We start from the raw sequence: 72,089 nt of genomic DNA, 5'->3' as shown, positions 1-72,089 counted from the left end.
ACAGTGGTCTCTAAACCGTGGCCCTCCAGATGTTGCAAAACTACAACTCCCAGCATGCCCAGACAGCTGTTTGCTGTGTGGGCATGCTGGGACTTGTAGTTTTGCAATATTTAGAGGGGTTCAGGTTGTAGATCACTAAGTGGTCTCAAACTGTAGCCCTCCAGATGTTGCAAAACTACAACTCTCAGCATGCACAGACAGCAGTTTGCTGTCTGGGCATGCTGAGAGTTGTTGTTTTGCAACATCTGGAGGGCCACAGTTTTGAGACCACTGGACAGTGATTTACAACTTGAACCCCTCTAAATCTTGCAAAACTACAACTCCCAGCATTCAGGAACAGCATAAGGCTGTCTTGGCATGCTGGGAGTTGTACTTGCGTGCCTCCAGCCATTGCATAACTACATCTCCCAGCATGCCCTTCCGCAATCAGTACATGCTGGGAGTTGCAGTTTTGCAACAGCTGGAGGCACACTGGTTGGAAAATACTGAGTTAGGTCATAGAACCTAACTCAAGGTTTTCCAGCCAGTGTGCCTCCAGCTGTTGCAAAACTACAACTCCCAGCATGCACGGTCTGTCAGTGCATGCTGGGAGTTGTAGTTTTGACCCCCCTCCCGTGTGAATGTACAGGCTACATTCACACTGGCGGCAGATTACAGTGAGTTCCCCGCTGCAAATTTAAGCTGCGGCAAATTTTCCGCCGCAGCTCAAACTCCTAGCGGGAGACTCAGTGTAATCTGCCGCCAGTGTGAATGTAACCTAAAAACACTACACTAACATAAAATAAAGAGTAAAACACTACATATACACACGTACACTGCCCCCCCACCCCCACCCCCCTTCTCCAATAAAAATGAAAAACGTATTGTATGGCAGTGTTTCTAAGATGGAGCCTCCAGCTGTTGCAAAACAAAAACTCCCAGCATTTCTGGACAGCAATTGACTGTCCAAGCATCCTGGGAGTTTAGCAACAGCTGGAGGCACCCTGTTTGGGAATCACTGGCATAGAATACCCCTATGTCCACCCCTATGCAAGTCCCTAATTCAGGCCTCAAATGCGCATGGCGCTCTCTCACTTTGGAGCCCTGTCGTATTTCAAGGCAACAGAATAGGGTCACATATGGGGTATCGCCGTACTCGGAAGAAATTGCCTAACAAATTTTGGGGGGCTTTTTATCCTTTTACCCCTTATGAAAAGGAACAGTTGGGGTCTACACCAGCATGTTAGTGTAAAAAAATAAAAAAATTTACACTAACATGCTGGTGTTGCCCTATACTTTTCATTTTCACAAGAGGTAAAAGGGAAAAACGCCCCCCAAAATTTGTAACACAATTTCTCCCGAGTACGGAGATACCCCATATGTGGGCGCAAAGTGCTCTGGGGGCGCACAACAAGGCCCAGAAGGGAGAGTGCGCCATGTACATTTGAGGTGATTTGCACAGAGGTGGCTGATTGTTACAGCGGTTCTGACAAACGCAAAAAGAAAAACACACCCACATGTGACCCCATTTTGAAAACTACACCCCTCACGGATTGTAATAAGGGGTGCAGTGAGAATTTACACCCCACAGGTGTCTGACGGATCTTTGGAACAGTGGTCCGTGAAAATGAAAAATTTTGCACAGCCCACTGTTCCAAAGATCTGTCATACACCAGTGGGGGGTAAATGCTCACTGTACCCCTCATTACATTCTGTGAGGGGTCTAGTTTCCAAAATGGTATGCCATGTGGGGGTTATTTTGCTGTTCTGGCACCATAGGGGCTTCCTAAATGCGACATGCCCCCCAAGCAAAATTTGCTCTCAAAAAGCCAAATATGACGCCTTCCCTTCTGAGCATTGTAGTTCGCCCGTAGTGCACTTCAGGTCCACTTATGGGGTACCTCTATACTCAGAAGAGATGGGGTTACAAATTTTGGGGGGTCTTTTCTGCTATTAACCCTTGCAAATATGTGAAATTTGGGGGGAAACCCACATTTTAGTGAAATGTTTTTTTTTTTTTTTACATATGCAAAAGTCGTGAAACACCTGTGGGGTATTAAGGCTCACTTTATCCCTTGTTACGTTCCTCAAGGGGTCTAGTTTCCAAAATGGTATGGCATGTGTTTTTTTTTGCTGTTCTGGCACCATAGGGGCTTCCTAAAGGTGACATGCCCCCCAAAAACCATTTCAGAAAAACGTACTCTCTAAAATCCCCTTGTCGCTCCTTCGCTTCTGAGCCCTCTACTGCGCCCGCCGAACACTTTACATAGACATATGAGGTATGTGCTTACTCGAGAGAAATTGGGCTACAAATATAAGTATACATTTTCTCCTTTTACCCCTTGTAAAAATTAAAAAATTGGGTCTACAAGAACATGCGAGTGTAAAAAATGAAGATTTTGAATTTTCTCCTTCACTTTGCTGCTTTTCCTGTGAAACACCTAAAGGGTTAAAACATTTACTGAAAGTCATTTTGAATACTTTGGGGGTGCAGTTTTTATAATGGGGTCATTTATGGGGTATTTATAATATGAAGACCCTTCAAATCCACTTCAAACCTGAACTGGTCCCTGAAAAATTGCGAGTTTGAAAATTTTGTGAAAAATTGGAAAATTGCTGCTGAACTTTGAAGCCCTCTGGTGTCTTCCAAAAGTAAAAACTCGTCAATTTTATGATGCAAACATAAAGTAGACATATTGTATATGTGAATCCAAAAAATTTTTTTTCCATTTTCCTTACAAGCAGAGAGCTTCAAAGTTAGAAAAATGCAATTTTTTTAATTTTTTCATAAAATTTTGGGATTTTTCACCAAGAAAGGATGCAAGATACCACAAAAATTTACCACTATGTTAAAGCAGAATATGTCACGAAAAAACAATCTCAGAATCAGAATGATAACTAAAAGCATTCCAGAGTTATTAATGTTTAAAGTGACAGTGGTCAGATTTGCAAAAAAGGGCTTCGTCCTAGAGGTGAAAATGGGCTCCGTCCTTAAGGGGTTAATATTCCCTATAGATGTGTGTTCACTTGTACGTAAGAAGAAACTAAGAGCACAGATGGAAGTTCAAAAATAGCCTATGGTACATCTCATGTATAAAAGGATTGAAGAATATTTTGAAGGATGTCTTTCATAGGATGGCACTATAGATTGGGAAGAGCTATAAAAAATGAAGCTTTAATGAGACACCAAATTGTATATGCCATCTGCTGTGATAGGAATCCATAATGATGTGCCCCGTCTGTTGTCATCGCACACTTCCGTCGTAACAGAAACTAGTTTTTTTTAAAGATGTTGATGGTAAATATGATCAGGATATGTACTTATTTGTAATTGTTTCTATTTCTATAAGTGTCAGAGTCTTATGTTTAATGCACAATGCCGTCCATAATATACAGGGTCATAACCCACATCACGGGTCTTCATCATTGTCCGCATTCTTCTGTAAACTGGTGTTAGAAATCGCCCTTGGGTCAGTAAGTATGGAGTTTGTCAGAACAGACAAGGCATATCAGCTTGCGGTGGATAGGACTGTGTAGATACAGACTGGTCAGGGTGCCCATGCTTACCAGTGGTCAAGTCCTGGGAATAAAGTGTAAGAACTCACCCAAGATTTCCACTCAAGGGCTGGTCCTGCAGGGCTCCTGCTAATGGGAACAGTGTTTCTGATGTTGAAAAAATTCAGGAACTCCATTCCCACGCATTCCTGCAGGACTTGAGCCCTGATGCTTACCCATTCCCACTGCAATGGGCTTTACTTGTTAACATCAGGACCGAACCATGGAACCATCGAAGATGGTGGCCTGGTGAGACGAACTAGGTTTTTCTTTACATTATATGGATGGCTGAAAGCTTTTTTGGGGCGATGTTGGCCATTCTGGCCGGTGAATATTTGTAAAATCAGAAAATTACACACAAAGGGCCAACCACGGCCAGGGTGGATATAGATTGAACTCTCGTCTTTTTTTAACTTCATAAACTATGCAACTACTGTATATAACATCTGGGGAGAGTCAGGAGGCATTAGATCAGACCAAAATTGTTGGGTTCAGCAGATAGATATCTAGGTGGAGATTTATTAAAACCTTTTCAGAGGAAGGAAAAGTTGCAGAGTTGCCCATAGCAACCAATCAGATCGCTTCTTTCATTTTTCTGTGGTGTCCCGGTACTGTATTGCATATGTGTGTGGTCCCCAAAGTCAAAGTTACTATGCTCAGGTAGGGTCCCCCAGGTGGGACGACCCCTAGTCGCCTCTCCTCTACTCTAATTCTACAATGTTCATGTATGTATATATTTAGTAATAATATATATTTAATATAATGTATGATACTTACCTTGTTTAGCGTCGCAGGACCTTCGGTCATGTGACCATGTTAAATCCTCAATGGTATGTTGGAGGACCTTTGGAGGTCCTTAGGTCACATGTTGCCCATAATCCTTTGTAATGGTGATTAACACAAGTATTGGACCAATTAGCTCTAGTCCAGCCCCTGCCCATATAAGGGAGCTGTAGCCAATTATCGCTCTCTTGGGTTGCTGCTCTCGTGGATGCCAGACTAGCAGGACGGATCTGTGCAACTTGCAAAGACACGCCTGAAAACCTACCGGCCTCAGCTGAACTAAACCGTGAGTTCTAAACTAATTCCCGCTAAAGCTAGCGTGACTACTGGACCGCAACTAAATCCCCTAAATCCAATGGAACCACGCATATCATTTTAAAGACTCTTAAGTGCTAAAGTCCCAACCTTTGAAGCTTGCATAAAATCTTTAGTAAAAGTTACAACTGTTTCAGCAAACTCTCCGGTTGTGGACATTCTATTGTTATCTACCTCCCTAACGCTCTTGGGAAGGGTGGTGGTAGGACAAGCATTACTGAGGAGCCCTCACCCTGTATTTGTCCTCATACTGCCCCATGCGCAGAAAAATAAAAAGTTATAGGGATCAGAAGATGACAATTTTAAACGTATAAATTTTCCTGCATGTAGTTATGATTTTTTCCAGAAGTACAATAAAATCAAACCTATATAAGTAGGGGATCATTTTAACCATATGGACTTACAGAATAAAGATAAGGTGTCATTTTTTACCGAAAAATGTACTGCATAGAAACGGAAGCCCCCAAAAGTGACAAAATTGTGTTTTTTCTTCAATTTTGCCGCACAATGATTTTTTTTCCCCGTTTCTCTGTAGATTTTTGGGTAAAATGACTGATGTCATTACAAAGTAGAATTGGTGGCGCAAAAAATAAGCCATCACATGGATTTTTAGGTGCAAAACTGAAAGAGTTATGGTTTTTTAAAGGTAAGGAGGAAAAAACAAAAGTGCAAAAATGGAAAAACCCTGGGTCATGAAGGGGTTAAAACAGCAGTACCTGCTTATTCCAGGTCTTTTTTGAAGCTCTCCACAAGTGTCCTTGGCTCTTGGCCCTCACTCCTCTGTCAGAAATCTTGTGAGGAGCACCTGGTCGAGGCAAATTTATGGTGAAATGATTGTCCTTCTGTAATATGGCCCAACAGTGCTCACTGGAACATTCAGAAGCTTTGAAATACCTGTAACACCTTTGTTATGTTTTGCAACAATTAGGTAATGAAGGTCTTGAGACAGCTCTTCGCTTTTACCCATCATGAGATGTGTCCTGTGTGACACCTTGGCAATAAGACCTTTTTGTAACCATCAGTTGTGACTGAACCGACTGATATTAATTTGCACTGACAAGGGGCTGGATTGCTTTGGAATTACTGATAGATTTCAGGTGTTGTCTTGGCTTTCCAGACCTTTTTGAACCTCCCTTTTTTATTCATGTGTTTAATACTTTTTCCATGTGTTATTTCACATTTTTACACATATAGATAGATAGATAGATTTGACAATGAAAGATTTAATAAATTCTGTTGTGAAAAATAGAAGAAAATATTATAAATCTCTCTAAAAATTTTGTGGGGAAGTGTTGCAACTGGGAGTCTTGATCAGACATTGGGGCTCAATCTTTCTCTCTCCTGCCTTCACATTTTGCAGTCTCCATTGTTTTTCCGCAGTGGTTGGGTTTTGGTCGGTAACTGCAGACATATAATTACTCGCATGAAAGCAAAAATCAAGCAGAAGTTTTTTGAGAACCCCTTTGAGTGAAAGGCCTTTATGTACAGGTGCTGAACCACACCAGGCACTGGCGGATTGCTCCTTATTCTCCACACATTAAATCATTATAGCTCCATTTTCCTGTACAAGCGGCAGAGTATTTACCTCTCTAGTTCTTTTTTCTTTTTCTTTTTGGCAGCAGGTTCATGTCCTTGCTGCCAAATGCTATAATTACACAGAGAAGTATCTGATTCAAACTTTTAGGGTAAAACGCATTTTTACATGGCACAGTACGATAGACGGCCTACTACTGGAACGCTGCGAAGATGGAAAATAACAATGTCTTTGTATAGCTAGAACAAGGGGAGGAGACCATCGACCACCAAGCCTTAGAATTAGGTAATTAAACTCTAGAAAATGTTAATAATTATAAACATGAAGCGATCGGGGTCATTACTAATCAGAGATGTTACTTTCACTCCGGTTATTAAATGCTAATTTTCAACCCCTTCAAGACCGGGGCCATTTTGGCCAATTTTCGTTTTTGCATTTTAGATTTTTCTTCCTAAGGCCATGTTCCCACTGCAGATTCTTTGTGGAATGTCCACCTGGACAAACAAATTATGGGCAGGCATTCCGCAGACAGCAGGCATCGGCAGAATATGCCGGTGTTAGGACCGCTCAGAAATCTGTCTATATAGACATTAATGGATCTCATGACTGGATTGTACTGAAAAAAATTGACATGTCAGTTCTTTCTGTGGAGGCCGAAATCAGGATTTCTGCACAGATGCTTTTGCTGCGGAAATTCCCAGAATCCCATTGACAACATGTGGGAATTTTTCCAATGGATTCTGCTCAGAAATTCCATTGTGTGTGTGGTGTCCCGGTACAGGACTTGGTCCTGTCCCTCTGTCTAAAGTCCCCTCAGCCAGAGTCCCTCCATGCTAGTAGGGCTCTCCTGGAGGGCTACCCCTAGTCGCCTCTTAATGCTGTGTATTAAATGTATATATTTATATATTTCATTATAGTAAATCTCTGTTTAATTTATGTTATGCTATGGTTAGAGGACATGTGGGTCATGTGACATACCCATAGTTCCTTAGGTCAGGACTGACATGTTTGCAGAACCAATGAGCTTTGTCCAGCCCTCTTAATATATAAGGGGCTGCCGCCACTAGATCTCTCTCTTACCCTCTGGATATGAAAGAAAGCACATCTGTATCATCTACTACAATTCAAGCTAGACCTGAAGCCTATTCTTCAGCAGCCACAAAATGTGAGTTACTCCAGCTCAAAACCTACAAATCCTGTGTGACTACTGAACCCAAATTACCCCTAAATCCAGTAGCACTGTGGCTTGCAAAATCCAAGCTCATTCAACTCAGAAGTCCCAGCAAACCTGTGAGGAGCCTGTACCACGGTCCTCTTACAAAAGACTCTCTGTTATCTGCAGTTGCATAAAATAAGCAGTAAAGTTATTCCTGGTTTACTTCAACTTCTGCTGTGGACATTCCTTTATTCCTCCCTATCGTTTGTGGGACGGGTGGTGGTAGGACTATTGCATTGAGGAACCTGCACCCTGGCATGATGACAACAAAGGGTTAATACTGCACCCTACATCACTACCACTCGCAACACCCCATTGCATCCTTCACCCCAGACTACCACAATTCTTTTGGCGTCTTACGAACAGGATACGGGTGTGTGCCTACAGCTGTTCAGCCACCATTATTGCAAGCAAGAGTACTCCCCCATTAAGAACTGTGCTAGAGACTGTGATTTATGTACTGTGTGGAATTTCCGCTTGCTGCGAATATCTGTGCGCACGAAAGTGTACGGGACTTTGCCATTGAGATTGTGCTTGACTGGTGTGCAGGAAAAAGTAAGGGGGGAGGCGAAGATTGTTTTGCTGCAAAGATGTGTAAAGTGTGCGGCGAAGCTATGCTGCGATCCTCTGGGCCATTCATCCCTGAAGGGGTTAACTACTTGCCTGAGAAGTGCGCAAAGAAATCCTGCGCTACTCCACAACCCGCCCCTGGGCGTGGACAACAGGTACACGTGTCGCAGCCGAAGTGGAACTCTGATTCTTTGCTTGTGTTTGCCGGGAAAGGAAGTCAGAGCTGCACCGATGACGTCCTTCTGGCTTGCAGTCATTTTGTTGAAGTCTCCCATAGAAGAAGCCACACAGCCAGACCTTTTGAGTCTCGAGATGGCAGCGAGGTGTGCAGACATAGCGGAGCCCACCGCAGCACGTGAGGAGAGCACCAAGATGGTGCCGGAGCAGATGAAAGTTGCCGCAGTGCAACTTTTCCGGAATTTTGCCGATCGCTTGCAGCAGTTGTCCATCGTGGCCGAGGAGGCCTGCAACCTACCACCGCTACCCGAGGACGACGAGTGGCCGGCTCCCCCGAAAGGGTTATCACCCGGGACATCCGGAACAGCATCTCCAACATATGTGCCCAGGCCTACTCCCCCTGAGGAGGTTTAGCCTAAACTGCGGGCACCAGCCACCGTGCCTAGGCCTACTCCATGCCCGGAGGTTTGGCCTGACCACCAGGCACCGACGAAAGTGCCGCGGCCTACTCCTGCTAAGGAGGTGAGGCCGGATCAACCGGCACCAACCACGGGTCCAGTGGCCTCAGCAGCGGCCATTCATTTTGTTGTCAGTGTAAATCAATCGGTGTCCCAATCCACCCTTACCAATGCTTTCTGGGACACTGCGATTCATCCTCTGAGAAAGTGCCCACCTCGCTCTCCTCGTTTCATGTCTGAGAGGAGAAAGATTCCTGACAGGCGAGGGTGGGGTTCCAGAAGATCCCACATGTAAAACTGCTGATATTTTGTTTTGCTTGTTATTAACTATTCAGTACCCAGTACCTTTGTTTCCCTGACAGACTATGCTGTTAAGTAACCTGTTCAAGAAAAGCACCTGGCAGGACTATGCCATGAAAGTTCCTGGTTCAGCAATGCAATCACTAAGCTTTTGCCGGCCCCTTGGCCGAGAGACTCCTGGTTCAGGGAGATTCGTAAGTGTGCGCGGCCTTGGTACAGCCGTGTTAGGATGTGGACTCAACACAGGTGGACTGTTGATCCTTGTGTGCCTGTTCAGTGTACATATACCAAAGATATCTTTATTTTGAGCTGTTGTGATCTGTAAAATAAAATGTCTGTTGACATCAAATGTCAACACTGTGTACAGTGTATATATATATAAACCTACAACTAGCACCCAATAAGAGTCCAGAAATATAAAGTCAAAAAATGAAAAAACTTTATTTAGAACAATTCAATATACACAATATGGGACCCACCCAATTAAAACAACCCACCCTTAAAAATGAACCCCACAAAAATAGACAGGGGATAGCTCATCTCTAGACCCTAGCATACATGAAAGAATCACAAAAATAACAAGGTCAAAGAAGAAAATAATATGGTCATGTGTTATTACCTAAGGTAGTCATGCTGGGTCCTGCAAGATCACTATGCCCCCGCCGCCGCCTCAACACGTGTTTTGTATTCTTCCTCAGGAACTCCTGAGGAAGAATACGAAACACGTGTTGAGGCGGCGGCGTGTTGTGGGGTTCATTTTTAAGGGTGGGTTGTTTTAATTGGGTGGGTCCCATATTGTGTATATTGAATTGTTCTAAATAAAGTTTTTTCATTTTTTGACTTATATATATATATTTCTGGACTCTTATTGGGTGCTAGTTGTAGGTTTATAGTTAGTTCATTCTAGCATTTATGGACTTTAGTCGGTGTATGGCCGGAATTGTAGGTTTGTAACTGTGTACAGTGTTATTGTACAGAAGTATCAACTTCTGTACCTCAAATGCATATTTTTCTTAAGGTGTTATAGTGGTTACTCTAAGGTACCCTCCTAGCTCCTATGGGAGTAGCATTACTACTACCTCTCACTAGCATCTATTCAACCCTTCCCTTAAGATACCAAGACTGATTTCATCCAATATCATGTACACATCTCATAAATGTTACGCCGAGCGCTCCGGGTTCCCGCTCCTCCCCGGAGCGCTCGCTTCACCTCCTCCGCTGCAGCGCCCCGGTCACGTCCTCTGACCCGGGGCGCTGCGATCCTGCTGCTAGCCGGGATGCGATTCGCGATGCGGGTAGCGCCCGCTCGCGATGCGCACCCCGGCTCCCCTACCTGACTCGCTCCCCGTCTGTTCTGTCCCGGCGCGCGCGGCCCCGCTCCCTAGGGCGCGCGCGCGCCGGGTCTCTGCGATTTAAAGGGCCACTGCGCCGCTGATTGGCGCAGTGGTTCCAATTAGGGTTATCACCTGTGCACTCCCTATATTACCTCACTTCCCTTGCACTCCCTTGCCGGATCTTGTTGCCTTAGTGCCAGTGAAAGCGTTCCTTGTGTGTCCCTTGCCAGTGTTTCCAGACCTTCTGCCGTTGCCCCTGACTACGATCCTTGCTGCCTGCCCCGACCTTCTGCTACGTCCGACCTTGCTTCTGCCTACTCCCTTGTACCGCGCCTATCTTCAGCAGCCAGAGAGGTGAGCCGTTGCTAGTGGATACGACCTGGTCACTACCGCCGCAGCAAGACCATCCCGCTTTGCGGCGGGCTCTGGTGAAAACCAGTAGTGGCTTAGAACCGGTCCACTAGCACGGTCCACGCCAATCCCTCTCTGGCACAGAGGGTCCACTACCTGCCAGCCGGCATCGTGACAGTAGATCCGGCCATGGATCCCGCTGAAGTTCCTCTGCCAGTTGTCGCTGACCTCACCACGGTGGTCGCCCAGCAGTCACAACAGATTGCGCAACAAGGCCAACAGCTGTCTCAACTGACCGTTATGCTACAACAGTTGCTACCACAGCTTCAGCAGTCATCTCCTCCGCCAGCTCCTGCACCTCCTCCGCAGCGAGTGGCCGCTCCTGGGATACGCTTATCCTTGCCGGATAAATTTGATGGGGACTCTAAGTTTTGCCGTGGCTTCCTTTCCCAATGTTCCCTGCATCTGGAGATGATGTCGGACCTGTTTCCCACTGAAAGGTCTAAGGTGGCTTTCGTAGTCAGTCTTCTGTCCGGAAAAGCCCTGTCATGGGCCACACCGCTCTGGGACCGCAATGACCCCGTCACTGCCTCTGTACACTCCTTCTTCTCGGAAATCCGAAGTGTCTTTGAGGAACCTGCCCGAGCCTCTTCTGCTGAGACTGCCCTGTTGAACCTGGTCCAGGGTAATTCTTCCGTTGGCGAGTATGCCGTACAATTCCGTACACTTGCTTCAGAATTGTCCTGGAATAATGAGGCCCTCTGCGCGACCTTCAAAAAAGGCCTATCCAGCAACATTAAAGATGTTCTGGCCGCACGAGAAATTCCTGCTAATCTACATGAACTTATTCACCTAGCCACTCGCATTGACATGCGTTTTTCTGAAAGGCGTCAGGAACTCCGCCAAGATATGGACTCTGTTCGCACGAGGCGTTTCGTCTCCTCGGCCCCTCTCTCCTCTGGTCCCCTGCAATCTGTTCCTGTGCCTCCCGCCGTGGAGGCTATGCAGGTCGACCGGTCTCGCCTGACACCTCAAGAGAGGACACGACGCCGTATGGAGAACCTCTGCCTGTACTGTGCTAGTACCGAACACTTCCTGAGGGATTGTCCTATCCGTCCTCCCCGCCTGGAAAGACGTACGCTGACTCCGCACAAAGGTGAGACAGTCCTTGATGTCTACTCTGCTTCTCCACGTCTTACTGTGCCTGTGCGGATGTCTGCTTCTGCCTTCTCCTTCTCTACAGTGGCCTTCTTGGACTCTGGTTCTGCAGGAAATTTTATTTTGGCCTCTCTCGTCAACAGGTTCAACATCCCAGTGACCAGTCTCGCCAGACCCCTCTACATCAATTGTGTAAATAATGAAAGATTGGACTGTACCATACGTTTCCGCACGGAGCCCCTTCTTATGAGCATCGGATCTCATCATGAGAGGATTGAACTTTTGGTCCTCCCCAATTGCACCTCGGAGATTCTCCTTGGACTTCCCTGGCTTCAACTTCATTCCCCAACCCTGGATTGGTCCACTGGGGAGATCAAGAGTTGGGGGTCCTCTTGTTCCAAGAACTGTCTAAAACCGGTTCCCAGTAACCCTTGCCGTAACTCTGTGGTTCCTCCAGTAACCGGTCTCCCTAAGGCCTATATGGACTTCGCGGATGTTTTCTGCAAAAAACAAGCTGAGACTCTACCTCCTCACAGGCCTTATGATTGCCCTATCGACCTCCTCCCGGGTACTACTCCACCCCGGGGCAGAATTTATCCTCTCTCTGCCCCAGAGACTCTTGCCATGTCCGAATACGTCCAGGAGAATCTAAAAAAGGGCTTTATCCGTAAATCCTCCTCTCCTGCCGGAGCCGGATTTTTCTTTGTCTCCAAAAAAGATGGCTCCCTACGTCCTTGCATTGACTACCGCGGTCTTAATAAAATCACGGTTAAGAACCGCTACCCCTTACCCCTCATCTCTGAACTCTTTGATCGCCTCCAAGGTGCCCACATCTTCACTAAATTGGACTTAAGAGGCGCCTATAACCTCATCCGCATCAGAGAGGGGGACGAGTGGAAAACGGCATTTAACACCAGAGATGGACACTTTGAGTATCTGGTCATGCCCTTTGGACTGTGCAATGCCCCTGCCGTCTTCCAAGACTTTGTCAATGAAATTTTTCGTGATCTATTATACTCCTGTGTTGTGGTATATCTGGACGATATCCTAATTTTTTCTGCCAATCTAGAAGAACACCGCCAGCATGTCCGTATGGTTCTTCAGAGACTTCGTGACAACCAACTCTATGCCAAAATTGAGAAATGTCTGTTTGAATGCCAATCTCTTCCTTTTCTAGGATATTTGGTCTCTGGCCAGGGACTCCAGATGGATCCAGACAAACTCTCTGCCGTCTTAAATTGGCCACGCCCCTCCGGACTCCGTGCTATCCAACGCTTTTTGGGGTTCGCCAATTATTACAGGCAATTTATTCCACATTTTTCTACCATTGTGGCTCCTATCGTGGCTTTAACCAAGAAAAATGCTGATCCCAAGTCCTGGCCTCCTCAAGCAGAAGACTCCTTTAAACAACTCAAGTCTGCCTTTTCTTCGGCTCCCGTGCTCTCCAGACCTGACCCTTCCAAACCCTTCCTATTGGAGGTTGATGCCTCCTCAGTAGGAGCTGGAGCTGTTCTTCTACAAAAAAATCCTTCCGGGCATGCTGTCACTTGTGGTTTTTTCTCTAGGACCTTCTCTCCAGCGGAGAGGAACTACTCCATCGGGGATCGAGAGCTTCTAGCCATTAAATTAGCACTTGAGGAATGGAGGCATCTGCTGGAGGGATCAAGATTTCCTGTTATTATCTACACCGACCACAAGAACCTCTCCTACCTCCAGTCGGCCCAACGGCTGAATCCTCGCCAGGCCCGGTGGTCTCTGTTCTTTGCCCGATTTAATTTTGAGATTCACTTTCGTCCTGCCGATAAGAACATTAGAGCCGATGCTCTCTCTCGCTCCTCGGATGCCTCAGAAGTTGATCTCCCTCCGCAACACATCATTCCACCTGACTGCCTGATCTCCACTTCTCCTGCCTCCATCAGGCAGACTCCTCCAGGAAAGACCTTTGTTTCTCCACGCCAACGCCTCGGAATCCTCAAATGGGGTCACTCCTCCCATCTCGCAGGTCATGCGGGCATCAAGAAATCTGTGCAACTCATCTCCCGCTTCTATTGGTGGCCGACTCTGGAGACGGATGTTGGGGACTTTGTGCGAGCCTGCACTATCTGTGCCCGGGATAAGACTCCTCGCCAGAAGCCCGCTGGTTTTCTTCATCCTCTGCCTGTCCCCGAACAGCCTTGGTCTCTGATTGGTATGGATTTTATTACTGATTTACCCCCTTCCCGTGGCAACACCGTTATTTGGGTGGTCGTTGATCGATTCTCCAAAATGGCACATTTCATTCCTCTTCCTGGTCTTCCTTCTGCGCCTCAGTTGGCTAAACAATTTTTTGTACACATTTTTCGTCTTCACGGGTTGCCTACGCAGATTGTCTCGGATAGAGGGGTCCAATTCGTGTCTAAATTCTGGAGAGCTCTCTGTAAACAACTCAAGATTAAATTAAATTTTTCCTCTGCATATCATCCCCAGTCCAATGGACAAGTAGAAAGAATTAACCAGATCCTGGGTGATTATTTGCGACATTTTGTTTCCTCCCGCCAGGATGACTGGGCAGATCTCCTTCCATGGGCCGAATTCTCGTATAACTTCAGGGTCTCTGAATCTTCCTCCAAATCCCCATTTTTCGTGGTGTACGGCCGTCACCCTCTTCCCCCCCTCCCTACCCCCTTGCCCTCTGGTCTGCCCGCTGTGGATGAAATTTCTCGTGACCTTTCCATTATATGGAGAGAGACCCAAAATTCTCTCTTACAGGCTTCTTCACGCATGAAGAGGTTCGCGGATAAGAAAAGAAGAGCTCCCCCCGTTTTTTCCCCTGGAGACAAGGTATGGCTCTCCGCTAAATATGTCCGCTTCCGTGTCCCTAGCTACAAGTTGGGACCACGCTATCTTGGTCCTTTCAAAATTTTATGTCAAATTAATCCTGTCTCTTATAAACTTCTTCTTCCTCCTTCTCTTCGTATCCCTAATGCCTTTCACGTCTCTCTTCTCAAACCACTCATCCTCAACCGTTTTTCTCCCAAATCTGTTCCTCCCACTCCTGTTTCCGGCTCCTCGGACGTCTTCTCGGTCAAGGAGATTTTGGCTGCCAAAAAGGTCAGAGGGAAAAATTTTTTTTTAGTAGATTGGCAGGGTTGTGGTCCTGAAGAGAGATCCTGGGAACCTGAGGACAACATCCTTGACAAAAGTCTGCTCCTCAGGTTCTCAGGCTCCAAGAAGAGGGGGAGACCCAAGGGGGGGGGTACTGTTACGCCGAGCGCTCCGGGTTCCCGCTCCTCCCCGGAGCGCTCGCTTCACCTCCTCCGCTGCAGCGCCCCGGTCACGTCCTCTGACCCGGGGCGCTGCGATCCTGCTGCTAGCCGGGATGCGATTCGCGATGCGGGTAGCGCCCGCTCGCGATGCGCACCCCGGCTCCCCTACCTGACTCGCTCCCCGTCTGTTCTGTCCCGGCGCGCGCGGCCCCGCTCCCTAGGGCGCGCGCGCGCCGGGTCTCTGCGATTTAAAGGGCCACTGCGCCGCTGATTGGCGCAGTGGTTCCAATTAGGGTTATCACCTGTGCACTCCCTATATTACCTCACTTCCCTTGCACTCCCTTGCCGGATCTTGTTGCCTTAGTGCCAGTGAAAGCGTTCCTTGTGTGTCCCTTGCCAGTGTTTCCAGACCTTCTGCCGTTGCCCCTGACTACGATCCTTGCTGCCTGCCCCGACCTTCTGCTACGTCCGACCTTGCTTCTGCCTACTCCCTTGTACCGCGCCTATCTTCAGCAGCCAGAGAGGTGAGCCGTTGCTAGTGGATACGACCTGGTCACTACCGCCGCAGCAAGACCATCCCGCTTTGCGGCGGGCTCTGGTGAAAACCAGTAGTGGCTTAGAACCGGTCCACTAGCACGGTCCACGCCAATCCCTCTCTGGCACAGAGGGTCCACTACCTGCCAGCCGGCATCGTGACAATAAATCTCATTAGTGTACTCCCAAATAAAATTTAGTACACATAAGTCCAAGACATATCTCACATAATACAAAACTCAGTTTTAGGGACTGTAACATGCTATCTTTCCAGTCCCATACCACTGTTTATGCACTAACATGTGTTTCTTTTGTCCTTCACATGTTCAGGATGCTCTTCCTGGCCAGAAGATGCTCCTGTAGCTTACTTAAAAGCATGTATTCAGAAAGGTAACAGTATGTAAGTGTTATCTAGTAAAAGTTCTAGGGGTAAGAGTGTATAACCAATAGACCCTAGTAGCTAAGGTATTGGTCAGAAAGCCTCAGGCAAGCCAATCCGGAACAAGTGTATAATTTTGGTAATGAGAATGTGGTATAATAAATAGTTGGTATATGTCAACCAACAAACAAATGGTGAGATCTGTTGAAGTATGTAGTAGCATTACTGTCATTCATTATACATACTTCTAGTCATATATTAGTTTATTTGTCAGTCAAAACAAAAAGGGAAAATAGTAAAACATCAGTCAAATGTTATTTGGTATTAAATCTCATGCATAGGTAATAAGTGCATAATAAAGTAAAGTAAAATGTGGATATTTACAGGATCTCTAGAAAAGGTTATACTTTACTATCCTGTTCGTGATTCAATCTTCCACAATTCCGTTATAATAATTTTAGAGCTTGTATGGACATTCTACAATGCACAAGGACTCTTTGTTATTCATCTACAGTCTGATTAAGAACATTTGTAATTTATGCCCAGGACTGTTTTGGACTCTGTCATTTCGTCCCTCTGCCTTTGGGGACCTTCGTCAAGGACGACTCGTTTTAAGTAAGGGGGTTTGTGGTGTCTCGGTACAGGACTTGGTCCTGTCCCTCTGTCGAGAGTCCCCTCTGCCAGAGTCCCTCCATGCTAGTAGGACTCTCCTGGAGGGCTACCCCTAGTCGCCTCTTAATGCTGTGTATTAAATGTATATATTTATATATTTCTTTATAGAAATTCTCTGTATAGGACCTTAGAGGACATGTGCCTTTAAATAATTTATGTTATGCTATGGTCCAAGGACCTGTGGGTCATGTGACATACCCATAGTTCCTTAGGTCAGGACTGACAGGTTAGCAGAACCAATGAGCTTTGTCCAGCCCTATTAATATATAAGGGGCTGCTGCCACTAGATCTCTCTCTTACCCTCTGGATATGAATGAAAGCACATCTGTATCATCTACTACAATTCAAGCTAGACCTGAAGCCTATTCTTCAGCAGCCACAAAACGTGAGTTACTCCAGCTCAAAACCTACAAATCCTGTGTGACTACTGAACCCAAATTACCCCTAAATCCAGTAGCACAGTGGCTAGCAAAATCCAAGCTCATTCAACTCAGAAGTCCCAGCAAACCTGTGAGGAGCCTGTACCACGGTCCTCCTACAAAAGACTGTCTTTTATCTGCAGTTGCATAAAATATGCAGTAAAGTTATTCCTGGTTTACTTCTGCTGTGGACATTCCTTTATTCCTCCCTATCATTTGTGGGACGGGTGGCGGTAGGACTATTGCATTGAGGAACCCGCACCCTGGCATCACGACAACAAAGGGTTAATACCCGCACCCAACATCACTACCACTCGCAACACCCCATTGCATCCTTCACCCCAGACTACCACATGTGCATGAGGCTTTAGGAGAAAAATGACAAAGCCAGCGCAGATAACATAAAAATAGCAATTTTTTTTTGTTGTTATTTGTTATTTTGTTATTTGTTATTTATTATGCCACTAATCTGCCACTATATATATATATATATATATATATATATATATATATATATATATATATATATATATATAAATTAGTTCATATCTTATTTATTTACCTTTTATTATCATATTGTATGATTACATGACCTTCTTTTTGTATGCAGTCAATGGGGACATTTATCAATGTTTGCTTTGGTAAGCAAGATGTGTATGCATTTTTTTTCTTTAGTTTTGCTTATGTATTACATATTAATCAAACTATCCCAGGGACTTGAGACGCTCAACACTACTCATGTCCATGCTTCTATGTTTTGCAAGTAAAACTCACAGCATGCTCTTCCAGTGCGGACATGCAGGGAGTAGTAGTTGCACAACATAGCTGGCAGATGTTCTAGGCGGCCAGGTGGTCATATTTCTTTTGTTTACTTACCTGTCTCATTGCTTTCTTACTTGCTTCTGGATTTTTCCTTTCATTTTTTTCTCATTTGCCTCTGTGCAACATTTCGATCAAAAAGTCGCACAAAAGTAATAATTATGTCACACAGGTTACAAGGTCAAAAACTTGATAAACACCTATTAAAAAATAAAATACCTCACATGCTCGGGAAGAAGCAAGATTGATCCAATGAGCTCTGGAGTCTGGTGAAGTCTGTTGTTACAGCGCCTACCGTTTGTAAAATTGACTCTTACATTGGAGCAACTTTTCAGTACTTGTGAAGATGGTCAAGACATGAGTCTCTTTTTAAAATGTCAGTATTGGGAAGAAAGAGTCTTCAAAACCACCCTGATCCGCCAAGTGCTGCACAACAGATCCTACAGCAAATGACTTCTGACTGTGAAAACCCCAATTTAGAGTCGACCACAATGTCCCTTTCACCCCCAAGTCACCTTGATTCTGACCCCACTGGATATGTGTATAAGCATTGTTCCAGAAATGGAAAAAATAAAAAGAATTACACAGAGCCCTCCTACTGCCCCGTATATGGAAAAATAAAAAAGTTATAGGGGTCAGAAGAGGAAATTTTAAACCTACTACTTTTCGTGCATAAAGTTATTTTTTTTTAACAGAAGTAAAACAAAATCAAACCTATATAAATTGGGTATTATTTTAATTGTATGGACCTACAGAATAAAGATAAAGTGTAATTTTTACCGAAAAGTGCACTGCGTAGAAAGGTAAGCTGCCAAAGATACAAAATGCTGGTTTTTCTTTTCAATTTAGCCCTACAAACATTTTTTTTCTGGTTTCACCGCAGATTTTGTGATAAAATTACTGATGTCATTACAAAGTAAAAAACAAGCCCTCATATGAGTCTGTAGGTGGAAAATTAAAAGCACTTTCCAACAAAAGAGAAATAGCTGGTCACTCCTTGAGTATATAGCAAAAGGAGAAAAACTGGCTGCGTGGCAAACGGAGGTGAAATATAATAAAGAACAGGCAATCCGGTGGCTCTACACGGAAAGGTAAGAGTACATGCACAATGGACTGGAGAATGGACTGTGTCGATTTACTCAAGATTCAAATCCCGAACATCAGCCTCCCTTCACCCAGTGATCTGAGCAGAGCTGGAGTGGCAGGAGCTTGCTCACTGATTGACAATCAATTTCACATGCTGTTGTGCAAATGGAACAGACAACAGGTGGAAATGATAGGCAATTAGCAACACACCCCCAATAAAAGAGTGGTTCTCCAGGTGGTGACCACAGACCACTTTTCAGTTTCTATGCTTCCTGGCTGATGTTTTGGTCACTTTTGAATGCTGGTGGTGCTTTCACTCTAGTGGTAGCATGAGACAGATTCTACAACCCACACAAGTGGCTCAGGTAGTGCAGCTCATCCAGCATGGCCTATCAATGCGAGCTGTGGCAGGAAGGTTTGCTGTGTCTACCAGGTACTACCAGGAGATGGGCCAGTACATCAGGAGACGTGGAGGAGGCCGTAGGAGGGCAACAACCCAGCAGCAGGACTGCTACCCCACCTTTGTGCAAGGAGAAGTAGGAGGAGCAATGCCAGAGCCCTGCAAAATGACCTCCAGCAGGCCACAAATGGCATGTGTCCACTCAAACGGTCAGAAACAGACTCCATGAGGGTGGTATGAGGGCCCGACATCCACAGGTGGGGGTTGTGCTTACAGCCCAACACTGTGCAGGACATTTGGCATTTGCCAGAGAACACCAAGATTGGCAAATTCGCCACTGGCACACTGTGCTCTTCCCAGATGAATGCAGGTTCACACTGAGCACATGTGACAGATGTGACAGAGTCTGGAGATGCCATGGAGAATGTTCTGCGGCCTGCAATGTCCTCCAGCATGATCGGTTTGGCGGTAGGTCAGTAATGGTGTGGGGTGGCATTTCTTTGGAGGGGCCGCACAGCCCTCCGTGTGCTTGCCAGATATAGCCTGCCATTAGATACCGAGATGAGATCCTCAGACCCCTTGTGAGACCATATGCTGGTGCGGTTTGCCCTGTGTTCCTCCTAATGCAAGACAATGCTAGACCTCATGTGGCTGGAGTGTGTCAGCAGTTCTTGCAAGAGGAAGGCATTGATGCTATGGACTGGCACTCCCGTTCCCCAGACCTGAATTCCATTGAGCACATCTGGGACATCATGTCTCGTTCCATCCACCAATGCCACATTGCACCACAGACTGTCCAGGAGTTGGCGGATGCTTTAGTCCAGGTCTGGGAGGACATGCCTCAGGAGACCATCCGACACCTCATCAGGAGCATGCCCAGGCGTTGTAGGGAGTTCATACGGGCACGTGGAGGCCACACACACTACTGAGCCTGATTTTGACTTGTTTTAAGGACATTACATCAAAGTTGGATCAGCTCCATATCCAAACCTCCATGGGTTGATAAATTTGATTTACATTGATAATTTTTTTGTGATTTTGTTATCGGCACATTCAATTATGTAAAGACGAAAGTATTTCATACGATTAGTTCATTCATTCAGATCTAGGATGTGTTATCTTAGTGTTCCCTTTATTTTTTGGAGCAGTGTAATATGTATGACTGCCAACTATTACCCCAGCTCAAGTCATTGTGCAGAGGAACGTTACCTATATGTGACCTGCTGCTTCACTACAATTAAAATGTAATACATAGTTTTACCCTGTAATTGCTGAGTGAACCACACTGGCAAGGAAATAATGTTATTACTCTACTGCTGTGTAACAAAAGCCAGAGAAAAATAGATAGATCCATTCTAATTGACTTCTCTATGGGGTATTAACATAATATTATGGAGAGATTTTACAATTTTAGATGAGATTATAAGTATTGAGAGTGGACCTTACACTGCAAAAAAACTTAAAATAAGAATAAGAGATAGGCTGGCTAACTCTGAGCTCTTGACTAGTGCTGAGCGGCATTGCCCATATTCGAATTTGCGATATTTCGTGAATTTACAGACGAATATTCGTCCAATATTCGCGAATTTCGCTTATTCGTTATATTCGCATATGCGAATATTAGCATACTCGCAAATACGAATATGCGAATATTCGCATATGTGAATATTTGCATACTCTCATATTCGAGGAAGAAAACAGTGAGGGGGGTGGGCAACTTTACTATTGGTTGCTAGGGATGTTGTTGACAGCCTCTGACAAGTGTATTTGCATCATTGTAATTGGCCCACAAGTGAAAAGAAGGAATGTGCGAATATTCACATATGGGAATATTCGCACATGCAAATATTTACATATGCGAATATGCGCATATGCGAATATTTACATGTGCGAACATGTGCCTATGCAGGAAAAAAGTGAATATCCGCAATTTCGAATATGTAGCGAATATATTCGCGAATTTGCGATGTTCGCGATAAAAATTTGAAATGCGAATATTGGCGCCCAACACTACTCTTGACACATTAGGGAATGCCCACTGGGCACTCGAGTCTGATGACTAGCCATGTACATATTTACACCCCTGTTTTCTGCTGACAGGTCCTCATAAATTGAACAATAAAGGCCTGACTGAACCCACTGATTTCAGGGAGAATAGCTGACAGTCCTCAATGTATGGAGACCTCCTGACTTTCCGCTAACAGATAATGTTGGGGAAAGCAGGATTTGGCATTCCCAATTTCATCTGCTCAATCATTTTGCTTTAAGGACCCCTAGAGGACCTCTGACTTAAAGAGGTACTCCACTGCTAGGCATCTTATCCCCTATCCAAAGGATAGGGGATAAGATGTCTGATCGCGGGGGGCCCGCTGCTCTACCGCAGGGCCCAGCTTTCTAAACAAATGCTGGGTTCCTGCAGCCGTAATCGTGACGTCATGGCCACACCGCCTTGTGATGTAACACCATGCCCCCTCCATTTATTTCTATGGGAGGGGGTGTGTTGGAAGACACGCCCCCTCTCATAGACATGAATGGAGGGGACGCTGCGTGACGTTACGAGGGGGCTTGCCCATGACATCACAATCACGGCCGCAGGCTCTAAGCGTTCTAAACAAAATGTTCAGAATGCTGGAACAGCAGAGAACCCCTTTAAAGGTACTGTTGCTGCTGCTAGTCCTTAGCACACAGTGCGTACATTTATGCTGCGGTGTGTTAAGTGTCTATAAAGAGGGTGCAATAGCTATAAGCAGCCGGTTAATAATGGACATTAGCGATCAGGTAGATGCTTGACATTAACCCTTTATATTCTATGATCAAAGCTGATCACAGCATCTAAAATAGAAAACGGGGGTGTCGGTGGGTTCAGGTTGCTCGTCAGACCCCTGCTGCGTGATCGCAAGGGTCCAATGGGTTGAAATGGCAGCTAGACGTCTCTTATCCTCCTCCACCATAATGGACCTTCCATTTAGGCCAGTGTTTCATGGACATGGGTGACATGGATGACAGGAGGGTGGACATGGATGACAGGAGGGTGGACATGGGTGACAGGGATGACAGGAGGGTTGACAGGGAGGTGGACAAGGCGGACATGGATGACAGGAGGGTGGAAATGGGTGACAGGGGGTGTACATGGATGACAGGAGGGTGGAAATGGGTGACAGGGGGGACATGGATGACAGGAGGGTGGAAATGGGTGACAGGGGGTGGATATGGATGACAGGAGGGTGGAAATAGGTGACGGGTGGATATGGATGACAGGAGGGTGGACAAGGCGGACGTGGATGACAGGTGGGTGATCATGAGTGAAGGGGGGGAGGGTGGACATGGGTGATGGGGGGGTTTGGACCGGGTTGAGAAGGGGTAACAGAGGAGTGGAAAAGGTACGGTGCCTTAAGCAAGCCGGCACGGGAATCCGGCGCAGCTTGCAGTTCCACGGCACAGCACGGGAATCCGGCGCAGCTCGTTCCGGAACATTTAGGGCACCATTTTCGTCTCACTGCGCCGCAAGGGGGAGGGGGAAGCTGGGGTACGCTGTTTGTGCAGTGTGCATGCAAGCTTCCCTTCCCTCCTGCGCTGTGAGTCAAAGGAGCGTAGGACAGGGCAGGACATTTAAAAATAATAAAATAATTCACGTCAAAATCCCGCGGCACACCGGGCAGTGCTGAATGGCACACCAGTGTGTCGGGGCACCCGGTTGGGAATCACTAATCTAGGCAGATTGTGCAAGAAGAATGCCAATTGTACTGATCAATACTATGTTATTACATATTACAGAACAGATATAGCAAGTATATATCAAGTGTCTGCTTATAACAGTTGCCCATGAGGACTTAAAAAGTGTAAAATAAATAATAAATAAACATTTAAAAATGTAGAAAAGCTCCACCCTTATTAAAATGTAAATCTCCAACCTTTTCCTATTTTACAAACTATAAAAAAATGTAAAGAAAAAAAATATATAGAGAAATGTACGAACTATAAAAGTATTATGTTTATGATCTTGTACACTGGAAATGCCAAACATCAGAATGGCATATTTTAGTCACATCATATATCAGAAAAAAAAAAAGAATAAAAATAAAATAACAATCTCATTTAAACAAAGGTGATACGGTTAAAAGACTACAAATCAAGGCACAAAAAATGTGCATCCCCTTATACAGAAAAATAAAAATGTTATAGGAGTAAAAAATAGGGCATTTTTTAACATACTAATTTGGTTGAAACAGTTAGATTTTCAAAAGTAGTACAACAATAGAAAGCCTGTAAAACAATTTTTATCAGAAAATGCAATGCAATGAGGCAAAAACTAAAATGCAAAAAATGAAAATTGGCCTAAACAGACAGTGCCCTGAACCCTTTTCCGACCCTTGATGTACCGGTATGTCATAAGTCGGTTGAGGGAACATAGCGTGAGCATGGCAATTTGATCAGCGTCACAACCGAGAGATGCTGGCTGCTATCTGCAGCTGACATCTGCCAATAATGACCATCCATCATTTAAATGGTTAAAGAATAGCTCCCACCATCTTAAAAAAATTTTATTCTGGCCCTACCTATTGCTTATTTATCCCTAACCCCCTCCCTGCCTTTTAAATTTTTTTTCCTACCTATAAATGTATTTTATTCTGCTGCCGGCTGTAGCTCTGCCGGAAGCCGACTTCCCCAGCAGGTGCGACGTCACTGACGCCTGCTGGACGCCGACTTCTGCCCTCACCTCATCTATGCTGCGCTCCTGTCGGGAGCACACATACATGAGCAGCCAATAGCATGGCAGGCTGCTCTGGGGTCTCCTCCTCCCTGTTTAGCAGATCGTGTGCTACCCAGGGGGTAGGAGTATAGGAGCATCGCAATCCTGCTGTGCAAGATATCCCTGCAGGGGGAGGGGATGGGCTGCGCGTGAGGCCAGTGAGCCAATGCGCCCAGCCCCAGTGTTTGCAGCGCTCGCTCCTGCCTGTCTGATTGACAGGCAGGGAGCGAGCACAGGCTGACTGAATTAGGACCGATTTCCCGGCCGGCATCGGTCCTAATTCAGCCGTCACATCAGGCTGCAGCCGACCACGAGGAGGGAGACCCCTAGTGGCCGGTTTTCAAATGTAAAATTGAATATTTTAAACAAAAAATAAATAATGGATATATATTAGAGATATGTTGTAGTACATAAGTACTACAACATATCCAAAAAAAAAGTTTCATAGCAGTGTCCATTTAAATGTAGCAATCACCACTTTTAAACAATAAATGCTGGTAATCCCTGGGAATTAGTGCACTTATTGCTTCCCATGCAGTTCTTCCAATGGGTTGCTGGGGAAGCCCAGAGCCTTATTGGTCCTTGCCATATTTCTATCGGCGAGTGTTAAAGCCTAGCTTAGGAAGGTTAGAGCAATCAAGCCACGATAACATAGATCTATGTAAGCCACTGATGAAATTTTATATATGCTTATAAATTTGGAATCACCATGTGTGTAATTGTCCAGCCTATTAAAGGAATATAATTTTTTTTCCCCTATCCTAAGTTTCAGATTGCGGGGGGTCCGACCGCTGGGACCCCCACAATCTCCATTACGGGGCACCGGCTTTCTGGCCAAATAGCGCATGTTAACCAAAGCACATATCGACGGCCGACACGTTCCCCTCAATGCAGCGCTATGGCAGACCCGGAAATTGCCGAATGCACGCTCCCTTCCTGCGGACTGCCGTGTCTCCATACGGGAAATCGTGGGATCTGACACTTATGCCCTATCCTAAGAATAGGGGATAAGTTTTTACATATCAAAATACTCCTTTAAATTATTACTTTCCAAATTCCAGCCACCAACATTATTATTTTTTGGCCATATCACATCCCAGAAAAAAACGTAATAAAAAGTGATCTACAACTTTGTCCGTGGAGAAATTAAAAAGTAAGACAGTGAGGAGGAAGAAAAACCTAAGCCACAAAAATTCGGAAGGTCATGGAGGGGTTAAGGGGGTTCAAATTTTATATTAGTTTTCTGTTGATTGGCCTTAAAAAAGTCCATGGGGCTTACAATCTAATAGGGTAAATACTTTCCATAGACCGACTCTCTATTCTGGGTACAATACAAGACATTTCTGCAATACATTTAAGATGAAGAATACAAATCCCTTACTCAAGACCTTTTTGATCCCTACTCCCGCCGCTTCATAGTTACACGATTTATAAATGTGTCTTTTTTTAAGCTTCTGGAAATATCTTCAGCATTTCTATTTTCGGTGATTAGACGTCTTATCTGAGCGCGTGCTATGCAGCATATGAATACTGGGTAAGCACAGCTGGACAGGCAGGCATTCCATTTTAGATCCAAGATGATATTTTTTGCCTGCCAGGTTGCAGGTGGGCGTCAGGTGCATTGTGAAATAGATAGATAACTATGTGCCGGATAATTACAACGTTGGCAAAGAATTTAGATTTTTTTTTTTTATTCAGGCTTAGAAAAACAGGTTACTTTCAGGAGCCGGGACCTCTGTCAAAAAATAAATAAAAAATAAAAATAAAAACTGCTGTTGAGGTGGATTGAAGAGTCCATGACGGATGTAATTGTATCTATCCAGATGCCCAATTAATTACTCTAAAAATCTGCAATAACAATTCTCACAATTGGCTCTAATCACATTTAATTACGCAGTTTCCAAGGCCATGAATACAAATAAGTCATTGTATTTTATTTACTTTATAGTTGGGGCCTAATAGGTTTATTTTCCAGGGAAAAAAAATTGTCGAATAGTTGTTTTCTGGCCTTTGTATGGTTTTTTTTAGGCTTATCGTTGGCATTGGGTTATTCAAGTGGTTAACACTGTTGCCTTTGAGCGCTGGGGTCCTGGATTCAAATTCTACAAAGGAGAACATCCGCTAAGAGTTTGTATGTTCTCTCCGTGTTTCTGTGGGCTTCCTCCCACACTTCAAAACATACTGATAGGTTTAGATTGTGAGCCCCAATGGGTACAGGGACCAATTTGAGTGTACAGCGCTATGGAATATCTGTGCACTATAGAAATAAAGAGTTATCATTATTATTTACAAGCATCTGGATAGAACACCAAAAAATTGGCACGCTATAAGAAAAAAAAAAGTTAAGGAAAACTGTCATCAGTGTCAATACCTATTGGTACAGGCAGGTAGTGCGGGTGACACTGATGATAACCATACTTACCTGTCCCCGAATTGTGCTCGCGTGGTCTCATCCTTCCATTTGGATGGCAGTCCTGGGGCACAGGCGGAGATTCCTGACGTCACCGCTGCCGCGGTGATGTCAGGAATCTCCGCCTGTGCCCCAAGACTGCTGCCCAAACAGAAAGAAGATAGCGAGAGAACGGGACTACAGATCAGGGGCAGGTAAGTATGGTTATTATAAGTGTCAACTGCACTACCTGCCTGTACCTACAGGTTAGTGCAGTGACACCGATGACCGTTTTCTTTTAAGGCTATGTGAAAAAAAATTTCTGTGTTCTAATGGATTTATCTAAAAAAAAATTAAGCAAATTCTTAAATCCTGTTTTGTGTATACAGCTCCTAAGCGAACTCCTATGTGCACCTGGTTGATATAGTTAGTGCTCCTCGGTTACAGGCTACAAACTCTCTGTCATCTGATCCTGAAATCACGTACCATATATACCTCTTAACTGAGCTATATCTAAAAGTGCTGCCTGAAAGAAGTACAACTCTGATATTGTCCAAAAATATACAATCTTTATTATACAATTATCAAAGAAGACATTGACAGTGTCCCTAACCCATAAAAAAAACATACTCCCCAAAACAATAGCACAATAGACCTTCCGACTTAGTAGTTCAAACTATGAAGCGGCGTTGAGGAGACATGGTGGTCCCTATATGAAACATGGTACCATGTCTGCTCTAGGTATTGGTCTTTTACCATAATAGTGCATTCTTATGTTTTTGATAATTATACCACTGTGAGGTCAGCTTTTTAATCAACTGGTGCCAGAAAGTTAAACAGATTTGTAAATTACTTCTATTTAAAAATCTTAATCCTTCTAATAATTATCAGCTGCTGTATACTACAGAGGAAGTTGTGTAGTTCTTTTCTGTCTGACCACAGTGCACAGTGCAGTGTTTAGACTGCACATCCAGGGTAGGGATAAGTGCAGATTGCTCCAAACCACTGTCCTTAGCTTCTTGGACGATCCACCCTAAATAGTAGCCCTTAGGTCAGGTCAGTAACAAACAGGCAGATAGGTAAAAAGGGTTAACCAGAAGCCAGCCAAAATTCAAAACCAAGAGGGCAGCACAGTACAAAAACAAGATCAAAAACAATGTTGCGGCAAGAATGGGTCAAACCAGAAGAGTAGTCTATTTAAAAATTAGCAGGCACGAAGAATCGTCAGGTCAAGAAACAGGAAGTCAAAATGCCAAATGCCGCACAAAATGCTCGTGAAGGGAAAAGGCACAATCATGGACAACTCCGCTAGTGAGCTGCCCGTTTCAATCTCCTGCTGCGGGGAAGTGGGAGTTTTGAAGTTACAGCTACTTCGCCCAGCGCTCCTTCCATCTTATAGGCCTGGTTGGCCATGTCGCAATTCTAATGCAGCCCTACACTCCCTGTGTCAGGCGCGAAGCATCAGACCAAGCATTTAAGGAGTTAAGTGAAGATGAATAGCTTACTACTTACCTTCATAGTTCATATAGCAAGCAGCGATGCATAGCGCATCCCTGCTTACTGTAAAGGAGTCTGAAGTTTCTGCTCCTCTATAAAGTTTCTGTGTTGCCCTGCACTAGGGTACTGTGGGAACTACATAGTGAACTGGAGTCATGTACTGTATTCCTCCTGCTCAGTGAACACTAGAACCATTGAGTGAGTACCGGACTTATTGAGTTTCGGAGTGTAAGTAGTGAGGCTTACAGCATCGCTACTTACCTCTGGGAGGTACACGTTTATGCAGTGAATATGTACTGGGCAGAAGGCATATGTCTTGCTGCAGAGTACAGAAGCATGGACTCATGATATTCACAGGAGTCACTTGCCGAAGTGACATTCGGATCTGGATGAATGTGAATTATTTGAAAAATTCTGAACTAATCTAAGTTGTTCTAAATCAATTCACTTATCTCTAGTAATAAACATTCAGCTAACCTTGTTTGCACTGTAGAGGTGTCAGTAGTCATAGTAGGTTTAAAGGAGTACAACTTTATTTTTATTTATTTTTCCTGCCCAGTATGCTAACATTAAAAAACTGGACTTACCTCCTGTCGTTCCCCCAATGGCTCCTTCTTTTGGCCTCCATTGTGTTTTTCTTTCTTCTTCTTGTGGTCAAATTGCCACACTGTGCCGTGACTGGCTCAATACGTTACAGTGCTGCTCAGCCTATCACCGGCTGAGGTGGGACACAGCAGCAGCTGATGAGTCAACCGCAATAACCAGAAAGAAGACCACAGCAGAGGTCAGAAGTGGCAGAGCCGGGACAGAAAACTAAGACTGCATTGTGAGAATGATGATGTTTTAAAGATATTTGATAAAATTGTTAAGTGGTCTTGTGGGGGTGGGGGGGAGAATTGTTTTGATAAAGTTTTTTTTTTTTTTTTAAACATTGTGTGTGCCTTTTCTTTACTTATTTTTGGTCTAGTACTGAAGCCGTCTGTTAGTTGTTAGTTTGGTGTTAGCCCTTAAACAGCAAGCACTAACCCCCTATTTTTACTCTGGTACCCACCATCTTCTAACCCCTATAACTTTTTTATTTTTCTGCGTACGGGCTGGTATTAGGTATTTCTGCGTACGGGCTTTGCGCCGTGTTCTGAAGTTTTTATCGGTACCCTTTTTGTATTGATTGGACTTTTTGATCACTTTTTATTCATTTTTTCATGATATAAAAAGTGACCAAAAATACACTATTTTGGACTTTGGAATTTTTTTGCGCGCACGCATTGACCGTGCGATTTCATTAACAATATATTTTTATAGTTCGGACATTTCCGCATGCGGCGATACCACATATGTTTATTTTTACTTACACAGTTTTTTTTTATGGGAAAAGGGGGATGATTCAAACTTTTATTAGGTAAGCGGTTAAATGACCTTTGTTAACTTTTTTTTTTCACTTTTTTTTCTGCAGTGCTATAGCTCCCATAGGGACTTATAACACTGCACACACTGATCTCCTATGTTGATCCCTGCAGAGCCATAGCTTTGCACGGATCAGTGAGATAGGGGCTTGATTGCTCAAGCCTGTAGCTCAGGCTTGGAGCAATCAATCGACGGTTGGACGCCACGGAGAGAGGTAAGGAGACCTCCACCTGTGTCCCAGCTGATCGGAACATCGCGATTTTATCGCAATGTCCCGATCAGCCCGACTGAGCTGCCAGGAAGCGTTTACTTTCGTTTTCAGACGCTGCTGTTAACTTTGATTGCTGCGTCTGAAGGGTTAACAGCGCGCGGCACAACGATCAATGCCGCGCGCTGTTAGCCCAGGGTCCCGGCTATGATTAGCAGCCGGGAACGACTCGGTGTGATGCGGGGTCACGTCGTGACTCCGTTTTAAACACCGGGACCGGGCGTAGTGTGTACAGGTACGCCCTACGTCCTTAAAGAGTTAAACAGCAAGCACTAACCCCCTATTTTTACTCTGGTACCCACCACCAGAAGTGCAGGGAAGAACCAGGTACCATCAAGCCCTGAGTCTCAAACAATGAGGCTTGGATGCTTAGGCAGTGGCAGACTGGTATTATTAGGATTGAAAGGATACAAAACACTGCCCCTTCCCACCTAAGTACTACTAGTCTGCTGCTTACTTAGTACCTGGCTAGTTAGGAAAAACATTTTTTTTAAATAGCACAATTACCATGTGTGATGATTGACATTTGTACCATTATTATATTCTCCCATTCAGGTGGCTCATGCCCACGTTGCCTGGTTGGTGTGTTGTCATGGCCAGTCAAGGCTTCAGCTTCAGTCTAGTAGAGCAAGGGTTGAACTTGGGAAAGTAATTAATTTTGTGAAATGTTACATGGATGTCGTCTGAAGCTGGATGATGATGTTTAGCCCTGAGCTACACATTAGTCCCTGCCTACGAGGAGCTTACAATGATAAAGCACACCCAACAGGGGTAGGAAGACCCATACTTTGAAGGTAGATGTGGTTGTTGAAATGGGACCTATCACACAATAAAGGGATATCCTATGTATATGCCATAAATGTCTGACATAAGAATATCCTTTAAAGCATAACTGCAATCATGCTCCGGCGGCAGGATATCTTCGGAGCCCGGGACTAGAGTCCCATGAACCTGCATGAGACTTCAGACAAATCCTTATTCTGATTGCTGTAGTCTCGTTCTTCAAAATTGCGCAAGATTTAAACAGATATCCTGCCGCTGGAGCATGATTGCAGTTAAGTTTACGATAGAGAGTTACTACTGTATTAATATCTCCTCTTTTTGCAGGACTCTACAAAACACTGCAAAAACATCAAAATGAGAAAACAAGAGAAAAAAGTTAGCATTCACAAGTCGTCTTATTGTAAGAAGAATAATGTTACATTATCCATTTGCCTTCATATCATGCAGAACAACAATCTTTCTATGTTGTATTCCAGGAAACATTTTTAATTAATTTTGAAGATCCAATTTATCAGTACATTGGTTAAAGGTAATTAAATTACAATATTCAAGTTCTATAGCTAGGAAATTTGGAAAGTTTTTTTTTGGGGAAAAAAATGTCAATTATTTTAGAGGGGATAAAACTTTAAAGAAGTTTTCTTAAAGGGGTATTCTGGGCAAAAATATTTTATCCCTTATCCAAAGGATAGGGGATGAGGTGTCTGATCGCGGGGTGCCCGCTGCTGAGACCCCCGCGATCTCCCTGCAGCACCCGCATTCTATGCGGGTGCTGAATCTCCAGTTTCAGAAGCCTCCAGGTTTCCGGAACTGGGGACATGGCTTCACGCCACAGCCCCTCCCATAGATATGAATGGAGGGGGCGGGGCGTGACGTCCCCAGTCCCGGAGGTTTCCGAAACTAGAGAGATCTAGGAGATCGTGGGGGGGTCTCAGTATTTTTGCCCGGAATACCCCTTTAATTTTTTTTAGAAGCCCTATTTTCAAATATCTTAATAGGAAATTAAAGAAAAGGGTGTTTTCCTTTCAGTAGCTACAAAGAGTGCTCTTAAAGGAGTACTCTGCCCCTAGACAGCTTATCAACTGAAAAGGAGAAAAACCCTTTAAGACCATCCAGTAGCATTATGCATCAATTATATATTCTACCTCTAAAATAGCAATTACCAGATAGAAGTTGGTTGTCACAGTCTCCCAGCAAACGGTTATGGAACGTGAAGTACAAAGGCTAAGCCATCTCCTGAAATAGAGAATGAATGTACAGTAATGGAAGCTTAAGAACACTTGTCACTTGGAATGTACATCAGACAATCTGTCAGCTGTGGAAGGAACCGTTTACTCTCTCCAAGGAGCATGAACTTACAATGATAGGTGGAGACGGGCGCCTTCATTATGCATTGTTATTCTTGTTGTCTTTTAATGTATGCGTCTAATCTACTGTTTTCTAAACCCAAGGAACTTCAAACTATTCTTTAAAATAAATGTATCGTAGCAGACAAAACACAAAGTATTGCACTGCACCTACACAAGTAGTCATTTCACTTTCACCAAAAGGGCACTTATGTGTGCTACTACAGTGCCGATTATGTACCAAATTTCTAATGTGGTAGATCAGCTTCTTAAAACCAGTCAAATAGAGACAGGATAGCAGTTAGAGATAGTGACATGGACACAGTTTTTAAACATGGCTTTGCCTCTTTGTTTTTCAGTAAGAAAACAAATACAGGCTTTACACAAAATGAATCCTGCTTGTCCAGTGCTAACTGTACTGATCTCTTCCCTGTCTATACAGGTGGCTAACTACCAGCCACCCAACACAACAGTCAACAAATGTGCTACTCACACAGACTATAATGTCCCTGCCTTGAGGCAGCAAACAGCCAGATTCAAACTCTCATCAGAGGTTCCTCACAACCTCTTTTGAATACTGACTCTCACCTTGTTTTAAAGCTCAGTGACAAACTGTCTTCAGCACCTGTGCTGATCTGGGCTTGTCTAAGTGGCGCCGAAAGGGCCTGAAAGACCCCACTACCAGACCTGCCTTTCATTTCAAAGTTAAGTAAAACCTATGCTCTATCCACAACCGATTCTGGAAATTGCAGGGGTTCCCAGACATTTAGTCCCTATCCTTTGGATAGAAGATAAGATGTTTTTCACTGGAAAACCCCTTTAAGAGGGGGAGTTTACAGTATCCCAGTACCCATCTCCCAGCTGCTGTAGTCTTAGGTTGTCATGTTGCCAAATAACTGAATCTTTATCTTTTTATTGTGAGTTTCACATGTATAATCTTTCATGTCGTCTGTTATACTGCTACACCTGCATACACTGCAGTATTAGGATATGCAAGAGTTAAAATTTTCTCTGTACTGCCACCACTAGTGGATCATATGTAAAGGATGCATGGAGTTTTGGTCACAAACCTCTCCTCCCAGAGGGCTAGTCTAAACCATTTTGTCTGTCTCTAGCCAGAGAAGGTTTAGTCGCTAACCTGTCTGTACCCTGCTAGACCATCTGAGTAGAGGAAGTCTAAGCTTAGTCTCATCTTTCCTACCACAAATCCTGCTGTGAAACAAGTTAGCTTAGCCCTAGCTGTGCTTGAAAATATCAAAATATATCCAGTTCCAAGTTGATAAAGTCTAACCCAAGTCACCTTTGGGTTAGCACTATTACATGTTTTAAGATGTTTTACCCAAAAACGTTTCCAATCTCTACAATCCAGTTCCTTCTCCATGAGAGAGAATCATCTATCCAGAAGAGGGAACGCCTGTGCAAGGACTCTTCTGCCAACACTGCACTCGTTGTGGCTTTCCAACTAGCGTTAGTGCTTCGTGCTTGAATGCCATTATAATCTTCATCTTATTCCCTGCAATAGGGAATCGTAATTCCAGTAACTGTGAATAAAAATTTTCCTCAGTGGAAAATATTGTAATTGAACTTTTATCTTCATTAGCAACTCTAAAAGTGGCCATAGCATATCCAGAGAGTATCTGTCAGCAACTAAGGATAGCTGTGACCAAATCTTAAAGGGGTACTCCATTGGAAACATCTTATCCCCTATCCAAAGGCTTCAGTGTTCATGAATCACGCCTCCTCCCATAGATGTGAATGGAGGGGGCATGGCGGCTTGCATTGCCAGTAATTGGGCACAGAGCAGAGTTTGCTCCGTGCACCAAATGACAGGGATGCCTCTGTGGAGATTGCGGGGGTCCTTTGGATAGGGGATAAGATGTTTCCAGCGGACTACCCCTTTAAGAATCCATCCAGACTATAACTTCCCTATGCTGTAAGAAGTATGTGCTCTATGGTTGTGCACAGTGATTGTTCAGTGAAGTTTGCACCCATTTTTTTAATCCCCTTGTCTGGACCAAGTCTATTGCATACATCATCCAGGGTTCAACCAATACATCTTACTGAAGTGTAACCTGGGTCAACAACCTCCTAAATTGTCCAGACCTCACATTTATAAAAGTTGCAAGCATCCACAGAGGTAATAAAGGGTTAGCCAGCTACAATGCCAGGTGTAAGATCACCTATATAGATATTCATGGCCAAGTGTATGCTTCCACACACATATATAAACACATGCACACAGATACAGACAGGGCTGCCATCAGAAATTTCGGGGCCCCTCACACAGCTCAAGGCCTGGAACCCTCCCCGTTCCATGAAGAGATACATGGAGGAGGTGTGCCGGCCGCAGCTTCCTGCAGGGTACAGACGTCAGCTTCCACCAAACCTCCGGGGCCTGTGCCAGGAGATCACGGGGGGGGGGTTGGGTCCCAGCGCTTGGACCCCCCTGCGATCTATAACTTATCCCCTATCCTTGGATAGAGGATAAGTTATTTTTCACCAGACTACTCCTTTAACAGAGGGGCCTACCCAAACTATACGGCAGCAACTATTAGCCGAGGGGCCTACCCAAACTATATAGGGGGCTCCATCTAATTTGGGTAGGCCCCTCTGTTAATAGTTTCCCCCATAGTTGTGGTAGGCCTGGGCCCCTCTCAGAGAGGCCTACAACTATATGGGGGGGGGGGGGGGGAACTATTAGCAAAGAGGGGCCTAAAATAACTATATGGGCCGGGACACAATTTGCCACTATATAGTTGTTGTACGCCCCTTTCTGCTGTTAACCGTTGCCCCCAATGCTGTATCAATGCGCAGCAGCCGTGCGCAGGGGTGTAGCTAGAAACCACGGGGCCCCAATGCAAAGAAATTACCTCGGGGCTCCCTACCCCTCCCCTGACCCCCCCCCCCCCCCCAGGGCCCGGGCATTTTATAATAAGCAGCCCATTTTTTTGGTGGGGGTCCGACTGCTGAGACCCCTACCGATCACCTCGGTTGAAGTGTTTCTCCAGCTGTTGGAAAGTTAAAACTCCAATCATGTCTGAAGAGCCTCAGGCATTATGGGAGTTGTAGTTTTGTAAAAGCTGGAGAGACACAGATTGGACACAGTTTTACCCATCATCACTGCAGAACTTGCAAGTGACTACAGCTCTGATGGGACAGTCAGGAGAACACACAATGATATCAGTGACCTGAGTGATGTCTTCTGACTTGAGTGATATCTTCTCTGTTATCTTTTCTTCTTCATCTGGTCCAGAGACCAGGTCTTCCTCCAGCTCCATCTTCTCTGCAGACTCTCACATCCAGACATCATTGGCTCCTCACTGTCAGCAGATCCTCATCCTCTGCTGCCCCACACTGTACCCTAAATAAAATACTGCCCCACACTGTACCCTGAATATAATACTGCCACACACTGTACCATGAATATAATGCTGTCACACACTGTACCCACTAAATATAATACTGTCACACACTGTAACCTGAATATAATACTGCCACACACTGTACCCACTAAATATAATACTGCCGCACACTGTACCCTCTGAATATAATACTGCTATACACTGTACCCACTAAATATAATCCTGCCACACACTGTAATCTGAATATAATCCTGCTATACACTGTACCCTGAATATAATACTGCTATACACTGTACCCACTAAATATAATCCTGCCACACGCTGTACCCCTGAATACAATACTGCCATACACTGTACCCGCTAAATATAATTCTGCCACACACTGTACCCTGAATATAATACTGCCACACATGCATACACATCACATATACATATACCCCTCTTATCCTCTGTGTCGTCATCACTCCTCATCACCCCCATAACCCCCCCTGCACCTCTTATCACCCCCATAACCCCCCCTGCACCTGCCATCACCCCCATAACCCCCTGCACCTCTCATCACCCCCATAACCCCCCTGTATCTCTTATCAACCCCTTAACCCCCCCCCCCTGCACCTCTCATCAGCCCCCCCCTGCACCACTCATCACCTCTTATCACTCCCATAACACTTCACTTTACTTACCCTGCCGGGATCGGAGAATCCACATGAGGCTTCTGCTGCTCCTGGTGCTGGACGGGAGAGGATGAAGGAGATCGTGCAGGGACGTGGACAGGTCAGGTGACTGGAGTAGACGTGCGTGCCTGCACGGAGCACGTGACCTCTCTACTCCAATCAGACCTTGGCCTGTCCAACTCTGCCATCATTCTTAAGGGGCCCGCGCCCTAGAAATAAATGTGCGGGCCCGCAAGGACTATGAGGCCCGGTCATAGTCCTTGCGGGCACCCAGCTTTCAGTGAGTGACAGTCGCAGTTACTCACTGACAAGCAGGGCCACCATCAGGGGGGTGACAAGCCATAAAAAAAAAGGTCCTGGGACGTCCGGGCCCCATACTCGTGTATGGGTTGTACCCCCCTGATGGCGGCCCTGGATACAGACCTGTTGCTATAGATTGTGTCAAAGTCATGTCAATTACTTAGCCAACTTGCTAAGCCTTACAAAGTGTAACATGTTTTAGTGAGAGAATAACCACCCAGTTCACATTACCTGTAATGGTTCTCTACCCATAATTATTAGTCTGTGTACTTATATAACCCTCCAAGAAAAATAAACATATCCAAAGCTTACTAATGGTTAAGGCTTAATAGAAGATACATCTAAATAATGTCCAGGACATATGGTAGACATTAGGAGAAGGAAAACAGTTCTGTTAATGGTGAGGGGGAATTATTAATGGTACTGATATATGAGGATGTAATAGACAGGTTGGAGTGGATATATCCAACTACTGTTTATTTTTTTTTCACTCTTACATAAACTAACCTTGAGGGGGTCTTGATGGGCTTCTGGAAATAAAAGGGCTAATTTCAACACTAAATGGAGTTATATTATTGTTGTAATTTATTATTTCTCATCAAGAAGCCTTTAAAAAACACAATAATTCACTTCAGGGAATCACTTATTATATAAAGGCTCCAGACCTCAGTAGTACAGAGGAATAAAGCAACAATTCTGGAAAACATTACTACAGTACTATATAAAATGTTGGCTTTCATAGAGAACAGTGGGGAGGCTTTTTGTCTTTACAAATTTTTACGAGAAGTAAGGGAGGAAATAACTGTGTGTGTACTGCTGGTAAACAGCCCAGTTCCATTCTCACCCCTGAAAGTGAGTGAATGGAAAAACTCAAAAACTTTAAGAGACTAAAATCACCTTGTCAACATACTTTAGGGTTAATCACTCTTAAGGGTCTAATTTTTAAGGATGGATCTACATGCAGTAGATTTTTTGAAGAAATGTCCTGAAATTATCCTGTCCTGAAATATCCCCATTAAGAAAAGTGAAACTAATTTTCAATTGCATTTATTTCTACAACAAAGGTGTCAAGTGTGAGCCCACCCTAAGGGAAATTTCTGAACTTTTCACAACCCTGTGGAGGAGCAGGGAAGACTGCTGAAAAATGTTTAAAATGAGGAGTGAGTACAGTTTATTCTTATTTTACCTCCCGTTCCCTAGGTATGTTTTGGAAAAGCCTAGAAACCCCTATAACCACTAGATGACACAGGTCGGACATGTACTACTTTGGCACTTGATGCACGTACGCCCTGTATATGAAGCAAGCACAGGAGCTGCACTCATTTCGTAGAACCTGAGGGATGGCTGCTATCAGCAGCCGGCACTCACAGTCAATGACAATCATGCAGATGTCCGCCATTAACCTTTTATATGTTTGGTTCAATGCCGATCATGGAATCTAAAGGAGGTAAATGATGGTATTTCTCAGGATTAGGGTACTCATCATACCCCCAAAGCCCAAATGCTCTGGTACAATGAGCTAATAAGGGTGCGTTCACACGGAGTAAATGAAGAGTAATTCACGCTGAAAATTTTACGGGCGGAAAAAACAAAAAAAATTTCGCAGGAAATTCGCACAAAATTTGCGAGGAATTGCGCGCGGACATGGGGGAGAAAGAAGTGAAGGGTTTTTCATCCATTTCCGTGCAAATTGCACGCGAATTCCACACGAATTCCGCGCGAAAATGATGTCGGGAGGAATTTTTTTTTACCATTGACTTCAATTGATTTCTGCTAGCAGATTCCGCTTGAAGAATGAACATGTTCTTTCTTCAAGCACAACGGAATTCAGCGTTGGAATTCCGCTAGCAGAATTTCCGCAGTGTGAACAGGACAGCAGAAATAACATTAAAGTCAATGGGCAGAGGAGATGTGCATTAGTTTGTAGAGGAGAATTCAAGAGGAATTACTCGAGTAAATTCCTCTTGAATTACTCCATTTGAACGCACCCTAAGGCAGCCAGATAGCTGTTCCTTACCTTTGTGACACAGGATTGTCTGCCTGGAGTATCAGAGTGATGATTTCACTTTACAATGCTATTCTATGGCATGACATTGCACAATGAAAGCAATCTAATGATTGCTTATAAACCCCCAATAATGACTTGAAAAGTGTAATTTGTTATAACAAAATGTTTAAAAATTATAAAAAAGCCCCTCCCTGAATTAAAATTTAAATCATCCCAATCCCTTATTTCCCCATTTTAAATAAATATATTTGGTATTGTCGCATGAAAAAAAAGTATTAAACTATAATATTTATAATCGTGCGCATTGCTGATTTTCTGTCACATCGTATATCATAAAAAAAAGTGAACAAAAAGAGATCAAAAAGTCCCCTCAAAACAAAAATCTTATTGATAAAAACTACAGATCATACAGCCTCATTCATGGGAAAAAAAAGTTATGGCGGTCAGAATATGTCAATTTTGAGCATACTTATTTGGTTAAGAAAATTTATCATATTGACCCACAGAAAAAAAATATTATGTTAATTTTACCATAAAAGGCATTATGTAAAACTCAAAATTGCTTTTCTTAAAGGGGTACTCTGCCCCTAGACATCTTTTCCTTTATCCAAAGGATAGGGGATAAGATGTCTGATTGCGGGGGCCCCGCGATCTCGGCTGCAGCACCTCGCTGTCATCACTGCACAGAGCCAACTCGCTCTGTGCGTAATGACGGGCGATACAGGGTACGGAGCATCGTGACGTCATGGCTCGGCCCCTCTCGTGATGTCATGACCCGCCCCCTAATTAGAAGTGTATGGGTGGGCACTAACACTTGTATTCAGTGGGCGGGCTGTGATGTGCAGTGATGACAGCAGAGATTGCGGGGGTCCCCTGCGACGGGGCCCCCCCCATGATCAGACATCTTATCTCCTATCCTTTGGATGGGGAATAAGATGTCAAGGGGCTGAGTACCCCTTTAATATGGCTATGTGGTAGCTTGGGGGATGTAGGGTATGGGGAGTGTAGCTGTGCGGGTATTAAAGGATGTTTGTTAACCCTTGCTATTCGTGATGCCAGGGTGGGGGCTCCTCAATAAAGCTTTTCCTAACGCCGCCCTTCCCAGAAACGATAGGGAGGTAGATGATAATAGGTTTGAGGTAGTGAGTAATAATGGATTGTCCATAACCGGAAAGCTTCTGTAAACAGCGTTAACTTTACTGAAGATTTTCTGTACACTTCATTAACATAACAGTCTCTTATCAATACAACAGCTTCCTTTTGGAGATTGACAATGGTTGGAACTTTAGCTTTAAAAGTCTTTAGTCTATTGCGCTGTTCCACTGGATTTAGGGGAATTAGTTGTGGTCCAGTAGTCACGCTAGCATTAGCAGGAATTAGAGTAAAACTCACAATTTTTGGTTCTGCTGAGGCCATAGGTTTTGAGGCCTAGCGTGTCTTTGAAAGTTGCGTAGCACCGTCCTGTTAGTCCAGCATCCACGAGAACAGCAACACAAGAGAGCGATAATTGGACGCAGCTCCCTTATATGGTCAGGGGCTGGACTAACGCTAATTGGTCCATACGGATGTCAATCACCTTTACAGAGATTTCAGGGTAACACGTGATCCAAGGAGCTCCTAAGGTCCTGCAACATACCATAGAGGTTACTAGCATGGTCACATGACCGAAGGTCCTGCGACACTGAACGAGGTAAGTACTATACATTTCTATACATTTCTATACAATATAGCTATAATTATTAATATATACATTTATGAACATTAAAGTTAGACTTCAGGAGAAGCGACTAGGGGCTGTCCCACCTGAAGAACCCTACCTGAATGTAGTTACTCTGACTTTGGGGACCTCTACACTAGGTACTGGGTGCAATACGGTACCGGGACACCAAATATCTATCTATCTATCTATATATATATATATATATATATATATATATATATATATATATATATATATATTGTAGGGATTTCCCTCTGTGGTCAGCTCTGGTATCCTCCTTGACACATTTCTACTTCATTCAGCAGGCAAACCACAGTTCTTCATGCAAGTCTGGCCCTCGCCAGCTTTATTAGACAGGTTGCAGGATAAACAAAAATATAACACAGGAACAAACAAAATCATGGAGGGCTTTTCCCTGCCAGTTAAAACATGGGTCCTGCAACCTTTTACTCACTGTTTACACACAGCATTTGCGGTCTCTTTCCTTTTGTTCTCAGACCCCTTGTCTGTCTCATACTGGAGAACAAACACTTTACCTGTGTTACCACAAGTTGTCACAGTCCATTTCACTGTTGTGGGTCACTCACAGCGCCTGGCTGTGTACTCCTCGCAAGGACCCCTGCCTCTCCCACACAGCCACTTTGCTGTCTTCTGGGGAAAGTCCAGACTACCCTTGCTAGACTCATAAATATCTGCCTTTTCTGCTGTTCTGTGTTGATTAGGCACCTGATGAGCGTCTCTGCTAGCTCACCTAGGATAAAGGAATGCCCTCAATCCTGTCTCAATATATATATATATATATATATATATATATATATATATATATATATTCTAACTGAGTACAGGGCACTGCCCAGTTTTTCCTACCTTATCCTTATGGGGGAGTAAAAGCAACAAAGGAGGAAGCTTTTGTCCTCATTTCCTGGCCTCAAATCCTGACCTCATATCCCCTCCTCATATCCCGACCCTGAATCCCCTCCTCATATTCCGACCTCATATCCTGTCCTCATATTTTGCCCTCATATCTCAACCTCATATCCTGTCCCCGTATCCTGCCCCATATCCCATCCACATTACCCATCCTCATATTCCGACCTCATATCCTGTCCCCATAGCCCGTCCCTATATCCCGTACCCATATCCCAACCACATATCCCGACCTCATATCCAGTGCTCATATTCTGACCTCATATCCTGTCCCCATAGCCCGTCCCTATATCCCGTACCCATATCCCAACCACATATCCCGACCTCATATCCAGTGCTCATATTCTGACCTCATATCCCATCCCCATATCCTGACCCCATATCCCGTCCTCATATCCTGTCCTCATATCTAATCCTCATTTCTAATCCTCATATCCCGTCCTCAGGTGGGGCTGTCTTGTGGTAAAGATGATGTAAGCTGAAAATAAAAGGGGTGTGGCTTCAAGGGTGGGCGTGTCTTTGAAAGATGGGGCATGGAATGCAGGGAGGGTGTGGCTTGCCAGCCGGACTGACGCATTCACCAGGAGATGCAGAGCGGAGCTTGTGGAGTAAGTTATCAACTAAAGTGCTGGCTGACTTATTCTTTGTCTGTATTGCACATACGGGGGAGTGGCTACCTCCATGTTGGCCTTGCACCCCACCCACCTCTATCAGGTGTGTATATAAGGTGTCTTGGATGTTCCAGATCCTGCCATGCTTACTGAATTGTTCACACAGAGGCATATACACAGTATAGGGTCCGTCCCAGGAGGCCACCTTATCGCGGTGGGACGGTCCAAGCTATTTGACCGCCGGCGGAGACAAATTTGCGAGCTAAGTGCCTCACTATTTCATAGTTTCACATTTGCATCTATTACACCATAGCTGTATAGCTCTCCATGTTTTAACTGCATTTTCATGTTTCACCTATATCCTTGTGCTGGCAGTGTGCTGCTGCATTCTTCTGTTGCTATATATATATATATATATATATATATATTCTAACTGAGTACAGGGCACTGCCCAGTTTTTCCTACCTTATCCTTATGGGGGAGTAAAAGCAACAAAGGAGGAAGCTTTTGTCCTCATTTCCTGGCCTCAAATCCTGACCTCATATCCCCTCCTCATATCCCGACCCTGAATCCCCTCCTCATCTTCCGACCTCATATCCTGTCCTCATATTTTGCCCTCATATCTCAACCTCATATCCTGTCCCCATATCCTGCCCCATATCCCATCCACATTACCCATCCTCATATTCCGACCTCATATCCTGTCCCCATAGCCCGTGCCTATATCCCGTACCCATATCCCAACCACATATCCCGACCTCATATCCAGTGCTCATATTCTGACCTCATATCCCATCCCCATATCTTGACCCCATATCCCGTCCTCATATCCTGTCCTCATATCTAATCCTCATTTCTAATCCTCATATCCCGTCCTCAGGTGGGGCTGTCTTGTGGTAAAGATGATGTAAGCTGAAAATAAAAGGGGTGTGGCTTCAAGGATGGGCGTGTCTTTGAAAGATGGGGCATGGAATGCAGGGAGGGTGTGGCTTGCCAGCCGGACTGACGCATTCACCAGGAGATGCAGAGTGGAGCTTGTGGAGTAAGTTATCAGAAGTCCTATGTACTTGCATGGGACTTGAAACAAAAACCCCATCCTTCACATATGGGGGTAGGTAAGGGGTTCATTTAACTATTATATATTTTTATTTGACACGTAAGTAACATGTTACCAAGTATTATTGAAATATCTCCAGCCGTACTGAAATTATGTGGGAACATACATTTACCATAGATTTGCATTGGACTTTAAACAAAAACCCCGACCCTTGCAAATGAGGGTAGGTTAGGGTTAAATTAACTATACTATATTTTAGGTGCACATATAAGTAACATGTGACCAAGTATTATCGAAATATCTCCAGCTATTTGGAAGTTATGTAGAAACGTATTTCCCACAGACTTGTATGGGACTTTAACCTCTTCAGGACATGGGGCGTATGGATACGCCCTGCATCCCGAGTCCTTAAGGACCGAGGGCGTATCCATACACCCGTGGGAATTCCGGCCCCCACCGCTAGCCGGTTGGGGACCGGAGCCGGATGCCTGCTGAAATCGTTCAGCAGGCATCCCGGCATATCGCCCAGGGGGGTCAGTCCAGCGATCTGCGGCAATTCCGGGTCAATCGGGTCTCCAGTGACCCGATGACCCGGAATTACTGGCTGTTCGGGGCCGTCTCTGACGGCCCCGAACAGCCAGAGCCTGCAGGGGTGAGGTGGCACTGGTGGATTACCGGCCGACCAATCAGGTCGCCTGCTGCGGGTGTCACTCCCGCACCCGCTCCGCCCCTCTTCTGGAGGACGTGAGCGGGTGCGGGACGTGCACCCCGGGTGCTGGGGACCCCGATCCCCGGCGTTAATGTTGGGATCGGGGCCCCAGGAGCAGCGGCGGTGGCGGGACTGACCTGCAGCGTCTGGATCGTTGGAGGTGAGTGACAGCCTCCTGCTGTTGCTTAGCAACAGCTCCCAGCATGCAAAAAGGGCATGCTGGGAGCTCTAGTTATGCAACAGCAGGAGGCAGACCACCACAACTCCCAGCATTCCCTTATGGGCATGCTGGGACTTATGGTTTTGCAACAGCTGGAGGCACATTCTTTCTATGGAAAAGTGTACCTTCAGCTGTTGTATAACTACAACTCCCAGCTTGCACAGACAGCTAAAGTGCATGCTGGGAGTTGTAGTGGTGCATCTGCTGGTTGCATAACTACAACTCCCAGCATGCCCGTTGGCTGTCGGTGACTGCTGATAGTTGTAGTTTTGCAACAGCTGAAGGCACACTGGTTGTGAAACTCAGAGTTTTTTTTTACCTAACTCAGTGTTTCACGACCGGTGTGCCTCCAGCTGTTGCAAACTACAACTCTCAGCAGTCACCGTACACCATGCACCGTACATGCTGGGAGTTGTAGTTTTGCAACAGCTGGAGGCACACTGGTTGTGAAACACTGAGTTAGGTCACAAACTCAGTGATACATAACCAGTGTGCCTACATTGTTGCAAAACTGCAACTCTCAGCAGTCACCGACAGCCAACAGGCATGCTGGGAGTTGTAGTTATGCAACAGCTGGATGTCCCCCCCAATGTGAACGTACAGGGTACACACACATGGGCGGAGGATTACAGTAAGTATCTGGCTGCAAATTTGAGCTGCCGCAAACTTTCTGCTGCAGCTCAAATTGCCAGCGAGAAACTACTGTGAACCCCCGCCCATGCGACTGTACCCTAAAAACACTACACTACACTAACACAAAAAATAAAATAAAAAGTTAAAAACACTATGTATACACATACCCCTATACAGCCCCCCTCCCCTCCCCAATAAAAATGAAAAACGTCTGGTACGCCACTGTTTCCAGAACGGAGCCTCCAGCTGTTGCAAAACAACTCCCAGTATTGTCGGACAGCCGTTGACTGTCCAGGCATGCTGGGAGTTTTGCAACAGCTGGAGGCACCCTTTTTGGGAATGACTGGCGTAGAATTCCCCTATGTCCACCCCTATGCAAGTCCCTAATTTAGGCCTCAAATACGCATGGCGCTCTCACTTTGGAGCCCTGTCGTATTTCAAGGCAACAGTTTAGGGTCACATATGGGGTATCACCGTATTTGGGAGAAATTGGGTTACAAATTTTGTGGGGTATTTTCTGCTATTACCCTTTTTAAAAATGTAAAATTTTTGGGAAAACAAGCATTTTAGGTAAAAAAAAAATTTTTTTTTACATATGCAAAAGTCGTGAAACACCTGTGGGGTATAAAGGTTCACTTAACCCCTTGTTACATTCCCCGAGGGGTCTAGTTTCCAAAATGGTATGCCATGTGGGTTTTTTTTTGCTGTCCTGGCACCATAGGGGCTTCCTAAATGCGGCATGCCCCCAGAGCAAAATTTGCTTTCAAAAAGCCAAATGTGACTCCTTCTCTTCTGAGACCTGTAGTGCGCCAGCAGAGCACTTTTCACCCCCATATGGGGTGTTTTCTGAATCAGGAGAAATTGGGCTTCAAATTTTGGGGGGGGGGTTTCTGCTATTACCCTTTTTAAAAATGTAAAAATTTTGGGAAACCAAGCATTTTAGGTAAAAAAAAATAAATAATGTTCACATATGCAAAAGTCGTGAAACACCTGTTGGGTATTAAGGTTCACATTACCCCTTGTTACGTTCCCCGAGGGGTCTAGTTTCCAAAATGGTATGCCATGTGTTTTCTTTTTGCTGTTCTGGCACCATAGGGGCTTCCTAAATGCGGCATGCCCCCAGAGCAAAATTTGCTTTCAAAAAGCCAAATGTGACTCCTTCTCTTCTGAGACCTGTAGTGCGCCAGCAGAGCACTTTTCACCCCCATATGGGGTGTTTTCTGAATCGGGAGAAATTGGGCTTCAAATTTTGGGGGGTATTTCCTGCTATTACCCTTTTTAAAAATGTAAATATTTTGGGAAACCAAGCATATTAGGTAAAAAATTAATTATTTTTTTTACATATGCAAAAGTCGTGAAACACCTGTAGGGTATTAAGGTTCACATTACCCCTTGTTACGTTCCCCGAGGGGTCTAGTTTCCTAAATGGTATGACATGTGTTTTTTTTTTTGCTGTTCTGGCACCATAGGGGCTTCCTAAATGCGGCATGCCCACAGAGCAAAATTTGCTTTCAAAAAGCCAAATGTGACTCCTTCTCTTCTGAGACCTGTAGTGTGCCAGCAGAGCAATTTTCATCCCCATATGGGGTGTTTTCTGAATCGGGAGAAATTGGGTTTCAAATTTTGGGGGGTATTTTCTGCTATTACACATTTTAAAAATGTAAAATTTTTGGGAAACCAAGCATTTTAGGTAAAATTTTTTTTTATTTTTTTTACATATGCAAATGTCGTGAAACACCTGTGGGGTATTAAGGTTCACTTTACCCCTTGTTACGTTCCCTGAGGAGTCTAGTTTCCAAAATGGTATGCCATGTGTGTTTTTTTGCTGTTCTGGCACCATAGGGGCTTCCTAAAGGTGACATGCCCCCCAAAAACCATTTGACGCTCCTTCCCTTCTGAGCCCTCTACTGCGCCCGCTGAACAATTAACATAGACATATGAGGTATGTGCTTACTCGAGAGAAATTGGGTTTCAAATACAAGTAAAAATTTTCTCCTTTTTACCCCTTGCAAAAATTCAAAAATTGGGTCTACAAGAACATGCGAGTGTAAAAAATGAAGATTTTGAATTTTCTCCTTCACTTTGCTGCTATTCCTGTGAAACACCTAAAGGGTTAAAGCGCTTACTGAATGTCATTTTGAATACTTTGGGGGGTGTAGTTTTTATAATGGGGTCTTTTATGGGGCATTTCTAATATGAAGGCCCTTCAAATCCACTTCAAACATGAACTGGTCCATGAAAAATAGCGAGTTTGAAAATTTTGTGAAAAATTTCAAAATTGCTGCTGAACTTTGAAGCCCTCTGGTGTCTTCCAAAAGTAAAAACTCATAAATTTTATGATGCAAACATAAAGTAGACATATTGTATATGTGAACCCAAAAAAAAATTCTTTTGAATATCCATTTTCCTTACAAGCAGAGAGCTTCAAAGTTAGAAAAATGCTAAATTTTCATTTTTTTCATCAAATTTGGGGATTTTTCACCAAGAAAGGATGCAAGTTACCATAAAATTTTACCACTAAGTTAAAGTAGAATATGTCACGAAAAAACAAACTCGGAATCAGAATGATAACTAAAAGCATTCCAGAGTTATTAATGTTTAAAGTGACAGTGGTCAGAATTGCAAAAAACGCTCCGGTCCTTAAGGTGAAAAAGGGCTCGGTCCTTAAGGGGTTAAAGGGGTACTGCGGTGGAAATGTTTTTTTTTTTTTTTTTTTTAAATCAACTGGTGCCAGAAAGTTAAACAGATTTGTAGATAACTTCTATTAAAAAATCTTTACCCTTCCAGTATTTATCAGCTGCTGTATGCTACAGAGGAACTTCTTTTCTTTTTGAATTTCTTTTTTGTCTAGTCCGCAGTGCTCTCTGCTGACACAGCTGTCCATGTCAGGAACTGTCCAGAGCAGCATTGGATTTCAATGGGGATTTTCTCTGGACAGTTCCTGATATGGGCATCAGGTCTCAGCAGAGAACATTGGACAAGACAAAAAAAGAAATTCAAAAAGAAAAGAATTTCCTCTGTAGCATACAGCTGCTAAAAAGTACTGGATGGGTAAAAGATTTTTTAATAGAAGTAATGTACAAATCTGTTTAACTTTCTTGCACCAGTTGATTTAAAAAACAAATGTTTTCCACAGGAGTACCTCTTTAATGCCAAAAGCCACTAGGGGGGAGGGGGTTCCAGCTCATTTGGTAATTGGTTGAGTGGGCCCTCACTCCTGTCGTCTCTGAGGGTGATGGCTGGAACTCTCTGATGATGGGTTAGTTACTGTGCCAAGTACAGCTGACACGCCCCCTTCCATTATCATGAATGAAGGGGGTGAGGCGTGACATTACGAGGGGGCATGGCTATGACATCACAGGGGGCATGGCTGTGACCATTGTCGCATGAACCCAGCATTTTTTTTAGAATGCTGGGTTTTGCGGGAGATCGAGGGGGGCCCCAGCAGCAGGACCCCTACGATCAGACATCTTATCCCCTATCATTTGGATAGAGGATAAGATGTCTAGCAGCGGAGTACCCCTTAAAACAGGCTTTGATTGATCTCTAAGTGATATAATTGTTGTGGTAAAACAATAAAGAGGAAATGTTCATACTTCCGCAGATGGAGTACTCAGCACATTTCACGTAGTACCCATCCCTTCTTCATGGACTGTGATCTGTGGAGAGAACAAATACTGTGTTGAAATGCGTAGAGTATCCCTGATAGGGGTTAATCCGGTACTCATTTTTTGCATTTGAAACGTACGCCATGCACCATACGATAAAAACTATAACTTTATTCTGTGGGTCACTATGATTCCAAATTCCAAGATATTTTCCAAATTGAAAGATGTATTGGCATTCATTAAGAGGTTGACTGTACAGAAAAAATGTCAATTTAAATAGTAAATAAAACTTAACCTCCGTTTTTTCCTCATCACCTTCTAAAAATCATAACGCTTTCAATTTTGCACCTACAGACTCATGTGATGGCTTCTTTTTTTTTTTTTTTTGTGCCACCAATTTTACTTTGTAATGACATCAGTCATTTTACCCAAAAATCTAAATTGAAACAAAAAATAAAATAAAAATCATTGTGCAACAAAAGAGAAAAAATAAATTCCCTTTTGTAAATTTTGGGGGCTTCCGATTCTACACAGCACATTTTTCCGTAAAAATGACACCTTATCTTTATTCTGTAGGTCCATACGGTTAAAATGATCCCCTACTTATATAGGTTTGATTTTGTCGTACTTCTGTAAAAAATCATAACTACAGGAAAATTTATATGTTTACAACTGTCATTTTCTGACCCTATGAATGGTTTATTTTTCCACATACGGGGTGGTATGAGGGCTCATTTTTTGCACCGTGATCTGATGTTTTTATTGGTACTAGAGATGAGCGAACTTCCAGTAATTCGATTCGTCACAAACTTCTCGGCTCGGCAGTTGATGGTTTTACCCTGCATACACTTGTACAGCTTTCAGGTGCTCCCGTGGCTGGAAAAGGTGGATACAGTCCTAGGAGAGAGTCGCCAGCCACCGGAGCACCTGAAAGCTGAACTAATGTATGCAGGGTAAAGTCATCAACTGCTGAGCTGAGAAGTTAGTGGCGAATCGAATTACTGGAAGTTCGCTCATCTCTAATCGGTACCATTTTTTTAAATGTATTTATTTAAGTTTCCACATAATTAAAAACCAAAGGAAAGGAGAAAAAACATTGCACGCAAGTTCAGCTTTACAATATATTCATCAAAATACAATTTTATATGACGCTTATCCATCTCCTCCCTCACCCTTTAAACACAGTGGCCCTCATTTACTATTCTAAACCCGACCTCTTTTGTCGGGTTTTTTTGTCGCATCTTTGTCTGCGCCATGTTGCAGACATCGTGCGCCAGTCTGCGACACGATGCAACATTTTTTCCCAACGGACCCGATGTGGATTCTCCCAAACCCGAAAAAGGGGTGTAACCCGACATTTCTGAGCTTTCCCACGTATTTCTAAAGCTTTCCAACCCGAATTTGTTGAATTGTTGTGGATTTTTTCCCGACAGCTCAGAGGAGTTGGAAACCAAAACCTACAAAACCCACGTGCGACAAACAGGATGCGACATAATAATAAATACCAGGGGAAAAAAGCAGTCGGGTAAGAAAGCAACATAGACTTAAAACCCGATTTTCTTAGTAAATGAGGGCCAATGTCTAACTTATTCCTTCCCCACTACCCTCCTTCCTCCTCCACCCCCTCTCCTACCCTCCCCCCTCCCTCCTTTCCCATCCTCCCTCTCCCCTCAATGTCCCTCCTCCTCTCCCCTTAAAGGGGTACTCCGGTGGAAAAACATTTTTTAAATCAACTGGTGCCAGAAAGTTAAACAGATTTAATTTCTTCTATTAAAAAAAAATCTTAATCCTTCCAGTACTTTTTAAGGGCTGTATACTACAGAGAAAATGCTTTTCTTTTTGGATTTCTCTTCTGTCACGTACACAGAGCTCTCTGCTGACCTCTGCATTTTAGGAACTGTCCAGAGAATCATATGTTTTCTATGGGGATTTTCTCCTGCTCTGGACAGTTCCTAAAATGGACAGCAGAGGCCAGCAGAGAACACTGTGGTAGTGACAGAAGAGAAATTTAAAAAGAAAAGCATTTCCTCTGTAGTATACAGCTGCTAATAAGTACTGAAAGGAATAAGATTTTTTAATAGAAGTAATTTACAAATCTGTTTAACTTTCTGGCACCAGTTGATTTAAAAAAAACAAAAACGTTTTGCACTGGAGTACCCCTTTAACCCCGCTCTCTCATTATTGCCTCATATTCTGTGCTTAGAAACTCAACCTCTGCATCATTTTTCGTCAGCCTCAAGTTCTCCAAGTACATGACATAGTTCACCTTAGTACACCAAACAGCCACAGATGGGGCTTTTTTTCTGTCTCCCCAAAAAAGTGGAATGCAATTTCTTGCTGAGATTACAGGGAAGCTGAGCAGAGAGTGTCTGTACGTTTTCATAGTATATCATTGTATTGCAGCAAGAAAAATGCTGGTGTCATAGGTATTTGTTTCTGCGTTACTGAGCTAATAATCTTATGCACCTTCCCCAGAATTCTGCAAGAACAGGACACAACCAGAAGATATGAAGAATAGAGCCTTCCATTGTACCGCAGCGCAGCACATTACATCACGTTGTTTCAGTGTTTTGTGGAGCCCTCCCAGGACTCTATAATAGAGATGAGCGAATTCTTGAAAAATTTGATTCGGCTGATTCGCTGAATTTTTTGAAAAGATTAGATTTCATCCAAATAAATTCACGGCAAACATCGATATAATAAAGTGTGTCTGTTTTTAACTTTTTACACTTTTTTTTCCCTTTATTTTATTTTTTTACATTTTTTAGGTAGTACTACTACTCCCAGCATGGAACAGACTGTTCCATGATGGGAGTAGTAGTACCTGTACTAATAGACAGATGGTCCCGGGCAGTGGCGTACCAAGGGGGGGGGGCGGGGGGTGCGATGGAACTCACTGTACGCCAGTGGTCTCCAACCTGCGGACCTCCAGTTGTTGCAAAACTACAACTCCCAGCATGCCCGGACAGCCGTTGGCTGGGAGTTGTAGCTTTGCAACAGCTGGAGGTCCGCAGGTTTGAGACCACTGCTGTACGCTGTATCCCTATGCCCGGGCTGCAAAAGATACAGAAAATAAACTTTTAACTCACCCATGTCGGCCGCACGCTGGGGACGGGAACGCGGGACAGCCGTCAGCCTATCACCGGCAAGAGTGATGCCCCTGCCAGTGATAGGCTGAGCCCACTGTCATGTAAGAAGCCGGCTTCATACATGACAGTGGGCTCAGCCTATCACTGGCCAGGGCGGGCATCGCTCTGGCCGGTGATAGGCTGACGGCTGTCCGGCGTTCCCGTCCCCAGCGTGCGGCCGACGTGGGTGAGTTAAGTTTATTTTCTGTATCTTTTGCAGCCCGGGCATAGGGATACAGCGTACAGCAGTGGTCTCAAACCTGCGGACCTCCAGCTGTTGCAAAACTACAACTCCCAGCATGCCCGGACAGCCGTTGGCCACTAGCGTACAGAGAGTTCCATCGCCAGCTGTCCGGGCATGCTGGGAGTTGTAGTTTTGCAGCATCTGGAGGTCTGCAGGTTGGAGACCACTAGCGTACAGTATAGAGTTCCAGCGCCCGGCGGCTCCCAACAAAGAGGAGGAGGGCAGTGCTTGACATATGTGAGTAGTACCCAGCTGGGCTGATCATTAATTGGGGGGAGCAGAACAGTGCTGGCGGGTAACATAGGATTAGTTCCCCGATGTGGGGACAGCGCTGTGCTAGGCTGATAATACATTCCCGATGGGGGAGGGGCCCAACCGGTATTGCGGTATGGGGGAAAATTCATATCGTGCAGCCCAAAAAATTTGGTATTTGGTATGAACCGATATACCTATGGGAAAGAGGGGGGGGGGTGTAGCTCTGCATATACCTATGGGTAAGAGGGGGTGGGGGGTTTAGCTCTGCATAGACCTATGGGAAAGGGGGGGGTGTAACTCTGCATATACCTATGGGAAAGAGAGGGGGGTGTAGCATAGCTCTGCATATACCTATGGGAAAGAGAGGGGGGGTGTAACTCTGCATATACCTATGGGAAAGAGGGGGGGTGTAACTCTGCATATACCTATGGGAAAGAGGGGGTTACCTGGTTACCTACCTACCTGCCCTTTTACTGTTCAGGACACCAAGGAGGGCATTATTACAGTTTGTGGGTCTATAGAAAGATTGTGTAGAGGAGGGCACTGAATATATGCAGAGTCTGACATGTTTTTCCTGCAGATGTTAAGAGATCCACATGGCGGTCTTATCCGGACGTAGAAGAAAAGGAAAGAGGACGCCGCTGATCAGAAAAGACGTAATTGTGAGTCCCAAAATGTAACTGTAATCACTTATATGGTATATACATCCTGTGTACAGCTGATATCTACCGCCATATGGTCCTGTATATAATCACTTATATTGTATACAGATTCTTTATAGTATAGTGGTCTGTATATAGTGGTTTTATTCAGTACAGTATGACGGTATTATTCAGTTATTGTGTGGTGGTATATATTTACTCCTTGTATACCAGTATTATTGGTCATGGAAATTTACCTACGTTAAAGTGTTTCTTACATATATACATTTTAGTTTATTGTGTGTGGGATTTGGGTGGAATAGGAGCGTGGCAGAAGATTGACGAGCTGCAGAGCCTAGCAGGGGCCCTTGCCTTTTTTTTGGTCCGGGGGCCCCCGAGTGTTGTCAGTCCGCCCCCCGGGGGGAGGGGAGGGAGGGGGTGTAATTAAGGGGGGGTGCATGTGTGTGTGTGTGGGGGGTGCCAAACAAAGGGTCCGCCCGGGTGCCAAATGCTCTAGGTACGCCCCTGGTCCCGGGGTCTGACATCCGTTGCGAACCTCCTATATAATGTATAGATGCAGGCAGCTGGCCGCTCTTCTCCGCGATCCTGCACTATGTTCTGCGATGTGAAGTTCTTCACATCACAGATTCACATTTCCCGCAGAGAGCTGTGATTGGCCAGATGGTTCCAGCCAATCACAACTCTGTAGGAAATAGGTCTATATATACGGCAGCCAATCACAACTCTCTGTAGGAAATAGGTCTATATATACGGCAGTGCAGGGGACCAAAGAAGAGCGGCCGCCCACATCTATGCATTATACAGTAGGATCACAGCGGGTGTCAGGAGTGAAGTCAGAAGGGCAATCTTTCCTTAAAGCGCAACTGTCACAGATTTTAACCCCCATAAACTAGCCCTAGGATGACAAAGTTGTTAGAAATTACAGTTCCAGCATACCTTTTGCTGCTTTCTAGCAGCTTTAACTCCTTGGGGAAGGAGGGCATATGCATACGTCCTTGCGTCCCGTCACTTAAGGACGGAGGGCGTATCCATACGCCCTCGGCATTTCCGATCACTGTCGCTCCCCGGGCGGTGATCGGACCGGGATGACTGCTGATATCTATGTCGGCGATTGCGGCAAACCGCTGGTCAATTCAGACCAGTGGTTTGCTCGCGATTCGGTTCACTGGTGACCTGATCGCCCGGAAAATAAAAATGATCAGAGCTGTCAGAAACTGGGAGTTGTAGTTTTGCAACATCTGGAGGGTCACAGTTTGGAGACATCTGTATAGTGGTCTCTAAACTGTGGTCCTCCAGATGTTGCAAAACTACAACTTTCAGGATGCACTGACTGTCTGGGCATACTGGGAGTTGTAGTTTTGCAACATCTGAAGAGGCACAGTTTGGAGACCACTACAACTGTAGCCCTCCAGATGTTGCAAAACTACAATTCCCAGCATGGCCAGACAGTCAGGGATGCTGGGCATGTAGTTCTGCAATATCTGGACCTTCATATGTTGCAGAACTACAACTCCCAGCATGTCTGGACAATCTGGGCATGTTTGGAGTTGTAGTTTTGCAACATCTGGAGGGCTACAGTTTGGAGACCACTACTTAGCGGTCTCCAAACTGTTCTTCCCCAGTTGTTGCATAACTACCACTCCTAGCATGCCCAGACTGTCCAGGCATGCTGGGAGTTGTAGTTCTGCAACATCTGAAGGGCCAGATATTGCAGAACTACACGCCCAGCATCCCTGACTGTCTGGCCATGCTGGGAATTGTAGTTTTGCAATAGCTGTAGGCACACTGGTTGGGAAACACTGTGCTAGAGTCTGTTTCCTAACTCAGTGATTCCAACCCGTGTGCCTCCAGCTGTTGCAAGACTACAACTCTCAGAATGCACTGACAGGCCATACATGCTGGGAGTTGTAGTTTTGCAACAGCTGGAGGCACATTGGTTGAAATCACTGAGCTAGAGTCTGTTTTCTAACTCAGTGGTTCCCCACCAGTGTGCCTAGAGCTGTTGTAAAAACTACAACTCCCAGAATGTACGGTCTGTCAGTGCATTCTGGGAGTTGTAGTTTTTTGTAACAGCTGAAGGTTTGGGGTGCCCCCCCCCCCATGTGAATGTACAGGGTGCATTCACACAGGCGGGTTTACAGTGGGTTTCCTTCTACAAGTCTGAGCTGCGGCAAATTTTCCGCCGCAGCTCAAACTCCCAGCGGAAAACTTATTGTGAATCCCCGCCTGTGTGAATGTACCCTAAAAACACTACACTACACTGCCAAATAATAAAAAGTAAAACACTACATATACACCCCCCTTACATGTCGTCGTCCCCCTCCCCAAATAAAAATGAAAAAAGTCACATACGGCAGTGTTTCCTAAAGGGAGCCTCCAGCTGTTGCAAAACCACAACTCCCAGTATTGCCGGACAGCCATAGACTATCCTGGCAGGCTGGGAGTCTTGCAACAGCTGGAGGCACCCTGTTTGGGAAACACTGCTGTAGGGTTTTACTGTAGGTAACCGGGTCCGCCCCTATTGCAAATTCCTTATTTAGGCCTCAAATGGGCATGGTGCTCTCTCACTTCAGAGCCCTGTCGTATTTCAAGGCAACAGTTTATGGCCACATATGAGGTATTTCCGTACTCGGGAGAAATTGCACTACAAATTTTGGGCTGATTTTTCTCCTTTTAGCCCTTATGAAAAGGTAAAGTTGGGGGCTACACCAGCATGTTAGTGTAAAAAAAAATTAAAAAATTTACACTAACATGCTGGTGTTGCCCCATACTTTTCATTTTCACAAGAGGTAAAAGGAGAAAATTACCCCCAAAATTTGCAGCACAATTTCTTCTGAGTACGGAAATACCCCATATAAGTACGTAAAATGCTCTGCGGATGAACTACATGGCTCAGGAGTGAGAGAGCGCCATGTACATAAACTCCATATGTACATAAACCCCATATGTGGAAGTAAAGTGCTCTGTGGGCGAACTACAATGCTCAGAATAGAAGGAGCGCCATTGGGCTTTTTGAGAGAGAATTAGGCTGGAATTGAAGGCTATGTGTGTTTACAAAGCCCCCACGGTGCCAGAACAGTGGACCCCCTCCACATGTGACACCATTGTGGAAACTACACCCCTCACGTAATGTAACAAGGGGTACAGTGAGCATTTATGCCTCACAGGTGTCTGACAGATTTTTTGAACAGTCGTCATGTAATTTTTCATTTGCACAGCCCACTGTTCCAAAGATCTGTCAAATGCCAGTGGGGTATAAATGTTCACTGCACCCATTATTAAGTTCTGTAAGGGGTGTAGTTTCCAAAATTGTATGCCATGTGTTTTTTTTATTTACTGTTCTAGCATCATGGGGGCTTCCTAAATGCGACATGCCCCCAAAAACCATTTCAGCAAAATTCGCTCTCCAAAAGCCCAATGTTGCTCCTTCCCTTCTGAGCCCTCTAGTGCACCCGCAGATTACTTAACATACACATATGATGTATTTCCTTACTCGAGAGAAATGGGGTTACAAATTTTGTTGGGCATTTTCTCCTATTACTCCTTGTGAAAATGAAAAGTTTGGGGTAACACCAGCATTTAAGTGTTAAAAATAAAATTTTTCATTTTCACGTCCCACTTTAACGAAAGTTTGTCAATCACCTGTGGGGTGTTAAGGCTCACTGTACCCCTTGTTTCATTCCATGAGGGGTGTAGTTTCCATAATGGTATGCCATGTGGGTATTTCGTGCTGTTCTGGCACCATAGGGGCTTCCTAAATACCACATGCCCCCCCAAAACCATTTCAGCAAAATTTGCTTTCTTAAAGCCAAATGTGACTCCTTCTCTTCTGAGCATTGTAGTTCGCCCACAGAGCATTTTACGCCCTAATATTTTGGGGGGGCATTTTCTCCCATTACCCTTTGTAAAAATTGTAAATTTGGGGGGGGAAACTGCACTTTAGTGAATTTTTTTTTTTCATTTACATATCTGACTTTAACGAAAAGTCGTCAAACACCTGTGGGGTGTTAAGGCTCACTGGACCCCTTATTATGTGTCTTGAGGGGTGCAGTTTCCAAAATAGTATGCCATGTGTTTATTTTTTTTATTTATTTTTTGCTGTTCTGGCACATAGGGGCTTCCTAAATGTGACATACTCCTCAAAAACCATTTCAGAAAAATTCACTCTCCAAAATCCCATTGCTGCTCCTTCCCTTCTGTGCCCTCTACTGCGCCCTCCGAACACTTGACAGACACATATGAGGTATTTCCTTACTCGAGAGAAATTGGGTTACAAATTTTGGGGGCTTTTTCTCCTGTTACCCCTTGTAAAAATTCAAAAACTGGGTCTACAAGAACATGCGAGTGTAAAAAATTAAGATTTTGAATTTTCTCCTTCACTATGCTGCTATTCCTGTGAAACACCTAAAGGGTTAACAAACTTTCTGAATGTCATTTTGAATACTTTGAGGGGTGCAGTTTTTAAAATGGGGTAATTTATGGGGTATTTCTAATATGAAGGTCCTTCTAATCCACTTCAAAACTGAACTGGTCCCTGAAAAATTCCGATTTAGAAAATTTTGTGAAAAATTGTAAAATTGCTGCTGAATTTTGAAGCCCTCTGATGTCTTCCAAAAGTAAAAACATGTCAACTTTATGATGCAAACATTAAGTAGACATATTGTATTTGTGAATCAATATATAATTTATTTGGAATGTCTGTTTTCCTTACAAGCAGAGAGCTTCAAAGTTTGAAAAATGCAAAATTTTCTATTTTTTCATAAAATTTTTCACCAAGAAATGATGCAAGTATCAACAAAAATGTATCACTAACACAAAGTAGAATATGTCACGAAAAAACTATCTCAGAATCTGAATGAAAGGTCAAAGCATTCCAGAGTTACTAATGCTTAAAGTGACAGTGGTCAGAATTGCAAAAAATGCTCCCGTCCTTAGGGTTATAATGGGCTCCGTCCCCAAGGAGTTAATCAGGTAAAAAAAATGCTTTTGATGAAAGTCAGCAACAGTCGGATATCCCCTGTATGTCAGCGCTGGGACCGCTGTGTAATTGACAGTGCATAGGCCCCTTATTCTTCTTACATGCGGCTGGCGCATAAACAGTGCCTGTTCTCCTGTGCCCAGCAGTGATGTGATGCAGGTGGCCACATCAAGCTTTCACTCTCTCTGCAAGTGTTCGGTCCCTAAGGCCCTATGTGCAGTGTAATGCAGTAGCGGAAGGAGCCGGCCGCCCATTCTCCTGTCTTCCTAGAGTGCACAGCGGTGATGCGATGCGTGTGGCCAACTCATTCCGCTACTGCATTATGCTGCCCATGGGGAGCGAGCGCTTGCTGTGAGAGCTGGCCGCCTGCATCGCATCACCGTTAGGCACAGGAGAACTGACACTGTTTATTATTTTACAGTAGAAAACTCACCACCCACATATAAGAATAAGGGGCCTATGCGCTGTCAATCACACAGAGGTCTCACTGTTACTGACCTTCATAATAAACATTTTTTTTTTTTTTACCTAAGCTAGAAAGCAGCAAAAGCTATGCTTGAACTGTAATTTCTAACAACTCCGTCATCCTGGGGCTAGTTTATGGGGGTTAAAATACATGACAGTTGCACTTTAACTTCAGGTACTACTGCTCCCAACATAGAGCACACTCTGCTCCATGCTGGGAGCTGTAGTACCGCAACAGGTGTCAGAAGTGACACTCGCTGTGATCTGTCTATTAATGCAGGTACTACAGCTCCCAGCATGGAGCAGAGTGTGCTCTATGTTGGGAGCAATAGTACCTGCAATTAAGGACAGATCAGAGCGGGTGTCACTCCTGACACCCACTGCGATCGTCCTGTATAATGTATAGATGCGGGGCACGGCCGCTCTTCTTTTTGTGGCACATTAGTATATGTGAGGGGGGAAACTTTCCAAGATGGGTGGTGACCATGGCAGTCATTTTGAAGGCGGACATTTTGAATCCAACTTTTTTTTTTCAATAGGAAGAGGGTCATGTGACACATCAAACTTATTGGCAATTTCACAACAAAAACGATGTGCTTGGTTTTAACGTAACTTTATTCTTTCATGAGTTATTTAAAAGTTTCTGACCACTTATAAAATGTGTTCAATGTGCTGCCCATTGTGTTGGATTGTCAATGCAACCCTCTTCTCCCACTCTTCACAATTCAAAATGTCCGACTTCAAAATGGCCGCCATGGTCACCACCCATCTTGAAATGTTTCCCCCCTCACATATACTAATGTGCCACAAACAGGAAGTTAATATCACCAACATTCCCATTTTATTAAGGTGTATCCATATAAATGGCCCACCTTATATACATGTATCTATTATTCATATTTCCCACAGAAAGTTGTGATTGGCTGGAACCATCTGGCCAATCACAGCTCTCTGTGGGAAATATGAATCTGTCATGTGAAGAACTTTATATCGCAGAACATAGTGCAGGATCGCGCAGAAGAGTGGCCAGCTGCCTGCATCTATACATTATATAGGACGATCACAACGGGTGTCAGACCCCGGGGCGATCTGTCTATTAGTACAGGTTCTACTACTCCCATCATGGAACAGTCTGTTCCATGCTGGGAGTGGTAGTGCTACCTAGAAAATGTAAAAAAAATAAAGGAAAAACACTTTATTAAATACATTAATAAAATACATTACTAATAAAAAGTTTAACTGAACGAATTCTAAAAAATATATTATTTTTACATTTAAATGGCCCCTTTCTACATTTTTATAATTGTCAGCTGCATTTTTAGGTCCCTGCTGCTCACATAAATTGGTCCCTGTTTAAAACATTTTTAAAATTTTGTTATAGAAAATAAAAATGTCTTAAATACATCTTTTTACGGCAAAAACTTAGTGGAATCTTAGCCTTAGAGTAATAAAAAAAATGGAGTGAATGAAGAAATTTGTTATTTCGAATTGACTGGAATTCGATTTGCTCATCTCTAGTCTATGCCATTGGGTTACTATCTCGTAAATTGTCTTTTTGGGCGTGTGTGCTAATAGCTGAGCAATGTGCTAAGTTAAAAAGCCCAGACCACTCTTCTGGTAGGAGCTGTATTTCTAGGTCCCTCTACCCTTTTTTGGCAAACGATTGTAGGCTCCCTTCCCCTATTGTTAACCAAATCTTGTAGATTCGTGAAAGAACGTGTTTTGCTCGGCCTGTTGATAGGCACATTTCTTCAAATTTAGTAACCTTCTCTAGATAACATTCCGGCTTTGGGATGGACTGAATGTAATGTTTTAACTGTATAACCATCCAAAACCCCAATGGAATAGGTGAGTTTATTAATGCCACGCCTAGCCAGGTATTATGTGAGTGTTCGTCTCTCAGGTGACTTACCCTAAATTTGTCAGACTCCATCCATTGTCAAAATAAAGGATCTTCAAGGCTAGGGGGGGAAGCTGAGTTTCCTATTATTGGGGTTAGTTGTGAATTATGTGGGAGAAATAATTTTGGCACATTAGGGTTTTCACATACTGCTAGGGTGGGTCCTGTTGTTGCGTGCTTCCTTAAATTTGTATTCTTAACCCCTTTAATCCATGGAAGACAATTTAGCGGTACCTTAGTTTCCCCCTTTTCGATAGGGTCTACCTGTCTACACCATTCCACCACCCTTGCAAGATGTGCTGCTACATAATACCACTTTCTGCTTTGATCAGACTTTTTGATAGATTTTTTATACATTTTTTATGGTAGAAAAAGTTGACAAAAATACGCTATTTTGGACTTTGGAATTTATTTTTACGTGTACGCAATTGACCGTGTGGTTTAATGAACAATATATTTTGATAGTTCAAACATTCAAACATTTATGCATGTGGCAATACCACATATGTTTATATTTATTTTTATTTACAAAGTTGTTGTTTTTTAAAAGGGAAAAGGGGGTGATTCAAAAACTTTTATTAGGGAAAGGGTTAAATCATCTTTATTAACTTTTTTTTTCCACTTTTTTTTTGCAATGTTATAGCTCCCATAGGGGAATGTAACATGCATTACCCTGATTGCCGGCACTGATCAATGCGGTGCCATAGCATAGCATTGATCAGTGTCCTCGGTGCTCGACTGCTCCTGCCTGGATCTCAGGCACGGAGCAGTCATTCAGTGATTGGACAACAAGGAGGCAGGTAGGGACCCTCCCCGTGTCCGTACAGCTGATCGGGACACTGCAGTTTAACTGCGGTGGTCCCGATCAGCCCGACTGAGCTGCCAGGAATGCTTTTTTTTTTTCCCTTTAGATGCGGCAATCAACTTTGATCACTGCATCTGAAAGGTTAATTCCGTGATCAGTGATGTCCAGTATTAGCCGCGGGTCGACCCGATATGACGCAGGGTTAAAAATAAAACTTCTGATTAGAGTTGAGCGAGCCGAGCTCATTTACTGTAAAAAAAAAAAAAGAGTTAAAGAAGTATTTTGGTATATAAAAATGTATCCCTGTACGGGACCCCGGAAGTCCGCAGAAAGGGGGTATGTTTGACCACTGCACAATGCGGCAGCTGACACGCCCCCTCAATACATTTCTATGGGAGAGCTGGAGCACTGCATTCGGCAATCCGGCTCTGCCATAGAGCTGCATTGAAGTGCGTGCCCCCCGTTGCTATGTGCGGCCCAGCGGTCGGACCCCCCTGGGATCTGAAACCTATCCCCTAGGGGATAAGTTTTCATATCCCAGAGTACTTCTTTAAGGTGCACTGCACAGTTGCACAACAAAACTCTTTCACTGCTGGTTGGCAGCAAACCGAAAGTTTGGCGAGCCCAGCGAGCTGTATTTTCAGAAAGCTAGCTCTACTCTTGTTCTGATATCCTAACACAGTGTTTTCCAAACAGTGTGTCTCCAGCTGTTGCAAAACTATAACTCCCATGCTGGGAGCTGTAGTTTTGCAACAGCTGGCGACACGCCGTTTGGAAAACACTGTCCTAACATGTAGCCAATGAAGTATTGGTTGACAGTCCACTTTAATGTCGCAGTCTCACCTTCAGAAGTTCGGTCTGCAGAATAAACACCTTCACAATAATCAGGACGTAAATCTTTGCAGTTAATGACACAGTTGTAATAGTAAGTAGGCGAGCACAGCGGGCGCGGGAGAAGTGCGCATAAAAAGGCACTCGGAATATTTCTGCTAATTTATAGTGTGGCATTTCATCAGAGGAATAATTATTATTATTTCAGGTTCTCATGTTGAGGGTTTTTTTTTTAATTTTTTTTAAGTGCTGGCTGTAAATTATTTCAAATCTAGATACATTCTACTGAACAATGAAATACCTAGTGTCCTTATTCGGGATTTAAAGGGGTAATCTGCAGGGGAAAAAACATGTTTTCAAATCCACTATCAGTGTCAGAAAGTTAAACAGATTTGTAAATTACTTCTGTTTAAAAATATTAATTCTTCCAGTAGTTATCAGCTGCTGTATGCTCCAGAGGAAGTTGCGTAGCTCTTTCCAGTCTGACCACCGTGCTCTCTGCTGCCACCTCTGTCCATGTCAGGAACTGTCAAGAGCAGGAGAAAATTCCTCATAGTAAACATATGCTGCTCTGGACAGTTCCTGACATGGACAGATGTGTCAGCAAAGAGCATTATGGTCAGACTGGAAAGAACTACACAACTTCCTCTGGGGAATAAAGCAGCTGATAAGTAGTGGAAGGATTAAGATTTTTATGGCACCAGTTGAGTTGAAATCTTTTTTCCCTTTAAGGGAACATTTGCTTAAGTCAGTATTTCCCAATCAGGGTCCCTCCTGCTGTTGCAAAACTACTAACTTCTAGCATCTACGAACAGCCCTGAGGGCCTTGGTTGGTAAACATTGGCTAAACCCCCTTACCACCACAGATTTTTTTGCCACATTTTTTTTTTTTATGTTGTCATCTAAATGAAGGCTTGTTTTTTGTGGGGTGAGCTGTGATTAACTCTTTTTTTCCTTTTTTTCTTTTTTTAGGGGGGAGGATATGAGGAAAAGGTTTGCTACGATTGATATGATACTATAAATGGATTTTATTTTCACTACTGGTTATTTTTGTTCATTCTTTCTTTGATTATTTTGTGACCTTCTGATCACCTTCATAATGCTTTAGTATACTTAAGTTATAGTTTGGGGGTTCTGACCACTGGGACCCCAGTGTTCTCCTGCACAGGGCCCTGGCAGTCCACAGGAAGCAGGTATGCTGACCACCTCAGAAAGCCGTGGTGCCCCCCCCCCCCCCACCCCCCAGACTCTTATTCCCTGAAACTGTTCCAAACCCCCAGCCTCAGGGTCATACACCCTGAGTCTAGTTTACACCTACTCAGCCTTAAATTAACCCCCCCCCCCCCAACCTTATCCACACTCCCTGAGGGTCATATTCACACACCCCAGCCTCATATTTACACCCCCAGCCTAATACTAACGCTTCCTAGGCCTGACTCACACCTCCTCAGACTTATATTCACACCTCCTAAACCTGATACACACCCCCTGAGACTCATATTCACCCCTAAATCTGATCCAGTACCCCTAAGCCTCATATTTAGACCTCCTCAGCCTGACCTCATATACACTCACTGAGGAGGTGTAAATATGAGGCTCAGGAAGTGTGAATTAAGTTTAGGGAGTGTATATGAGGCTCAGGCAGTGTGAGTCAGGCTAGGAAGGTGTAAATATCAAGGCTGAGGGGGGTGACTATGAGACTAAGGGGTGTGGATCCTGTTTGGGGGGTGAGATTCAGGCCCATGAGGTGTGAATATGAGGCTAGGGAATGTGACTATGAGGATTAAGAAGTTGGATCAGGTTTAGGGGTTTAAATATTAGGCTGAGGAGTCCTCAGCCTAATATTTAAACCCCTAAACCTGATCCAACCCCTTGAGCCTCATAGTCACACCCTCCAGCCTCATTTAAATGATTTGTTGTAAGGCTGGGTTTTGTTTTACAGTTTTTGTAAGTTTACGCATCAATGTTTCAGTATTATTTGTTATATGTTTTAAACAGTTTAATAAACATTTTTAAAACATTTGTCAACAACACAACAAAACAACCAAATTTTTTGTTTTTGTTCAAATTATATCCCAGAATAAAATTTAAGAAGACCGAAAAAGTAAAATTTATGGCAATTTGGTATCGGTGAACACTACTGATCATGACATAAAGCTCCGCGGACTGAGGCAATAATAATGGATTGGGTGCAAGCATGATTTCATTGTATAAAGTGCCGAAAAGTAAATGTATTTTGACATATAAAGAATAAGCTGCAGCTGACATAGACTTTCAGGGAATTGAAATCCCAACCTGATCATTTAATGTGTTTTTTTCCCCAAATTTCAAAAATTAAAACAGAAAAATAGGAAACACAGTAAAATTAAATATGAGTCATCTGACATAGGAGCAGCAAACACAGAAACCTGTATGTTCTCATGTTTCATGTCTGAGCCCGTCTGATGTATCGGGGCCAACTTTTCTGCATCACTGAATGTTCTAGGACGTAAAGTATAGACCTGAGCTATTTATATTCTGTACAATATTAGTAAAAAAAAATATATAGCCTTTTTCTTAGGAATTTCTTAGAGATTCATTTTACGCTTTTCTACTAGGTATAAAGATATTTTGATTAAATATTGTGTGACACAGAAATATATTTATAAGTGATTTTCACATCCATGATCCATTTTTAAGTCAGACAGATTAACAAGAAATACAGTGTATTGCCTGTTGAAATCTGAGGGAAATTCTTTCTTCTTTGTGTGATGACTCTGTTCAATCTGCCCCATTCTACACAGCAAAACTAAACTAAATAACTAAAGAAAACAGAAAGTGTGTTCAATAGTGAGCTTCAAAACTGCAGAATTTCATTTAAATCATTAGCTATTTGAACAACAAAATCTACAAAATTTAAAAAAAGAAATAAAGGAACTCTAATATTCCCAATATGGCGAAACTATATAATGCTAATCAGCTTATTGTATGGGTATGCTACTTGCTGAAAGGAAAGGCCAAATTGCCAATATAAATACAGTGTAAAAAAATGGATGCTTTAATTTTTACCCAGAAATGTATATTGATTTTATTAATGCATATATTTATTTATTTGTTTATTTTTTCATTTTAAAAATATTATTTATTTATGTATTTCTTATTTTAAAAATATTATTTATGTATTTATTTGTGCATATATTTATTTAATTGTTTATTATACAAATTATTAATTTATTTTTAAACATATTATTTATCTGTGCATTTATTTATTTATTTTATTTTTCTTGTCTCTTATTTTTTTCCCACTGCTTTATCTTTAAAGGGGTACTCCCGTGGAAAACTTTTTTTTTTAAATCAACTGATGCCAGAAAGTTAAACAGATTTGTGAATCATTTCTATAAAAAAATCTTAATCCTCCTTGTGCTGGACAGTTCCTAAAATGGACAGCAGAGGTTAGCAGAGAGCACTGTGGTCATGACATCAGAGGAAATGCATTTCTTTTTTGGATTTCTATTTAGTATACAGCCCCTAAAAAGTACTGGAAAGATTAAGATTTTTTAATAGAAGTGATTTACAAATCTGTTTAAGTTTCTGGCACCAGTTCATTTAAAAAAAAAGTTTTCCATGGGAGTGCCCCTTTAATGTAATGTGTATATCTCTTTGTAAAGGTGTCATTTCTCTGTGTCTTGTTTAATTAAAACCCAATAAAGAAATTGGGGGAAAAAAAAAGTTTGTAACTAAATTAGATTTTTAAAAACATGTCACGCTGCTATGATTTACTCGGTTTCTATTCATATAAAGAGAGAGGGAAAGTTTCACGGTGTGACCAATGTTCCTAAATTCAAGATAGAACCTGAGGCCGGGCTGAATAGGACGTCTTGAAGGCGTCTTGATTGGAGGGATAATTTCATAAATAATCTGCAATCGCTCGCACACTATTTGGGAAATCTGATTATTGGGATATTTAAGGAGATTAATGCTGATTACATAATATAACCTGAGCACTGATTGATTACATTGACATTGCAGGGGAAGGTGATGAGTTAATGGGACATGGGAGAAATAATGATGTCAAGTCTGATCACAGTGATGGTGCGGGTCAGATGTCTGAATTTTCCGAAGAAAAAATGTTGTACTTTTCCCATGAATAAATCAGTGCACGGCTTTGTTTTAATTCCTAAAACCTCATATTCCACACTGCTCATATAGATATATGTCTAAAATAGAATAGAACCGATTTTTTAAATCTAAAATAAAAGTATACCAGAACAGTAATCCCAAACCGATGGCTCTCCAGTTATTGTAAAACTACAACCCCCAGCATGCCCTGACCCTGACCGATCAAAAATTTTAGTATGTCTCTATGAGATATGATACATTTGTTGCATAAGCGTTACTTATTATATGAAAAAAAATATTCTTACATATGTAACTCATTCATTTCTGCAGATGCTTTACATCTTTTTTATCTGTTTATCTTCTGTATTTGGCTCAGAAATCCTTCTGTTCTTCTGCTCACTCATTCTGACATCAGCTTCTCACAAAGGGGCATGTCTGCGGCAATCACTGAGTCCGTCCTCCCTCACCATGTATTCACTTCCTCCATGAGTCTGCTCTGCTGTGCTGGATCTTTTCATCCAATCATTGCAGGCTGCTCTGTCACCCTTTCCTCTCTGTTTCATTGCTGCAGTCTGATAGGACAGGAGTGAGCACAGAGGAGGGCTCGTCCCGCCCTCAATCACCGGACTTATCCCAGCCTGTGCTTCAGATGATGCTGCATCCGAACAGGATTATGTTCTGGATGGTATAGTGACCCCTAGTGGTCTTTTTTTTTTTTTATAAGTCATTGTTTCTTTTAAAAGGAGGTAACATTTTTTAATAAAGGATATTACAAAGGTTAATGTTTTGATTCTGACAGTTCCCATTTAAAAGTGGCATTTTGCACATCGATCTAAAGTAAATGTGCAAGCCTTTTTATAAATTTGGGGCTATCCCTGTCCATGGACCAGACTTCGAGTCATCTAGAGACACACATTTTGTGTTATGTTGAACTAAAGTTAAGATTTAAGTTTAACACATCTGTACACCACAGGATACAGCTCTGGAAAAAAATTAAGAAACTGCTGCAAAATTGAACAGTTCTATTAATTTATTATTTTAAGTACTATAAACATTGACACCAAATTCATAATAAAATTTAGTTATTTAGAGGATTTATTTGAAAAAAAAAAAGGAAGGGGGGGGGGACAAGAACAAGGTGCAATGCTTTCGGATCTCAAAATAAGGAAAGAAAACAAGTTCACATAATTATTTTTTTTTTTTACAAAAACACAATTCTAATGTTTAAACTAACAAGAGGTCAGAAATCAATATTGGTTGGAATAATCCCATAATATTTATACTGATGAGTGACGGCTTGTAGTTAAGACAAAGCTATTACTATCTGCGGTTTATACATAGTTTTATAGGGGTACTTTGTTGCTAGACATGTTATCCCCAATGGGCAGGGCTGGGGGATAATGTGTGCAAGTGGGTAAGTAACTGGTTCAGTGATAGGAAACAGAGGGTGTTTATTAATGGTACTTATTCTGATTGGGTGACTGTTACTAGTGGGGTACCACAGGGGTCAGTTTTGGGTCCTATTCTATTTAATATATTTATTAATGACCTTTTCGAGAAATTGTATAGTAAAGTAGAAAAATGTACAGATAATAAACTCTGTATAGTAGATAACACAATAGAGGACAGTGAACTGTTACAAATGGATCTGGATAGGTTGGAAGTTTGGGCTGGGTAGTGGCAGATGAGGTTCAACACTGATAAATGTAAGGTAATGCACATGGGGAGGAAAAATCCAGGCTGGGATTATTTATTAAATGGGAGAACACATGGGAGGACTGATGGGAAAAAGGAGTCTCAGTCAACAGTAAATTTAGCTGTAGTGACCAGTGTCGGGCAGCTGCTGCCAAGGCAAATAAAATCATGGGGTTCATCAATAGGGGCATAGATGCCCACGACAAGGAAATAATTCTACCACTGTACAAATCACTAGTAAGACCACACACACCACACACATACTGTGTACAGTACTGGGCACCAGTGTACAAGAAAGGTATAGTGGAGCTGGAGAGGGTTCAAAGACGGCAACCAGAGTAATACGTGGAATGGGAGGACTACAGTACCCAGAAAGATTATCAGAATTGGGGTTATTTAGTCTAGAAAAAGAAGGCTTACCTCTAAGATTAGTTTTTTTTGCCTTCCTCTGGATCAACCCAGTAGGGACTCATTAGGGATATAGGTTGAACTTGATGGACTCTTTTCAACCTTATGAACGATGTAACTATGTAATGCAAAGGATAGGGAATAACATGTTTGCTTGCGGGGGGTCTGTGCCAGATGACTGGCGACCATAGCTGCCACGCCCCCTTCATTCATGTCTATGGGAGGAGAGGAGCTGTTTACTAGCTGTCACTCCCTCTCCATAGACATGAATGGAGGAGGCGTAGCATGATATCACGAACACGGAAGCCCCAAGCTTCAGTGTTCATGAACCATTCAGCATCGGCCCGGAGATCGCGGGGGGTCCCAGCGGCCAGACCCCCTGCGATCAGACATGTTATCCCCTATCCTTTGGAGAGGGTATAACATGTCTAGGGGTGATGTCCCCCCTTTAATTAAAAAAATGTCAAATTCAAAAAGTTCAATTCCATTTTTCCATTCATTTCAAAGAAAAGAAAGAGCAATCTAGTAATGAACAAATGAGAAAATAGTGAAGTGATGAAAACCTTACAGAGAATATTCAGACATTAAATCATTATCTCTAAGCCTAGAGAATCGCACATAATAAGGAAGATGACATTTTCAGAAAGAGATAAAAGTTTCAGAACTTGTTCTACTTGAGAAAAAATTCACAGGTGGAGAACTATTGTCCCGATGGGAAATGCAGTACAGTAGAATCTCCCAATAGTGGACGTTCTCGGGGAATAAAAAAGTGTCCGCTATTGAGAGATGTTCCCTTTTGGGAAAAAAAAAGGCTCAAAAATCTTTCCAAATGATCGAATACTGTCCTGTACTCACTCCAGAATGTAATTACCTATAAAAGATGATAAAAAGCAATGTTACAGTAGAACCTCCCAGTGCCATATAATTACCCCTTATGTAATTTCTGTGTAATTTCTTCCCCCTTTATACCCTGTGCCACCTTATTCTCCCTGTGCCTTGTGCCAAATTATCCCCCCCTTACCCGTGCCACATTATTTCCCCTTGATCCCCCTGTGCCATTTCATTAACCCTTCATTACCCCCTGTGTAAATTTCTTGTCCCTCTTTATAAAATGGCACAGGGGGAAAAGAGGTACAGTGGCCCCTCAAGTTACAATATTAATTGGTTCTGGGACGACCGTTGTATGTTGAAACCATTGTATGTTGAGACCAGAACTCTAGGGAAACCTTGTAATTGGTTCTGAAGCCCCAAAATGTCATCCAAAAATAGGAAGAAGTGAGGATTAAAGAAAAATAAGTAGATAACTAATAAATCACTGTCTATGCCAGTGTTTCCCAAGCAGGGAGCCTCAAGCTGTTGTAAAACTACAACTCCCAGCATGCCCGGACAGCCAAAGGCTGTCCGGGCATGCTGGGAGTTGTAGTTTTGCAACAGGTGGGGGCACCCTGCTTGGGAAACACTGGTCCATGTAGAGGACAGGAGCTTCTTCAGGGTCCTGTACAGTACACATAATGTCCTAAAAAAGTAAAATGGAGCCGCCCTCACCTGGTGTCCAAAGGAGCAGCTAACCCTGGTACAGGTAAAGAGTACAGAACATGTAATACCTCCCTGTACTGTAGGGGGCGCTACCAGACACCAGTCAGTGCATACACTTCAGAAATACAGGTGTTTTACCGGTAAATTGCCCATTCTGATTGGTCAGCTCTTCCAGCCATTGACGCGTTTCACAGATCTGGACTGTCCGTAGCATTGTATGTTGTGTATGGTTTATAGTTACAATGGTCCAGAAAACACCATTATATGTTGAAACTATTGTATGTTGAGGCCATTGTAAGTTGAGGGATCACTGTAATGCATTCGCACAGAGGGTAATAAAGGGGAAAAGAAATAGCACGGGGGGATCAAGAGGAAATTATGTGGCACAGGGGGTAATGGGGGGGGGGTGATTTGGCACAGGAAAATTAAGTGGCGGGGGCGGGGGGGGGGGTCAGGGAAGGACACCTGCTCTCTGCTAACACCTCTGTCTGTCTCAGGAACTGTCCAGAGCAGGATAGGTTTGCTATGGGGATTTGCACTTACTCTGGACAGTTCCTAAAATGGACAGAGGTGTCAGCAGAGAGCACTGTGGTCAGACAGAAAGGAAATTCAAAAAGAAAAGAACTTCCTGTGGAGCATACAGCAGCTGATAAGTACTGGAAGGATTACGATTTTTAAATAGAAATAATTTACAAATCTGTTCAACATTCTGGCACCAGTCTATTTAAAAAAAATGTTTTCCGGTGGAGTACCCCTTTTAACTCCACCTAGCAGTGACACTGGCAAGAAAAATATATATGTATATTTTAATTGTACTCACATAACAAAAAGAGCACCATAGTCTGAAAAATATATTATAAAATCAGCACTTTGGTGATCAAAGGCAGAGTTTCACTTATTAACTTTTTTATGGGCTCATATCATTTAAAAGAAATAAACTGAACTTCTGTAGCTTATACTTAAAGGAGTTCTCCAGTGGAAACGATTATTATTATTATTATTTTTTTTTTTTTTTTTTCAAATCAACTGGTGCTAGAAAGTTATACAGGTTTATAAACTGCTTCTTTAAAAAAAAATGTTAATCCTTCCAGTACTTTATAGCTGCTGTGTGCTCCAGAGGAAGTTGTGTAGTTCTTTCCAGTTTGACCAGAGTGCTCTCTGACACCTCTGTCCATGTCAGGAACTATCTAGAGATGGAGCAAATCTCCATAGCAAACCTCTCCTGCTCTGGTCAGCTCCTGGTCAGTTTGAAAAAATAAAAAAAAATGTTATCCAACAGAGTACCCCTTTAAATGATATATTTTTTCTATTTTGTGATAATTACCTATTACCTTACCTGTTACCAGTTTATACATTGGTTAATTGAAGTTGCCCTCTATAATCAGCGAAGGGTTAAAGCAATATTCCCGGGTTGACGTATGTACATGTATGGGAATTGGAACATGCCGTAATCATCCTGTTCTCTTCATTATGCAAATCGTAGTTGCTAAAGCTTAATTAGAAAGTAGCTACATCTACCAGTGACACATGGGAAGAAGTGATGGGGGGGAGTAGGTTGGAGCAGAAGTCCCTGCTATAGTCTAATATTAGAAGGAAAGTGACAGACATGTAATTAACATCACTTCACATTAGTGTATAGAACCTAAGTGGAACTCTGTGAATAAAGAGACAAGTGGGTTCAATGTGAACGGAATATTTGATCTCTAGAGAAGTGAAGTAGTAGTTAAAGTTAAATATATCCAAACCAATGAAAAGGGACATGATGTTACGAGATGAGAGAACTAATTGGAAACACATCAGATATGTTCATGATTTTACTAAAATATAATTGGATTTGAATCTGATTTTTTTTATGATGCCCAAAATTCAGTCCCTTGTATTCTTCTGCTCAATGCCACATATCAAAGCTAGTTCCATCTCGCCTGCCGTCACTGAGCAGTAGGTTCCTAGAATTCCATATATAGGTTCTGTATCCTGTGCATGATCTCTTCTAACCATTCTGACTAGGTCTCTACTGTATTGCTTCTTCTGTGTATGACCTGGACTGTTGACCACAAACCAAAGTGGCCTTTCAAGGATTTTTCTGCTTGCTCATGACCTAGGTGTAAACTTGAATTAGCTTTTTCCTTAAATGGGCACTGTCACCAACTTTATTTTTTGATATGTTGTAGTAATTATGTACTACAACATATCTCTAATATACTTTTTTTTATATTTTTTTTCATTAAAAAGGTTTAATTTACATTTAAAAACCGGCCACTGAAAAAGGACTGATTTCGGAGTGGCAATCAGTCCTTTTTCAGTTAAGCTGCACTCGCTCCCTGCCTGTCAATCAGACAGGCGGGAGCGAGCGCATTGGCTCCCCGGCCACTGGCTAGGAGGCCACTCCTTCCGCACATCGCCGCCGCCGCCTCGTTGCCGCCGCTGTCCCTGCACGCCCGCTGCCGGACTCTGCAGTAACTGCAAGTGTAATGAGGGAACGGGGTGTGCGGGGCGGGGGGGGGGTTTTGGGGGGAGGAGTGAACGGGCTAGTGCCATAGTGGGGGGGGGGGGGAACATGCTAGCAAAAAAAAAAAAATTGTATGGTGGGAGCTACCCTTTAACCCTTGGCGCCACATCTGTCTACGGGGCCAATCCTCACCCACACCCAAGAGAAAACAACCTGGTAGTCCCTAGCAGCACACACAAGTACAGGTTCCCATACGAAGGTTAAATGGGAAAAATCTAGGGGCTACTTAGATCACTCCCTCGAGAGTGGCCAAAGCCAAATCAGTTGGGCAGCACAGCACTCCACACGAATCCTTACTATTCAACTAGATCCTCTCTGTTTCCTCTCTGTGCACAATCTGGACTTTTGACCACAAACTTCCTGCAATGATCTTTCTGCCTGCCTCTGGTCATACTACTATGTTGCCTGCCCATGACCTTCCTGAACCCTCAATGCCACATATTTGTATGTCTTGGTCTACTAAAATAGACACCACCCTTACAGCAAAGTACAGATTCCCATAAAGGGGTTAAAAGGTAAAAATCTAGGGGTCACTAAGACAACTCCCTCGAGAGTGACTAAAGTCTAATCAGTTAGGCATCACAGCAGGTCCACTTTCATTGCCTGTGATAATTGACTTTACAATAATCGTTACTGGAGCAGGGACTCTTGGAAAAGACAGGAGTCCCTGTTCCTGTACTTTCTGAGCAGCGAGACATAAATTGTATATCTGCTGCTTAATTCTCACTGGGCCAGACGCTATGCATCGCTATTTACAAGAAGGCAACCAGCCATACAGTGCATCGCCACTTAAAAAGTACCTGTGGCCTCTCCAAACATCCTAAGTATTTAATCATCTCATAGATTAGGGTGCCCTGAGGCTATCAGGGTTTATATGTTATTTTTCTGCCCCTCTGACAATTCATGGAATACGTCATTATAATACTATGTGTTATGTTACACTGAGGAGCGTGAGTTACATACGGAGGGGGCTTGTAGGAGTCTCTTGCAGCAGGATCTTATGAGGTGCCCTGTATGAAGGGGTAACA

At 43.5% G+C, this 72,089-nt stretch overlaps 1 long non-coding RNA gene across 1 annotated transcript; it reads left to right on the top strand.

The window, feature by feature from the left end:
* The first annotated feature begins 30,696 nt into the window (after nt 1-30,696).
* Nucleotides 30,697-32,023, top strand: LOC130358325 (uncharacterized). Its single transcript, XR_008889467.1, has 3 exons — nt 30,697-30,775; nt 30,852-30,904; nt 31,529-32,023. It is a non-coding gene; the product is annotated as an uncharacterized LOC130358325 (long non-coding RNA).
* Nucleotides 32,024-72,089: the final 40,066 nt, after the last annotated feature.

Source organism: Hyla sarda, chromosome 2, assembly GCF_029499605.1.
Source record: "Hyla sarda isolate aHylSar1 chromosome 2, aHylSar1.hap1, whole genome shotgun sequence".
Taxonomy (NCBI): Eukaryota; Metazoa; Chordata; class Amphibia; order Anura; family Hylidae; genus Hyla; species Hyla sarda.
The sequence above is the reverse complement of the archived record's forward strand: the minus strand, read 5'-3'. Positions and strand labels throughout refer to the sequence as shown.